Here is a 55,451-nt window from a genome sequence, read left to right as displayed (position 1 = left end):
CACAGACTGAGCGCAAAGCAGAAACGTCACTAAGCAAAGAGAAATGTCACTGAGCAAATCAGGACTCGACTATTGGATGTAAATCTCTCATTCCATAGAGGGCAATGCTCCAAGTCTGCACCCTGCACTTGTGTCCTTCGAAGAGCCCCAGTCTAGTTGCAACAACAGGACAACAGACCATCTGATGACATCAAACATGCCTTGGTACATCAATTAATTTGAACCCTGAAGGACGTATACGTTCTTGAGAAAAGTTCCAGCTGGCAGAAGTAAATGTATGATTTCCTGTTGAACAGCATCTCTCAGCATGGCACTCTGCATCATATATCTCAGGCTCTTGTCAGGAGAGTTGATCATTTGGGCTAATTAGTTTCTCCAATTTCAACTCCTATTCCAAGTAGTTAAATGTGTGACTATGACAACTAGGTCATTACTAAATCTTTCTAAGTGTGCCAAGAAGCTCATTACAGTGGCAGTGTCTTCATTTAGTTTTCTGCATCACTTCATTCTTCTCTCTTCCCATGTTTGGGAGTAAGGCACTGCTGAGCAGGAAGCTGTCACACTTCAGCTGCCTGCGTGTGTGTAGGCAGTCTGCTCCTCTGTGAGTGTGTGTCCCGGTTAGCCATCACTAAATATAGACCGCTCACAGAAACCAAGTGGCAAAAATATCAGCTGCTCTTATTGTATGCTTGTATACTGTATACTGTATACTTCTATGTTGTATAGGCTGACAAGTACACCAAGTAACAAACAATCAATCAATCAATCAATCAATCAAGAATCTCAATATCCTCTGCAACACTTTGTACCCTCTGTAAAGGGTTATACATGTGAATGTACCTGTGTATGTGTGTCTGTGAGTGTGTGTGTGTGTGTGTGTGTGTGTGTGTGTGTGTGTGTGTGTGTGTGTGTGTGTGTGTGCGTGTCTGTGTGTGTCTGTGTGTGTCTGTGTGTGTCTGTGTGTGTCTGTGTGTGTCTATGTGTGTGAGCGAGGGAGTGTTGTTTGTGCAATGTATGTACATGTGAAATGAAGTGAGACCATATGGCACAACAGCAACATAAGCATTAGCACAGCAGCATACAGCAATAGCAACATAGGTCAGGACATAACATCCTACTAAGTAGAACACAAAGGTAGAGCATAAAATCCAGACACTTTACTCCAGTTACACACACAGCTATCATTCAATTTCATTAATCTGCCTCTGAGTTTAAATCCATTGGTTTTTTGACTGGCAACTGAAGTTAGGCTAACCCTGGTAGCGCTGCTAAAGCTACTAAAGCTGGTAAAGCTCAGAGCCGACACTGACCTGTGGAGCCCATGGCTGCAGAGAAAGAGAGAGAGAGAAACAGCTGCTGTATTCACACACAAAAGGAGAGAGAGATAAAAAAGGGAGTGCGGGGAGGAGGGGGGAGATCTTTGGAGCAGGGAGGGACTACACTGACATTTGCATTGGCTGGCTAACAACAGCTCCCATATGTTACTATCTTCTGTTTTTGGCTGTACCGCTATTTCTGTCCATTTTCTCTATCTTTCTTTCAATCTCTCTCAATTATTATAAGGACACACTCATACACACACACACACACACACACACACACACACACACACACACACACACACACACACACACACACACACATAGACACACACACACAATGAGCAATGTTGTGCACTGGTTTTAGAGCAGGGCTATTGACACATGGCAGACCAGCTGTAACCCAACACAAACACATACACACACACACACATTTTCTATATGTGTTAAGAAAAAGAGAAGGGGTTATGGCCCAAATACTTTTGAAAACACACTTCTGCTCAAAGAACAGCCATATCCCATTTGATGTATTGTATGTCAGAGAGGCTACAATACAGAGGCTACAAACTCTAGCTTATATGCTTTGTTGTTTGGTTACATTTGCCACTTGTTTCTCCTGTGCACTGCTTGAAATGAATATAATTACACTAGACAATTTGGGTGATGACGTCTGGTTGGAGTCTCTTCTAAACAAAATTTGTCATCACCATCCTCTGAGACTCACCTAGTAATGTGTATATCCGATTCTGTTTTGTAAGTCCTATAACCTGATGTTTACTTTTTGACATTGAAAAATGAACATGATTTATTTCTTGTGACATAGTATGACTTATAGGTTGTATAGGTTTTTTGTAATTTCGTACATTCAAAGAGTGGTTTCAGGATGCTTATGCCAGCACTGTGCTTAAAAACATTGTGAGGAGTGACCTGCAGGAAATCAAAAGGCTGGAGGACAGGGTCAAAAACGCAGAAATTAAGAAACAGGAAAAAGCCCTTAAAAAGGCAAAGAAGAAGAAGAGGGAAGAGAATAAAAAGAGGAAAGAAAGAAGGAAAGCAACCAGAGGGATTTTTCAAGAGAATGCGTTTATTCGTCCGTAAAAAGAGCAACTAGCAACATAAAACTATTTTATTTGTTTTACAGCAATAATGCATGTGGTCTTTTTTCACGTTTTGCACACTTGTTACAAGGTCTGGCCTATTTATGTCATCCAATTTTCATCCTGAAGCTCTAGAGGACGACAGTAGCCCACACACACCTCTTAACCAGCATACACCTTCTTCATTGAATACAAATTCACAATTGTTTTACAGGAGGGACCCCCCACAAAGCACACACACACACACACACACACACACACACACACACACACACAAACACAAACACTTCTACTATTGTACACTCTGGTTCATCTATTCTCATTGGATTGTCATTTCAGATCCTCATGAGGTCATTTTTTATTTTTGAGGTGAAACAATCAATGCATAAAGCAAGGAAGAGGACATTCTCTGTGATTATAGGTAGTTACTAATGTATAAATGTTGTGCCTTTGGTCTCTAAAGGCTTAAGGTTTTCAACAGGCATTTCATCTCTAGTTATACAGAACTTTCGAATATTTCAAATAACTTATGAGGTGTTTGCTTCCCATGACACATCAACATAGACAGGCTACGCTGTGGCCAAAGACCGAAAATGGGGCTAATATCAGATAGATACAGCAGTAGGAACCTTAAACACCTGACATCATATTACAAGTCAACCAGGACGAGCGAACAAAGCATGTAGCTGTCTGCCTGTTTCGCGCCCTCTAGTGGAAGTTTCACTGAGCAGACATTTGACTCACAAATTCCAATATGGCTCCCCAGCAACGGTCTTGGTTACCCGTTGATGACAAACATTGCGGGAGATATTCCTCGTGGGGTGCACCTGTTACGTGAAGACGTTTAAGAAGAGAAACAGTATTATGCTCTGCCTCAGATCCCATCTAACGACTGTGTTTAGTCATATTTGACAAAAGTAAGTTTTGACTCGATTGTGTCATGTTTCTGTCCAGTTATCAAGCAAAAAGTTACTTTAATAGCTAATAACGAGTTGAAATAGTTGAAGGTAACGATATCTGTCTATCAACCACTTCACCTACTAGCATAACTTTAGCACGATGCTGTGGTACTGTACCTTTCTGCTAATAACAAATACTGAACGACACTGTTGGCGTACTCGAAAGTGTGTGAAAATACTTCCTGCTGTTTTGTTTTGTTTAGCTTGAATGAAAATGAAGGCTAATGTGAACTTAACTAACCAGTAAGTTCATCCTTGGACGATATTTAGCTTCTGTAGAAAGGAAAGTATGACACTACTTGAAAAGCAACGACAAATTGGAGACGAAGAAGTCATCAAAGAATTGGTAAGTCTGGCAACTTTTAAAGCAATGGCGTGTTTTCAGCATTGTAATGCGGGTGATGCTTGTATCACGTCTGAACAGACTGAGAGGGTGAAACGTTTTGAATATCCACCTCTAAAGTTGGTAAATTCCGCTCTTATACAGTGCTCTGCGAATGGGTTATCATATGACAAAGTTTGTCAAGACGGAAGTGGTAATTCATCGTTGGAGATATTCTTCTCGGGGTATCCACGCATGGTTGGTCTCTCCTTCTTCCCCCGCCTCTCCAAACTCGTCATTATCGGCCAGAGCGTGACCCAAATTCAGGGATTGGGGCACTGTCCTCTGCTTAAAGAACTTTGGGTCGCAGAATGCCAGTTGAAGGTAATTTGTTTACTTCCATTCTGCTTTTAACTCTTACAGAGTGGTGTAACTGTTGTATCCTATCTGAATATAAGTTACATAGAGCAGCACAAGCAGTTCAAAGTTAGAGATGTATGTTTGACTATATCATAACCTACACACAGTAACACAAAGAGCATTATAGCTTCTACAGTGTATTTTTACTTTACAGGTGCTAATATGCCTTATAATTGGAAGAATGCAGCATTAGTAAGATAACATTTGAAACACCATTCCTAAATGTGTTTTATTTATCCGTCTACTCCCAGGAAGTTTCCGGATTGCATAACTGCCTTCAGCTTCAGAAGCTGTATCTGTATGATAACCACATTAGTGAAATTGCAAACCTGGAACTCCTTGTAAACCTTGAGGTTTTGTGGCTCAACAGCAACCACATCACTAAGACTGAGGTAACTCCAGCCCAGCAGATGGCATGTATCAGCTATCAAACTCTTATTCAGGCTGTTACAAAACATATGAGGGATGTACATTTTTATGTCAGATTTCTTTGATTGAATTCTGCCCTAAGGGAAGCCTCTTTTACACCTTTTTTTAGGGACTGGAAACACTAGAAAATCTTAAGGAGCTGAACCTAGCAGAAAATGCCATAGAAAGGATCGGTATGTATTGTAAAGTAAGATGTTGTGATGTATGTTTGATATTATAGACACTTGACATTAAATGATGTGATGATTTTTAGGACACAGTCTGGATCCCAACATTAATCTACAAAACCTCAACCTTTCAGGAAACCAAATCAGCTCCTTTAAGGTAGTAATGACAAACCATACATACCAATTTGGTTTGAACCATCCCAACGCTTTTTTACTAAAACTGTTTAAAAATACAGGAGGTACCATGTCATCCAATGCTGCGGTCAGTCTGTAGGAACAATCTGTTATTTATTTCAATATAAGTCTTTGCTCAGCTATCTGATGACCATTTTAAAGTGAGTTTCTGCTTAACACCCAGCATAATAAATGGAGCACCGTTTACTGATGGTCAAGTGAGTTTCTGCTTACCACCCAGCATAATAAATGGAGCACCGTTTACTGATAGTATCCTGTTTGTGGATGTCCCATGTGGCCCTTGTGTCCCATGCAGGAGTTGACACCACTGGCAGTACTGAGTCAGCTGAAGGAGCTGGGCCTACAGGATCCGCAGTCTGGGCCCAACCCTGTGTGTCTGCTGTGCAACTATGCCACTCACCTACTCTACCACCTACCTCAGCTGCAGCGCCTGGACACACAGCAAATCTCCAGCAAACAGGTCAAGGATGCAGCAGGGGTGAGCTAAATGATGTGTTTGTGTCTCTGTGTGTCTTTAAGTGTGTGTGTGTGTGTGTGTGTGTGTGTGTGTGTGTGTGTGTGTGTGTGTGTGTGTGTGTGAGAGAGAGGGAGAGAGAATGCAGTTATGTTTGTGTCTGTGTAAATGCAATCCAACTGTTGTAAAACTTGAGCTGACTTGAGCTGAGTGAAACTGAACTCTTGACTAGACATCTCGTATTAAACAAATCCAGCCACTTAAGTACTGATGGGATTCCTCTCTGAGTAGAGTGTAATAGCTCAGGAAGAGCCACGATCAGAAAGAATGGCATGCATTTAACGCTCATATTTCCTTTGTAGTCCACCGTGTTGAAGAAGATGATGTACTACAACATGCGAGTGCGTCTAGTGCAGAGGAAGCTGGCGGAGACTCAGGCCAGACTGCTGGAGCACAGACACGTTCGCCAACAGCTGCCCAGGGACAGGATACACATGCTCACCTGCACCCTGAAGACGGTGAGCAGGTCATTTATACCCAAGCTGTGAACGCTGGCAAACTGAGAGGACTGACTGACTGACTGTTGCTTTGGTGTAACACTTGTAAATTCATTTTCAAGTCAGAGTATTGGACACCTACTGTACACACACTGTCTTCTGTATTCCTCACTTATTTGATAGACATGATAGTTTCCCATTTCACAGAGTACACACAGTAAATAAAACAAAGAGACTGACTTGTGCTTGAGTGTGCTTGAGGAACAAATTGTCCCAACGAATCGCAAATTTTGTCATTACTGATGTTTCAACAAATGTTGGCTGAAACTAGTAGTCACACCTTCAGACACACACACACGTTTTAACTGATAAGCACCAGTGTAGCTGCAGTGCTGGTGACGTCTTGGCACTCAGTGTGTCTGTCTTTCTGCAGCTGGAGCTGGAGCTCTCTGAGATGCAGGCCACTGGCAGGAGATCAGCACGTACCTGGGAAGAGGCGGTGTCTCCGTTAACAGAAGGTTCCGGAGACCCCTGCGACACAGCGTCCGAACTGAGCCGCGACCCGGGCCAGGAGCAGAGGCTGCTGGGAAAACTGGAGGCGCTCAGGGAGAGGCTACGCCTGTGGAACCAGAGAATGGAAGAGTAAGTCATACTTGTTGTGTGCCTGTGCTGTGACAGCTATTACTAATTGATGAGGCAGAAACGGAGATGAATAGATCTGGCAAGCATGAAGTCAGTAAGACAATATTGTGCTGAGCGAGTAGAAGAGGAGTGTTTACATGCATGTGTGTGTGTGTGTGTGTGTGTGTGTGTGTGTATGTTTGTGTGTGTGTGTGTGGAGTCTGGCATGCCTTAAATACAATGGGTGATCTAATTGAAACTTAATGATATTGATTACAAACTGATCAATGAGCCATGTGGGTGCTGACACTGCTTAGTAATTGACTCTGGTCCACTGGTTCACTCATACCTTATCAGGGCCTCTTGATGGAGCACATTTGATTTCGAGTAATTTTTTATTGAACTGAGAGGAAGGTGGTGGAAGGGTTTCAAAGAATGTGGTGTATCTGTCTTGTGCAGAGCAGAGGCCCAGAGCAAACGAGAGCTGAAGCTGGCTACGGACAGGAAGGAGGTGATGGAGCACTTCCTGGTGCTTGAGCTGGAGACCGTGGGCAACATCCGCCTTGAGGAGGGCAGTGCCAGAGACACCTGGTACGCACACCAAGCTTTGAAATAGAGGAGACCGTCATCAACATAACCCTCAGTCCCATTTTTAAGATAAGCAGATACTATGTTAAAGAAGCAGATAAATATTAAACCTCAAAGATTGCATTTCATTAAATGATAATAAAAAGCTTTGGAAGGTTTAGGAAGTTGAGTATTCTCTGCCTGCCTGCTTAACTGAATTGTGTTGGTTAGATAAATCTCTCTTTTTTGATTTCTCTCGTCTTCCCTCTCTCAGGTTTACTTCCTGTTACGACTTGCTGCTGTCGCGTTTCTGTGCGTGGGACTACACAAAATACGGCGTCACTGGCATCAAGATCAAGCAGATCATTCGGGTCCATAACCGCGCTCTGCGCCTGCGCTTTGAGGACAAACTCCACAGTCTTCTAGAAAGCAAAGACTCCCAGCTCTTCTCACAGTAAGTCTGTTTCAGACTTTCTCAGCCCCTGGATAGTTACCTGTATGTCCTGCACTGGGTTTCCCTTAAATACTATTGTTCTAGGATCAGCTTCCCAGTTTCCAAGGATCGCTCATCTGCCATGCTGTGTCTGCCCTCTCTCCTTTATTGTTGTTTCACTGCCAAGAAGGTGATGTTGTGTGTGTAATTTCCTTTTTTATTTGCAACACATTCTTCTTAATATCACAGCCATTTTGAAAAAATACTGATAGCTAGATAGATATAAACTCTATTGCCACACAACAATGTTGGTAGCTCAGTCCAGTAAGGAGGGGGGAGATGGGGATAGAAAAAAATGAAAATAGAAAAAGTCCAGGTCAGCTTTGGGAGTTCAGGAGTCAGAGAGGAAGCAGAGAGGAAAAGGTGTTATTGAGGCACGTCGTTCCAGTTTGCATAGATCTGTAGCGTCTTCCAGAAGGCAGAAGTTAAAAAAAGACATGGGCTTGGATGGGAGGAGTCTCTGATTATGTTGTTTGCACCATTTAAGATGGAGAGTTAAATGTGTCTGCTGTCCGTGGTGCTGAATATTTATTTCTTGCACCACTGATTTCTGCTCCAGTCCAGAAGTGTGTGTGCCAGTGTGGGCCTTAAACTCACTCTCCCCTACCATACTGTTTGTGTGCCAGTGTGGGCATTATACTCACTCTCCCCTACCATACTGTTTGTGTGCCAGTGTGGGCATTATACTCACTCTCCCCTACCATACTGTGTGTGTGCCAGTGTGGGCATTAAACTCACCCTCCCCTACTATACTGTGTGTGTGCCAGTGTGGGCATTAAACTCACTCTCTCCTACTATACTGTTTGTTAAACTACCACTCCACACTACACACTGTCTGCTCTATTCCTCACTCATTTGACAGACATGACACATTTCCATTTCACACAGTACACACACAGTAAAATAAAACAGCGAGACTGAGATGGTGTGGTACACTTATCATTCCCTATAACCCGCTGACCAGGAACTATAAGCGAGGACTGGACTACCTGTTCTATGTGCCTGACCCTGAACATGCCCCTGAGGAAAATGAGGTTCTGCACATATTAGAAAATGGCTTTGAAAGTGCGGATCACTACAAGGTAAGACAAGTGTCTGTGTGCGTGTTTGTACAGTATATACATTATATTTGTTATTATGTGTTTGTGTAAGGTAATGTGTGTCTTTCTATGCAAGATGCGGTATGTCTGTGTGTGCACGTGCGTATCAGATTGCTGTATATGTTTATCTCTCAGACACTAGGCAGAGAGAGGGCAGTGCCACTGTCTAACAGCGTGAGTGCTTCTGAATGCCTGCGAATAAACTTCATCCAGAGACAGGGGACCAAGAGTGGGCAGGAGCAGGAGTTGGTCTTAGACCCCTGCCCCTTCAGACAAGGTGGGGAGATTCGACATGGTCTTCAAACGTTGGTTGGAAACATAGTAACCTTTTATCCCATAATGATTACTTATATATTCCGGTAGGTGTGTATAAGTTTATGAACAGTGTTTTTTGTTGTGTGTGTGTGTGTGTGTGTGTGTGTGTGTGTGTGTGTGTGTGTGTGTGTGTGTGTGTGTGTGTAGGTCAGCTCATCATCTCAAAGGTGTTTCTGGGCCGTAGTGTGGCACTGAAAGAAGGGGTACCTGTAGACCCTGCCCACTACCCCAAAGCACACTCAGTCCGCAGCATCAACCAGAACCACCAGAGCACATACAAGACTGGACCTTCAGAAGGTGTGTGTGTGTGTGTGTGTGTGTGTGTGTGTGTGTGTGTGTGTGTGTGTGTGTGTGTGTCTGTGTGTGTCTGTGTGTGTGTGTGTGTGTGTGTCTGTGTGTGTCTGTGTGTGTCTGTGTGTGTCTCTGTGTGTGTGTGTGTCTGTGTGTGTCTGTGTGTGTGTGTCTGTGTCTGTGTCTGTGTCTGTGTGTCTGTGTGTGTGTGAGGGTATGTTTGTAGACACGGAAGGGTGAGAGTATGTATGCCTGTTCTTATTTTGTATGTAAATCTGTGCTTTTGCTTTAGTTTTGTTTTGTACTTTGTGTATATATTTTAGTTTATGGTGCATCCATGTTTAGACTTCAAAGTATTTTTAAGTGTCTCCTCTTTGAGTTAGACTGTGATAATCTCTTACCAGTAGAATGCACTGCATCTGAGATGTAAGCACATGTGTCTGTGCTCTGCTCTGTTTGTTTATGTATGTGTTTGTGTGTGTGTGTGTGTGTGTGTGTTTTGTGTGTGTGTTTTGTGTGTGTGTGTGTGCGTAAATGTGTGTGTATATTGTAGCGTGCTCACTCAAAGGCTCGTCATGCTGTGATTGTAACCAGCGTCAGACTCAGTGGTTTGTGTTTGATCATGAACTAGTGCTGCCAGAGTACCTCGTCCACTTTGAGTACATTTCACAGGTAGGGCCACTGAATTTGGCAAGTCATACTGAAGCGTACAAATATATAAATTGCTTCACATATTGCGACTGCTAATAACCTGAATTATCCAGCATGTTGTAGACTCACTATAAAATACATATAGACTAATAATATCCTGATAGACCTTTAAATAGCTCCTCTGCAGGTTGTTAATAAATCACAGATCCTGCTGGCATGCACATATTGCCATTCCCATCTATACTGTTCACTGTTCGCAAAAGGCCTCACCTATATTTGCGTTATAGCAGGGTGGCGTTCAGAACTCATCGCCACACGGTGGTGACCTTGACCCTGCCGGTGACCCTACAATGACCTCTATCCTGGCTCGGGACGAGGAGGTGCTGGCTATGGAGCCCCTGCTGAAGCCACGGCCAAAGCTCCTGAGCCTGGATGAGAAGACCCTCCTGAACGTGGCCAGGGCCAACGTGCTCAGCCAGATCACTGTAAGAGGGAATCCACTGCACACTGTACAGTAATGATCCTCCTTCTGAAGGACCAAGGTTTTGAAAACTTGTGCATTACAGCAAAAAGTGGACACTTTATTAACAACAAGCCCCAGAGCTTCAGAATTAGCTGAAGACCCATGTTTATAGCCAAATTAGAGAAATCACGTGAATTTCATTGCTTCGATCACCCTATTCTTCACTGCCTAGGTGCTGAATCTCCATGGTAATCGCCTGACCAAGCTGAAGGAGATCTCTCGTCTAACGGCTCTCCGCTGCCTGACCGTCAGCTTCAACGAGCTCACACAGCTGGACGACATCTCACACCTGGTGAGGAGGAGGAGGGCTGGACACTGGAATGCTCCGGTCTATGCATGTGGCTTTTGTGCATTCAGTGATTCTACACCTGTGTTTGTAGAAAAATGAACAAAAACACACCACTTGATCAAACAATGAACCACATAAACCTCCCCTGAATAAAACTGTGATGAAACTGAATCTGCAGGTTATCTGAAAACATTATGAGGACTGCAGTATTAAGGATGAGGAATTATGTGCTGTGCATCAGTCAGAGCTTAACCCAGAGTAAATACGGCATCACATACAGCATTATATCATATACTCAGTTGACCTAAAGAAAAAAAAACATGTGAAGCCCCCATAGTCTACGGTCCGAAGTGCAGTGTGTTTTTCTCTCTTGTGTAAAACATTCATAATGTACTATTTTACTAATTTTACAACGGTTTGGTCCATCAGCCCAACCTGGAGAGTGTGGACGCCAGCTTCAACCACATATTCTCGCTGGACGGTTTACGGGGCCTGCCGCGCCTCAAGCAGCTAGACCTGGCCTGGAACCAACTGAGCCACGCCCGCGAGGAGACCGCCATCCTGCGCAAGCACGCCCCCGCCCTCCTGCGGCTGGACACACGCCACAACCCCTGGCACAAGGTGAGGCGAGAGGTCTCCGACTGGAACTGGCTGTCGACTACAGTTGTCATTGTTTTGTGGAGTACTGATATTTGAACATGGTCTCAAATAAAGCGTTTAGTCAAGTTGGAGAGTTTTAACATGCTTTAATCATAAACCATTTAAGAGTAGTGAGTAGAATAGTGAATAATAGATTGGTGTCGTTTTATAAGATCCTAAGCTTAAATCAGACCGTGGCCCAGCTAGTGACTAAGACTGCCGTCCTTTCCTCATGTGTGTTTTGCAGTGCGAGTCGGTGCGGATGCTGGTGTTGGGTCGCCTCAGGAGCCTCACTCACCTGGACGACGTCCTCATCACAGAGGAGGAGGCAGCCGCAGCGGTCCAGATCGCCATGGGCTCCAGGATCAACCAGGTCTCTGCACACACACAAACACACACACACACACACACACACACACACACAGTAGCTGAGTAGGACACAGATCCAGCTACCCTTCTCCTCTTTCTGTACCGAGCCAAGTCAAGATCCTTAAATCCAACCAGGTGGACAGCTTGGTTGCATGTTTGTATTCCACTATAAAACAGGGACCTAGAAACAAAGGTGTCACTTGAACAAAAGAATGAAGTATGAGGACTTCACTCCCCCACATCACTTTCAAAATGTTAACCCGTTTTGCCAGGCAGTGTTTTGCTGTGAGCTGCATTCGTCTGGCTGTAAGGTTTGAAAACATACAGACTCCTAGGTAATTTGGTATTTCAGGCATTTACATTACGGTTATTATTACTATTCAAGCTTCTGTATGTGTGTGTGTGTGTTTGTGTGTCTCTGCAGGCCTGCCTTGTGGCTCACTCCCGCACAGAGGCTGAACGGCCTCGCAGCCTCAGTTTGCTCTCTGCAGCTCAGCTTCTCACACACCTGAAGCCCTCGCCCTTTGACCTTCGCTCTGACCCGGCACCTGGCTGGACCAGCAAGGTAAAAGGGGGGTCACAAAAGAGCTCTTCCTAAAAAATTATTCCAGGAACATCCGTCTAATTGTAATTAAATTGCAATACTCTGAATTCTATAAACAGCAGCACCTTGACTTGGAATTATTATCATTGGTGGTTAGTTTGTTTCCTGGTTAGACCATTAGAGAAACAAACAAGCAAGGATGCAGGATGCAAAGATGCCACTTGGAGCAGTATAAACATTACAAGTGGTTCCAATAAGAAGGTCACATCCTTCTCCCTCTCCTCCCCAGATCACTGCTCTGAATCTGGATGGTCAGGGTCTGACGCGTCTCACTAACCTGGACAAGCTGGTGAACCTGCGCTGGGCTTCCTTCAACAACAACGAGCTGGGCCGAGTGGAGGGTCTGGACAACTGCACTCTGCTGGAGGAGCTCTCCCTGGATAACAACAGCCTCTGCAAGCTGGATGGTCAGATTTACAAACTCAGTCTGTCTGCCTGTCTGGTTCTTTCAATGAATGGCTAACTGTCGTCTTATCCACCTAGAGAGGCACTGCAGTGTATAAAGTTTGGAGTAGGACAAGTGTATAAAGTAGGAAGTGTTTATAGAAACAACGTAGTAGGAAGTAGGAAGTAGGAAAGGTAACCAATTGGAATTCAAAGTCTCTTGGTAAACAAGATCCTTTGGACAGACCTGCCTCTTTTTAAGCTTTTCTATCATTCTCTGAATTTCCATCAACATCTAGATGAATGTACCGTACCAGTCAAAAGTTTGGACACGCCTTTCATTTTGTTGAGAAGTTTTTTCTTTATTTTTTATTATTTTCTACATGGTTGATTAATACTGAAGACATTTATACTACCAAAGAACACATCAAAATTATGTTTTAAACAAAAAAAGTTATGTAGAAAATAAAAAAAGTAAAGAAAAAACTTGCCTTGACTGGTACTGTATGTCTGCTTCAGGTCTTTCCCAGCTCCACCGCCTCACTCGTCTCAGCGTGAGTGGGAACCAGCTGACAACGCTGGATGGGGCCGTCCTCGACCGCCTCCCCAATCTTCACTTCCTGTCCGCAGAGAACAACTTCATCGGCTCACTGTATGGGATTCAGAGGGCTCGCTTACTCTTTGAGCTGTATGCGGGCAACAATAACATTTCAACCACCAGGGATATCTATAACCTCAAGGTAAAGGGTTACAAACGGATCCGACAGAAATAAACAATGTGCTCAAATAAAGAAGGGTAAATTGGAAGATAATGGGAGAGTAATAGAATAGAATAGAATACCGGTATATTTATTTGTCATTGCACAAGTACAACTAAATTGAGGTAGCAGCTCTCAGACTTCAGTGCAATTGAAAAGTAAACAAAAACAATACAAATATAGACTGAACTATACAGATTTACACAATAAATAGTCAGCTTAAGTAAAAACAAGTAAAAAAAAAACACAAGACATATTACACAACAGAGAGACAAATACTGTCTGCATTGTTTAGTGCTCAACTGGTTCCACAAGAGCCACAATGGCAGTTATGATGGTAGTGAATTGACACTGGTCATACGTTACTGTTGGGGTTGCTAAGGTAAGACTGATGTCCAATACTTCTCCAGCAATACTACTCCAGGTCTAGGATGAAAGTATCTCCGACTAAGGTGCTTGGCTCCAGAGTTGCATTTAGCAGATCATGTTTACCATGTTTTATGTGTCTGTATGATTGGAAATAATATCCCATAACATTCCCCGTAGGTGCTGACAAACTTGATCATCCTGGACCTGTATGGGAACCCGCTGCTTGAGAAGCTGGAGAACTACCGCATCTATGTGGTGTTCCATCTGCCCTCCCTCAAGGCCTTGGATGGGGTGGCTGTGGTGAGACCTGTACCCTCTGTAGCCCTGGAGGATTAGAGCACTGTGTTACAACCCCCGGAATAGGGCATTAAGTGGTCTCACAGCAGCGCTGTGTCACTAGTGACTAAGAACTCCAAAGTCCTCTTCTTTTATTAGGATGTACATTCACTCATTTTATTTTGATGTGCTAATTATTCACTCATTTTATTTTGATGTGCCAACTCTTGTACGAAATGTGCTATAAATACAATAAAGTCTTACTTACTAATTACGTTGTTAACGCTTGCAGGAAGTGGCAGAGTGTGATAATGCCAAGGACACGTTTGGAGGGCGACTGACCCCAGATATGGTGGCAGAAAAACTTGGCCATTCCAACTACAACGAGATTACAGAGCTGGATCTGCAGTACTGCTCCATAAGGTAATGTAGATGTTCCAGAAATGGACCTACAGTATATGACCATATGGTGCAAAGATCTTAAAATGGCAGTATCAATGATAACTCATTCTTATAGTTTAGGAACTAAAAACATCTCCTTCTCAGACTTTTTAAAAACCTGTGCAGCCAGATATAACTTGAAATATTTGTGTATTGTACTAACATGGTGGAAAAAGCTGCAAAAAGTGTGTGGACACATAATTATGTCATGATACTGTCTAATCCTTCTGCATTCAAGGGTGGTGGATCTAGCGCCCCCTGACCTGTTTCAGAATCTTCAAAGCATAAATCTGGAGCACAACAATCTTACCTCATTCAGTGGCCTCATCTTCCTACCCAAAGTCAAGGTTTGTGTGTTTTTTTTCCCCAACTCCAGATGGTAGTATTTGTACTTGTTCATCTTGTACGAAGGTAGAGTAAATCGCCATTTGTCAGCACTGATATAGCATTGCTGCTTTCCCTGTGAAGAGCAGCCTACAAATCAGCCTGAGAATCATTGAACATCAATCATTGAGATCAGATTCGTTGTGAAATAGCCATGTGACTTTGGTCAGACATAATCTTGCAGTCAGTATTGAAATATTTAAGCACGCCCAGTGTCTCCCCTAATCTGCTCTGTTCACTAATCTATCTCTGCATGTCTTCATACCCGTGTCTGTGTGTCGCGTGCGTCTCTTTAGGCTCTCTGCCTGAACTACAACCACATCGAGTCCATCCTACCTCGCCAGAAGCTGCCTGTGCAAATGAGCAATAGACAGATGCTTTACCATAAGGTCAGCTCCAGTGGATACGGGCAACAGGGCTCCAATAAGGCCAATCGGTACGGCACCGCTTCCTCTCTTTGTGCCCCCCCAGTGTTTTGGGTATGTTTAGTGTTTAGTGGCTCTGAATGACTGAAATGTATCTTTCTGTCCATGAGGGATTGGGATCCCAGAGATAGTGCTGAGCCACTGATGTCCAGTCTGGAGGTTCTCCACTTGAGTCACAATGGCATCACTAATCTGGCCAATGTACAGCTGAGCAGACTGACCAACCTGAAAGCTCTTTTTCTGCAAGGTAAGGAGAAATAAAGTCAGTTAAAACGTTTGTGTTACTGTGTGTCGTTTGTGCTAATAAAAACTGACTGAAGTCAGCCTTGTTTTGTTTGACTGAAGTCAGCCTTGTTTGCTACTGGAGCTGACATACCTACTGAAATGCATGAGCCCAGTGTTAATTTAAGTGGTTGGTTGTGATCATGTGAATGAATGTGATGAGTTTTTCACGTGTACATACCAACAGGTAATGACATCAGTCTAGTGGAGGGGCTGGAGGGCTTGACCACCCTGCGGGAGTTGGTTCTGGACCAAAACCGGATCAGAGTTCTGACTGAGAACTCGTTCTGCTCGCAGACGTCCCTCTTGGAGCTGCACCTGTCTGAGAACCGCCTGCGAGAGCTCACTCACCTGCAGCCACTGCCACAGCTGCGCAGACTCTTCCTCAGCATGAACAAGCTGGAGGTACACACACACACACACACACACACACACACACACACAAACAAACACACACACACCAAGACGCACATACACCTAGACGCACACACACACACACACTAACACCTAGATGCACACACACCTACACGCACACACACACACAAACACACACACACAAATACACACACCTAGACGCACACAAACACACCTACACGCACAGATGTTAGCAATACCACAGTTATTTTATTCTTGTGCAGTTTATAAAGCTATAGAGTATTTTACTTTATGTTTTATTTATTTGCTTTACATTTCCTTTTTTTGTATATTCATTCCATTTGCACATACTACAGTGATTTGACAGCCAGCAAATTGTCTTGTTTGATAACTTTACTTTATAATGTATTAAATATCTTTGTCCTTGTTTTATGTACAATGAATTACAATGACAAAACACAACCTTTCTGTAAAAAAAATTGAAAGAAATTAGACACTATAAAAGAAGAATATTCTATTTGTTCAAACACTGAATTGTACTCCCTGCAGGACCTCAATGAAGTAGAGAAATTGGAGGTTCTACCATCTCTAATAGAGCTGTCTGTAGCAGGAAACACAGTGAGTTCTGCGCAAGCTAAGGCATACACTAACACACAATCACAGTACAGTCACCTACACATACACACATTGGTACGTAGAGGCCAGTATACACATGTTCATAATTTATCTTGCCATTCTCCTACAAATACACATATAATATTATTATTTACTTGCATATTCATACATGCACACTTGCAGACATATAAGGGGGCATCACAAATGGGCTGGGTCGAGACATGTTTATTGTGTGTGTGTGTCAGGTGGCACGGCGGTCCCTCCACAGGCCAGCAGTGGTATTACGCCTCTCGAGACTGCAGGTGCTGGATGGACTCACGGTCACACTGGAGGAGCGAACCAGAGCTGAGTTACTGAGCGCAGACACACAAGTAAGATTACACACTCATACAACATGCACGTGCAAACATAATCACACCAATGCAAACATAATCCCACCTTTGTAAACATAAACACACCTTTGTTAACATAATACAGACGGGTGACAACTAAAAGGAAAAACCAACATAAAGTGTCTTGGTAAGGAACTGGGCCACCACGAGCTGCCAGGCCAGCTTCAATGTGCCTCGCCATTCGTTCTACTAGTCTGGACCTGTACTGGAGGGGTTCTACTAGTCTGGACCTGTACTGGAGGGGTTCTACTAGTCTGGACCTGTACTGGAGGGACAGAACACCATTCTTTCAAAAGATATTCCCTCACTTGGTGTTTTGATGATGCTGGTGGGAAGCCCTGTCAAACTCATAGGTGTGTAATTGGAATGAGATCCCGTGACTGCGAAGGCCTTAATATAGGAGACCACTCCCATAAGGATAGAAGAGTTTCATCATAGGACAAAGGTGATCACTCAGAACTATTTGTATTGATTTTCAGTGACCCTTCCCTCTATCCATCCCAGCAAAATGCCCCCCACAGCATAACAGATGAAGGGGTCAAGCATATAGACCTGTACCATTCTCTTGGTTTACACCACACATGCACACATCTAACCAGATCACTGTTTTTCCAACATCTCTAGACCAGTGCTGATGGATATGGCACCACTGAACTCTCAAATGTGCATTCATCTATGTTATTAGGGGTTTATGCACTGCAATCCAGCTATAATATCCTTCCCTATGTATTTGTCAACAAACTGTTCTTGCTGAGACAGTCTGATCATATCCTGCACCGACATTCTCCGTCACCTGAGAGGTGTTGCTCTTCTGTTTTTCCTTATGTATCGCAGCATGATTGGAGGTTAATTGCTTAATTGTACCATGCAGTGCACCTGTGTGGAAGCATCTGCTTTATGTTTCTCATTTATTCAGGTTTTTCCTTTGTCACCCGTCTGTATATCCACACACATCACACACATAAACAAATGTAGGTGTTAAGAAAGAGCAGCTTCTATGCTAAAAAAAAGCAGTATTGTTACACCAGGTTTTATTGCTCTTAGCTTGACTGTTCTCTCCCTTGTACGTCGCTTTGGACAAAAGCGTCTGCTAAATGACTAAATGTAAATGTATGCCATAGACAGCATTCGTTTTCCTGAGTGTGTCTGTTGTGTGGCTAGTGTGCTGCTTTGGATATGACCCTCCCTACTCTGCTGCCATATATATCCCGGGCAACAACGCTGAGAGCTGCGACTACAGGAGCACTGCTGGGACAGGAGCTCCTCTTGGACAACACACACTCACACACCTGTACGTAAGACGAAGACACACACACTCACACACTCACTCACACACACTCACTCACTCACACACACACACACACTCACTCATACACACACACACACACTCACACACACACACACACACATACACACACCTGTACATAAGAAGAAAACACACACACTCACACAAACTCACTCACTCACACACACACACACACACTCACTCACACACACTCACTCACACACACACACACACACACACACACACACACACACTCACACACACATACACACACCTGTACATAAGAAGAAAACACACACAGTTACTCACACACACACACACACACACCTGTACGTAAGATGAAAACGCACACACACTCACTCACACACCTGTACGTAAGAAGAAAACACACACTCACTCACACACCTATACGTAAGAAGAAAACACACTCACACACCTGTACGTAAGGAGAAAACTCACACTCACTCACTCACACATCTGTACCTAAGAACAAAACATACATACTCACACACCTGTACGTAAGAAGAAAACACACACACTCACACACATGTATGTAAGAAGAAAAGACACACACTCACACACCTGTACACAAGAACAAAACACACACACTCACACACCTGTATGTAATAAGAAAACACACTCTCACAAACCTGTATGTAAGAAGAAAACACACACACACACACACTGATTTCGCCTATCTTCTCTTATCTGCTCTTCATTCTTATTTCCAACTTACCCATCTCATCTCCTCTCTCCACTCTTAATCCTCCAACGATTTGTTTGCTTTTCTTTTCTTTCCTTTTCTATCCCCTCAGGAGCTCTGTCCATTTCCATCACCTCTCCTCTGCCCTCCACAGGCAAGAAGCAGAAACAAGGTCGTGGGGGTCAGACAGACGTTGCAATGCAGCCATTAAGAGCCACAGGGACTGTGGTGCCCAGCAGCCACAAAATCCTCCTTATGTACCCTGATGAGGACCGGTAACAGGTAACAAACACATGCCACATGTGCCCATAATCATACAAATTCATGCACAGACAGAGACGCACATATACACTAATACGTTTTTTTTTTATTTTTTTTTTACAGGTTCTAGAGAGCAACAACGGCCCAAAACCTTCCCACATGTAGACGTGCAGAGGAGGCACACAAAAACATTTTGTCTTTCTTGAACACACAGAAGGCAGTGTTCATTTTAATCCAGTACATTATATTTATATATTGTTTTACTTTCATTGATTCATATCAATTTAAATTTCACACATTAATATGTTGGGGAGGGGTATTTTTTGTTGACAGGATATTTTAAAATGTGTATTTATCTAACAATAAAAATATAAATATGTGACAAAAAATGATACTTCTCTATGGCCTTTGGTTAAAGGGTATGTCCCCACACATGATTACTCTCTGGACAAAGACTTCAGCAACCACAACATAGATACAGTGAAAACTGCAGCTGGATTAGAAGCACATAGGCCTCTTACTGTAGGTCCAGATGCCTCTAACCATGGCATGGAGCGAGTGATTCATAATTTTAAAGCTGTCAAAGTATTGTCAGTGAATACAAATATAAACAAGACATGGAACAATATTAAATATTTAGCTGAGATACAGTTCTTATGAGAAAAAACAGTCAATGTGTTGGCAGTCTGGTTTTTCACTATAGGCCTGGCTGCATCAAGCCAGAGCATGCATGTGTTTACCTCCTTTCAGAAGAAGCTACCAACAGGGCTGTTTTGTTGGCTCTCCAGTTCTTGAAACACAATACCCACCGTCTTCTCGGCGGGTGTGAACATAAACATATAAATAAATCTATTCATGTCTATGGGTGCGAGTCCCCTCTGCCCTGATGCATTTAGACGTTTTCAAATTGCATAGAAGAAAGGGGCGGGTCATAATTACAGATCACGTGAACAAACAACAAATCGGTGAGGATCACTTTGACGAATCAGTTAGATCTTCATTGTCTCATTTCTTCCGATGATTAAGTAAGCAAGATCATTATCCAGGAAAATGTGTTCTACTGATGATTCAATATCTGCATGTTGAAACTGAGGATCAGTTAAGGCGGCTTCTCCATGCACTGGTGCTACAGAACACAACCCAAGTCAACCAGTGGTTCCGAATCCTGGATGAACCGATCATTATTGCCATCCATAGCAGAGGTCAGTCTTTTGACGAAGCTGACCGTTATTTTTTTTTGTAGAATTACGTAGCCAGCTAACCATTTCGTTCTACAACGTTGAACAACATGGTTGTCGTTGACTGTAATATAGTATGGTGGTTTTAGATCTGTTAAAGAGCAAACTGTGTAAACTGGTTATTTACTAGATGTAGCTAGCTTGCTAACTGTTAGCTAGTTGTTGACGTTAACGTTAGCTAGCTAGCCACCCTTGCTGGCTACAGTTACACTGACCATATGAGATGGGCACTATTGAATATCCCAAACCTAACTTTAGTGACTGTTGTCATCGTTTAGAAACCTATGTTACATCCTTTATAATGCCGCTGTACGTAAGATAGGGTTGCTGCTAGCAAACGTAGCTATCCAGCTAGCTTGCAAAGTAATGTTAGCTATTGAGTTCGTCGCATCCTTTACTAACGTAACTTGCTAGCTGTCTAACAGCATGGTATCAGTGTAGCAGCAGATCACATCAGTTGCCAAATGGTGATCTTAAGTTAGCCGCAAGTAAAGCAAGTGTATAACAGGAGCAAGCTTCATTTCTGGATAGTCAAAGTATCTAGGGCACTTGACTAACATACACAGATGTCGATGATGTATGTTGTCATGGGCACAGTGTTTCATGAAATCTTGTTTGAGAAACACCAGGGACGATTTGGGTCCTTGGAAACAAGTAAACATTAACCTAGCCATCGACTATAACTAACGTTAGCCTGATACAGTTGTCAATGTAGCAAGGTTACCGTCATGTGTATTCGCAACTTGAAGTTGGCTAGGAGATACACAAACACATCTGTAAGTATCTGTATATAATATACATTTTCAAACTGACACTAGCCAGAAAAAAAGTAAGCCTTAACCTACAACTTCACGTTAGTTTGTTCTCTTCTAAGTTCAACAAGTTTGGCTCACAATTATCTATTTTCAATGTTTGAAAAGGAAAGGAAAGAAAAGCAAAGCAAACAAAACGTTGGAGGATTTACATTTTCAATTTAATTTCTTCAGTGAACCTTTAAATATTTGAGGAATTAGACTATTTTTTTTTATTTGGTCCGAGCTCTTTTTTAAAACTTTAAAAAAAAAAATGTACTGGTCACTGGGTGATAAATCCATACAATGCTCATGTGAGGCGCATGTCTATTGTATTAATAATTAAGCTCGTTATACCTCGTAACATACAGGCTAAACAGTAGGCCCTGGCCATATTATACAAAGTATTATACAACATTAAGTGCAATGGCGTCTATATCAAGACTATCAAGAGCACTGCCATGCACTCAGAGATAAACAGGTCACTCACAGGTACCTAATCCTCATTTCTCTCTTTCTTCACTCAGAGATGCTGTTTCTGTGACTTCATCATGAAGCCTTTCAGCAGAGCAGATGTGATGCACCTTTAGCACTGCATGGAGGTGAGCGGCGGCCTCCCCAGCAGTCTGTGTTCATTATGGGGCCTGAGGTTCCCCTGCTCAACGACTACAAGCAGGAGTTCTTCTGGAAGCGCTTTCCACAGACACTGCTGGGGGGTCCACGCCTCAAGCTGGGCTACTGCGCCCCCCCATATGTCTACCTGCACCAGCTGCTCTTGTTCCTCACGCCCTGCATGCTTGGAGGTGTGGGTACCGTCCTGTACCAGGTAGGTGTGCTGGGCGATGCCTACGCTGCCACTCTCTCAGGGGGACTCATGCTGGCTGTGGCCGCCATACTGCAGACCCTGGCACAGTGTGTGGCACGGAGGACAGGGGTTGTCCAGCGTCTGTCGGCACAGAACAACATCCTGGCAGATGAAGAGGAGGTGGAGTTCTCACACTGCGTGGCGCCGGAGACCGTGCGCTTCATTGTGCCCGGGAAGAAGTTCATGGTGAACGTAGTCTTGCACACGCTGTTGGCTGGCATGCTGTGCGGGTTGGGAACCTGGTACCTGCTGCCCGGCAGCTTGAGCGCCCTTTATGGGGGCATGGGTGCAGCGATGCCCGTCTTCGCTCTCAGCTGGGTGACGCTGTGCAGTGGGGAGTACGCGCTGATCGTGAACACGCCCCCGGAGACGGCCACGTTCCAGCCCCAGGACACGTATGAGATCACAGCACTCACCAGACCTTTGTACATCCTCATCTTCATCGCTGTCGACCTGATCTACAGGTGAGAAGGCCGCACACACACACTTCTATATTGGATGTAGTAAAAAAAACATTCTATTAATCTGCATGTTTGCTACAAATGCAACAATAAGTTGTGTACAACCAGCTACAGGACCTCATACAAATCCCATTGCAGGCATCTACTTTGCTGCTTTGACAATTGAATTTCCCTCACAGGATTAATACAAGTTTATGAATCTATCTATCTATCTATCTATCTACCTACAGTCCACACATCTTTCATGTTTTAAAAACAGTTGTCTGTCTCTGTGTTTCCCCTGAGTGCAGACTGACAGACCCCTTGAATGAATTGCGGCTGGCGTGTCAAGTGCTACACGTGGTGTTTGTGGTGCTGCCCGTGCTGTGGGCACTGGGCACGCTGCCCCCTCCGGATGCCCTGCTGCTGTGGGCCATGGAGCAGATTCTGGTGCTGGGGCTCGGCGGCTCTCCCATGGCCACAAACCTCAGGTAAGACACTTGCATCCCTTGCAACCACCCCCTTCCTCTCATCACAAACATGGGGCCCAGTAAATATTCAATGACACAAATTTATTTTTTAGTAAATGTGACTCGGCATATTGTTGTGCTCTAGGAATAGTTAGGATTACTCAAAGCCTTGATGAGAGGATCTGTAATGAAATTTGCTAGGTTTCCAAAAAAGTTATCTGTTTTTTTTTCTGTCGTCCTTATTTGTGCATGTGTTCCTGTCAGACTTCTGGTGATGTTCCTAATCTCAGCCGGTGTGGCTGTGAGCACCTACTTCATCCCCTCCACTTTGGGTGTGGTCCTCTGCACCGTCGGCATGGGGTACCTGCTTAGCCAGGATGCGAGCCAGTTGGGGGCGGTGTTCGGGCACAGGCGGGCCCCGTCCAGCACGCTCTCTCTGGGCCTGAAGGGCCTGCTGTTGTGTCTGCTCTTCTTGGCAGGAGCGATGGCGAATGGGGGTCTGCTCCACCACTACCTCTATGAGCCCACCACCCAAACAGGGAACCTCAGCCTGGATGGAGCTCCCCTGGAGGTCCTACCCTCTGTCCGGTTCCACGGGCCCCAGGCTGCAGTGGGCTACATGCTCATCTGTCTCCTCGTTCTCAGCCGGGGGTTACGGGAGATCCAGGGGGTGTTCCTGTTGGGAGGGACCCTGAGGAACCCCCTGTACCCCAGACAGATGGGCTGTTCTCAGGCCTTCAAAAGAAGATGCAGGTGTCTCCGCCTGGCTGGCTACCTCAGGAGGGTGTTGCTCAATCTGGGTAAGAAATACATTTATAATCGTCGTTTATAATACAAATACAAAGATTTCCAAGAGTGTAAGACTGGCTTTTCATGTCTAAAGAGGGCGGTGAAGTGGCTTATAACTTAACTTTTCAGTGACAGTATACAGCTGGAATGTTTTGACTTATAGCATTATTCGTTGTTTAGCTAGAGCTTTTTTGTCTTTCTACAGTGTCCCCATTTGCCATGATTGCTTTCCTGACTCTGGATGGATCTCTGCAGGACCTGAGCACAGCATCACTAGCAGTGGGCTTCACTCGAGCCTTCAGAATGGTACCATTTCACATATAACCCACAGGCATATCCAGAGAGATGCATCAATGTGTTTTATCGTCATCCCACTAGTGTACAGACATATCTCACAGATATGTTTCTTAGGATGTCTTGAGAAGGGAAATTAAAGGATGGAAGCAACTTTGTTCAGTCAATAGAGTGTAGAATCTTCTAGAATTAGAATACACCAGTTTGTACTGAGGAGCCAGATTTGGTCAGAAGTAGGTTGACAGAGAATACCTATTACCCCATGACCTTTGACCTCATGACCTTTGACTCGCAGGTGTGGCAGAGCTCAGAGGATGCCCTGCTCCAGATGGTGGTGGTGGTGTTGGTGAGGCTCGGCTCAATCGGGGCACCAGCAACAGGGTGGCACAGCCTGGGCACGGGTGTACAGCTGCTGGTGGTGAGTTGCAATCTGCAGTTTAAAGGTTTGAGTCAAAAAGTGTGGTCACAGAAATGGTCAGTCTGCATTAGTGATTTAAACTTTTACTCCAGATGTAGTTGAAATGATCAAATTTAGTATTTGCTTATTCTTGGACTAACTAGTCACTGTCTAGGTCCCTTTTACTAATAAAATGTATTATTATTATTATTATTATTATTATTAGTAAATAACCATACGGTATTCTCATAGACTTTTGAATTGTCATTGGTCACAGGTGGGCTTGCTGATTGACCGCTCCTCCCAGTTCATCTCCAAGCTGAAATTTGCCCTAACAGTGATTGTGACGTCGTGGACTGAGACAAAACAGCGGCGTCAGTCCACCAGCGCCATGTTGGCCCTGAACGCAGTGCTGTGCCCGCTCTTGCTGGCGGAGCTGGTGCTCTCTGCCGCGCTCTCAGCGCCCCTCCTGCCCCTCTTCACGCTGCCCATCTTTCTGGTGGGCTTCCCCAGACCCCTGCGCTCCTGGCCGGGTACCCCTGGCACCGCCTGCCCCTGCCCAGACTCGGTGTACTACCAGCAGCTCAGTACCCGTCTGGCGTCTGCACTCAGAGGGGCGATTGCATCTGGTGCTCTTGGTGAGTGAGACAACGGCTTTCCATCTTCATCTCTCTCCTGCCATGGGTTCTCATTGTCTTGTACTTATTCTCTATAGTCACTTACCAACCTCTGGACAACCAACAGCACATCAACCACATACTTTGTTTTTGAATCTGCCTGAGTTTCTGGTAGTGAAAAAGAGAGTGTGTGTGTCTGTCTGTGTGTCTGTCTGTGTGTCTGTCTGTGTGTGTGTGTGTGTGTGTGTGTGTTGTGTGTGTGTTTGTGTCATTTTGGTGACTGGTGTTACATATCTGTTCCCACCCTCAGGTGCAGCGCCACCTGGCTCTCACTTCCTGTGTCGTTTCCAGGACCGTGTGATGTGGCTCACACTGCTGGAGCGTGGTTACGGATACTGCACCCTCAACATCAAGGTACCTAAGCAGAGACTGACCACTGCCTTCTGCTCCTTACATTTGAAGGCATGAAGCAGCAGACTGCACCTACAACACAAAAAGACTGTTTTGTCCACTGCACCATCTGCGCAAACTTCCGTACTGTACTATACAGCAGTCTTTACCCTCTATACTAAATTACCATACTACTTACTACCACCTCACATATAAAATACAATGTACCAATTTGGTGTTTGGTTCTCTACTCCTACACGGTGCCTTTTTTCACTGCTCCTCTCTGCTCTGCTCTGCTCTCAGGGTTTAGAGCTTCAGGAGACGTCCTGTCACACTCTAGAGGCCCGGCGCATGGACGAGGTGTTTGAGGCGGCGCTGGCTCAGACCCACAGGCCCAACCACCTGCGGCAGATGCTGAACCCCCACTGGGGCAACACGCTGACCCCGTGCTGCGCCCTGCCCGTCAAGCTCTATTCGGACGCGCGCAACGTGCTCACGGGCATCATCGACTCCCACGAGCACCTGCGCAAGCTGCGTGGCGACTACGTGAAGGTGCTGCTGTGGCTGCTGCTCCAGCGCTGTGCCCAGAGGGACCGCCTGACGCCGCAGCTGCAGGAGAAGGCGCCGCTGTCGCCGGTCGCCAATAGCAGCAGCTCCCTGCGCGCCTTGCAGAGAGACGTGCAGCTCTCCACCCACCTCCCGCCGGGCTCTCACTCCTCCACCTTCTCCTCCTCCACCTCCTCGTCATCTTCCTCCTCGCCAGGTCAGCGCGGCAGCCTCAGTTCCTCGGCCGACTGGCTGGACGATGACGACCTCTTCGGGCCGCAGATCACGCGCAGGCCGGCCCAGCCCCAGGAGAGGAACTTCTCCCTGCCGGGCTCCGTGGAGGTCCTGAGCCTGTACGAGAACATGGCGCTCTCGGCGCTGCCCCCGTTGCGGCCCCTGGGCCTGGGGCTCCCGGCAGCCGACCGTGGCAGCAGCGGCGGCGGCCTACACGAGGCCTCCTCCCTCCCCACCTCGCAGCGGAGGCTCAGCGGCCCCCACTCGCAGCTGCTGCCGGGGGAGTGGAGGACGGCGCCTCTGGCCCCGCCGCAGATGCTGCAGCTGCAGCCCCTCATCCCTTCGGACTGGTTCCACTTTGCCGTAGGCCGGCTGGCAGTGGGGGGTCAGCACACGGTCGCACTCCTGCAGGAGGAGAGGGACGTGCTGGAGCTGTTCGGTCAGGTGGCGCTGTCCTGCCTGGTGGCTCTGGGCCTGGAGGCGGAGCTGCCCAGCCCCAGCCTGGTGTTCCGCCTGTATGGGGGCGGAGCTCCCTGGAGCGAAGCTCTGGATTGGCTGAAGGGAAGAAGAGAGCTGCACCAGTTGGCGCTCAAAGCATTCAGGTGAGATTCTTTACCATACATAAAGTACAGTGGGTTTGAACTGCAAAGCTTCATATCATATCCCAGCCCCAACATTAGTGTCCAGACTTGGAATGCAAAAAGAAACTTGTAATGGTTGACATCCAGGGGGATACGGCAGTATTGGCGTCAATGTAAGACTACACACACACATTCACTTTTTGTGAATGACAGAAGTTATGTTGTGTGTGTGTGTGTGTGTGTGTGTGTGTGTGTGTGTGTGTGTGTGTGAGTGTAGGTACAGCTTCAAGCTGCTGTTTGACCAGGCAAGTCTGGGAGCGTTGGAGAGCGCAGAGGAGCTTCAGGCCACTCTGGACGAGTATGAGCACCACTGGTACATCGGCACGGCGACGGACCACGGCTGGCAGGAGAGTGTACGACAGGAGAAGCCCTTCCTCTTCTCTCTGGGTCATGACCTCGCCATGGTAACACTATTACAACCACAGTCTGATTTAATGATGTGTGTGGAGAATTCATAAGTAGCGTGTAGCGATCGCTTGTTCATTTACCTGTGTGTGTGTGTGTGTGTGTGTGTGTGTGTGTGTGTGTGTGTGTGTGGTGTGTGTCTTAACAGGGGACGTACACAGGCCGGGTGCTGACTCTGCAGGAGCAGCTGGTGTATGTGGGTCACGTGTGTGCTGAAGGGGTGCGGGGCCAGTGGGCCAACCTCTCCTGGGAGCTCCTGTACGCCACCAACGACGACGAGGAGCGCTACAGCATCCAGGCTCACCCGGTGCTGCTGAGGAACCTGACTGTGCAGGCTGCAGACCCGCCCCTGGGCTACCCCATCTACTCCTCCGCCCCGCTGCACTTGGCCTGCCTCTAGCACCGGCCCACAACACAACACAACACAAGCGCACGCAGACACCAAGACTGTGCAATCATGGAGGAAACTCACTCTTTTGTGTAATGCCAAAAAAAGGTTCCATTAGAGAAGATGTTGTGGATGAAAAGGTAGACGCAGGAGCAGGGGAACAGAAACAAAGCCTTACACACACACACACACACACAAACAAACAGACACGTGGCTGTAAAGTTTGAGGACCTACAATTTGACGGTATGCCTCAGAACATGAAGCGCTTACGGCATGGGTAGAGGATCAAGCAACTGGCTCTCGGAGAGCTGGCGCGTGAAGCTCACCTCTAGTTTTATTGTGGTTTTAGCGGGTGCAGGGGTCAAAATTCTCTGCCATCTCTCCTGAAATTGGATCTGTTGGCTTGAGTCTTCCTCCGCCCTCATGAAGGGGTGGCCTGAAAGGGTCTTTGGAAAGGCTTTGCACTACGTTTCTGCAAACTGCAGGAGTACTGGAGGACTACAGCGGTGTCCCTTTCAAATGTGAACAGCATCAGATGGCCATATTTATTCAATCCTTTCTAACTGCAAACTGTGTCTGCACCACAGGAGTTCTTGCAAAACTTTTACTGAACACTACAGCCCCCCTCCCCACCTCCATATAAGAACACTAAGTATTGGACTTGCAATCCCCCCCCCCCCCTGGAGACTCCTTCAGTGTTTTGAATTTCAGTGTGGTGGTCCATGTATTCACTTCTCTGTTTGCAGTAAACCTTGTATAAATACATTTTATTTCTGTAAAATGTTATTGTATGTACAGTTTATTACAGTAAAAGTTTTTTCCAAAAGATGCTTCTCCTTATTTTAGAGATCGTGTGAAGAGAACATCTTATCATTTTGTTAGGGTGTAAACACACTGAATTGCAATGATATTGAATGTGAACACTCCGTAAGGTAGATTTAGAATGTTTTTGTGCAATTTGGACTAGGTTAATACAATTAGGAATCAAATATTTCAGCAGTTATAACATATCAAATCAAGACACAGAGCCTCATACTGCCACCACAGGCCTTCAGGGGACCTTTGGCTTTGTGAAGTAAGCAGTGTCTGCATCCTGTAGAAGACAGAAAAAGACAGATTAAGCACTCTCAGGTTGACAGATGTATTCCCGAAATTCTTTCCATGCCATCCTGACATCGACCTAGTTCCACAACCCTAGCCTGCTTTGAAGCACACCAGACTTGCTGAGGTTTCAAAACTCCGTTCACAAATTTCACTTTGGTTTTGTAACCTTGTGTAAAGAAACTAGCAGCAAACACCAACAGTGGTTCACGATACTGATCAACACCATGCCAAACTACGTAACAGAACTTACCAGTCCAGCCTTGAAATTCTGAATCCTCTTCTGGCCCAGTACACCTGTCACAAACCAAGCTAGGGTGGGTGTGTACTGCCACACATAGAAAAACAACAGAAACGGTTGCTGGCCGATCCACATCTCCTTCACTCGATTAGCCAATCCACACAAAATAAGTTGAACGCAGCGAGGGGTTGTCATTTTGTGCTGCTGATCTCCGGTCTGCGACAATGACTAAAAGAGATGGGAAGGACATAATGGTCATCTATTGGAATCCGTCTATTTAAGCAATGTTTAAATCAGACTACAGGCTTTCATAGCTACATCAACAAAACATTTATACCGACTCTGTTTAAAAAAAGAATTCAACAACATCTGAGATGACTGAATTTGGTTACCATCCAGTCCCCTAGCAATTACTTGAACCATAAAAGTTGCAAATACAGCTTTGAGTTCCAACCTTGCTCAGCTTCTCTGTGAAGGCGTTCTGGACGATCTGAGATTGCACGGGTCCCGGACAGATAGTGCTGATGGTGATCCCTGGGGAATCAGCCAGCTCTATCCGCAGTGAATTAAAAAAGCCCTGCAGAGCAGTCGGGAGAAGAGTAAGAGGACAATAAACACCAGTGTGGTCATCTCCCTCACCTCTTGGCTATAATTGGGAGCATTTACATTTTAATGTTCATGAATGTACACTGTCCCTCTTGATCAAATAAACAAATTGATTGATTGACCTGCAAGGCGTGTTTGCTGGCGGCGTAGCCCGTGGCCAGGGGCGCCCCTGCAATGCCCACGACGCTGCTGACTGTGGTCACAGTGCCCATTCCCCTCTGAACCATGTGGGGAAGCACGTGTTTGGTGATGGACACCGTGCCCAGGAAGTTGAGCTCCATCAGGGCCTGGTAAACCTCCATATTGGTCTCCAGGCAGAGTGATCGCTGACTGCGTCCACCGTTGTTTATGAGCACGTCGATCTTAAATCAAAGAGACACACACGTTCATCAGTCACGTGTAAACCTCAGAGATTACTCTCTTGCTTTTTAAAGAACTTTAAAGATGAACACTCATGCCTGATGTAAACAAGAAGACCATTTGTTTGGTGCATTGGTAGCAACCACCTCATTCTGTAATTTGCACATTTGTGAACACCTACACATCAAAAAATGTGAAACTGCATCATGCATATCCAAATTCAATTCCCAAACTTCAGGAACTACGCCAACGGTTTGAAGGCAGCAAGGATATTTAGGACTTGTAAGTTCCCATGTCTGGGCTCCTTAGTGTTACCCAGTTCGGAGTATGTGGTCTTTTGCTCTACCAAACCAAGGAATCCTACATACACAGTCATGCACATGAATGGTCGGCACTATAGGGAGTGCAAGGGACTCAAACAAAAATAACCTACAAACACAAGTTTAAAGTCTCACTTTTCCAAAATGCTTAAGTACAGCTGCTGTTTTTGCCTCATGAGACTTCCTGTCCAGGAGATCAAGTGGAAGAACAAGAATATCCTCTTCCTGTAGTCTGGACCGTCCTACAGTCAGAAAGGAACATGCTTCACTTTACCATACAAATGGCGATGTTCAATTCTACTACTAATGCATAAACTGAAAGGCATTCAGACAAAACTAGCCTACCACACATTCGACTATTTGCACAGTGCAGGCAGGGACTCACCCAAACATTCTAGCTTCACTCTCTCCAGCTCATTCTCTCGGCGTGCTGACAGGACCAGCTGAGCACCAATCTGGGCCAACTGGTAGGCCAGCTCTTCCCCAATGCCGCTGGATGCTCCAGTAATCCACACAACCTGGCCCCTCAGTTGAGATTCTAATTAACACACAAGTTATAAGATGTTATTATCTGTCATGTAAATGATCGTGCGTTGGTCATTCATGCAGTTCCTTAAAAATGTGTTAAAGGGGTTTGTCCAGAAGCAGACAGAATCCTATATGCCAGGCTGGTATGTGTGCAGTGGTGTTGTTAAAACTGGAATATCCTACATGACTTTCCACAACCAACATGTACTGCCACTATTACTTCTCATGTTGGGCCTACTTATTAAATGAGAATTAAACAACAACCTTTTCCTTTACTTTCCTTACATGCTAATTAGCCTAAGTCAAATGTAGAAATTTACTCAACATCATATTATCCATGGAAGACATGGTGGTGGATCAATCTTTTCTGTACGAACATTGACCACTGGGTTTGATTGTGCCAATTTTGGACATTGAAATGCACACGAGAACCGTTTGAACTCAATGTTTTTAATTATTTCCCTGCCCTGTATACCTCACTGAACTCGTCAGTGGCACATTTGTTAGAAGAACACAGCTGACTAAGACGGTTACCACGACCTTGATTACAATCAGTTGTTTTTGGAGCAAAGGTCAATAGAACAGACATTACGTAAAAACAGACAGGTAACAAAGAAATATTATTTGACATTGACGCTACCAGGGTTTTTTCCAAAAGAGGCAGCCCAAAGCAATGTAAAGTCGGCATCCGCGAAGATGAAACGAAACACCTGCAGGACTACATATACGACGGCGACCATGAGCAGAATGCAACCAATGGACGTGTCCATTAATAACAATTCACTTAACTGACACATATTGCAGAAATCAACGCGCCACCTAAACTTGCAGTTCTAAACTGCGTATGTAAATTCCCGGCGTTAACCGAAATAAACTACGTGCACTTTAAATCCACATTGTCGAACAAACTGCAGGACAAACAACTACACTGTAGCTTGGGACTAACAGGAACAACCGGACTTGACAATTACACTTTGTATTATCTTCAAAATAAAAGTCAGGAAGGAAACGGGTGGCTCAGTAAGGAACAGTATTTTTTGTCAAAAACATTAAAACAACACCATGTAACATTTTACCTTAAAATAACAGCATCTAAATAATGTTGATGGTACTCTTATTTGAAGTATGTAAAAGCACGTCTGTCTCATTGCCACTCCGTGACCAGAACGCCTTGAATAAGTAGCTTTGGTGGATGTGCAAAATAAAACATTGTATTCGATTCAACTCATACTTTACATTTAATCGCTTAGCAAACATATAGCCTATTGGCTGAAAACGCAAGCAGTAGTCTACTTTGCCAGTGGACATGTTTCTTTGGCTCCTGAGGTTGTCTTTACCGGTTCTACATGTCCTTCAGCTTGTCAACATGTGATGTGAACAGCTATCCATGAGGGGGACTCAAAGCGCGATTTGTATTCAACAGTGGTGTAAAAAAAAAAAAATCCAACTAAATTCTAATACATCCCCTTACAGTATAACACAGTCTCACTAGGGCACTCCTAGATGAGCTCACATTAATATTTACAGAAACCACTTAGGGCAATCCCAGATGGTCAATATGCATTCACATAAAAAAACATACAAAAATACAAAATAATAAAAATCGAATTATGTATGCAATGTTGTAGGTGTGATACAATCTTGATATGTATAAATATAATTTGTGCTGTTGTAAAATGATTGCAAGAGTCCCACAACAAACATCTTCTTATGGTCCCACTGATGTCTTCAACTCTCCATGTGTCTGCCAGAGGGTCAGAGGTTGCCTGCACGGCTGGTCTGCTGGCGAGGCAGGCTAGCATTTGACCCTTGCGTGTTTGTTTTAGTCCCTAGGCGCCCTTGATCTGGTCATCCAGATTTCATGTGTCCATGAGGGAGTCAGGTCCGCCCCCTGACCATTCTTCTCTACTCACCTATACAACTGTTACGTCCATTACTCCCGGATCCAACAACTGTGGCATCTCCATTGCTACCTCCTGGTCATAATCTGTTATTAAGCCATTCGTGTCCCCGTGTCCATCTACTACCAATGATACCTGGGGAAGCATGCGAAGTCACTGCCCGAACCGTGAGGGATTTTAAACAGGGAAGTAGGCAACACACAAACAAGAAATACACCAATATGGCAAATATTTAGGTGGTAATATGCTGACTTGGTAAGTACATTAATCTGATTTTCAAAGTGTAAGTCAGCATCTTATATAACACCCACGTTTCTGGCCTGATTTGTAGTCTGTAGTGATAGGGAATTTAGATAGGCACTGACCTTAATTCTCTCATTTTTGTTTGTACCAAAAACAACTACCTCTGTTTTGTCCTTGTTTAGCTGCAGCTGGACATCCAGTCATTTATCATTGAGATACAGTGATATCAATCAGACTAAAGTCCGCGGGTGAGAGGTCTATGTAAACTTGAGTACTGTCGGCATAGTTATGGTAGTCAATATTGTTGCCATTCAAAAGTTTTCCTAAGGGTAGCATGTCAAATTAAATACAGAGGTTAGGAACAAGCTTAGGAACGAAAACAAACTGCCTGCCTGACTGGGACTCTAACCTCCTGCACATGTACAATGCTGAGGTAAAGAGTGACATGGCAGACACATTTATCTTGGGCAGCACCTCCCAGTGTAGAACTGTAAGAACAAATAACTGTACTTATATTCATATGAACTGACCTTACATTAACTGTTGTGTTTAAGCTCACAGTGGAAAGAATACAAAACGTGGAAAGAAAGGCCATTACCTATGTGACTGGATGGATGGTGAGGAAAGTGACAACGGGGACTGGGACCTCCAAAGCAAAATTAGATACAGCAAACCATCACAAAAACCTGTTCACAGAATCATGTCACTGAACAAGGAATTCTTCCCAAGTGTGTGGAGCAAGTGCGAAAAATGTAACAAAAAAACAAAAAAACAAAAAAATTAAGAGATGTAGCATTTCGATGATTTAAATGATTGTTTTTTGTAAATATAAGTAAACCCCCAGTTCTGAGAGAAAGATTGGACTACATAGATTAATGAGCACATCAACACAGAGTCGACTGCACAAACAGATATTCATGAACACCTGAACACAGAAAAGGGTCGCCTGAACAGATATTCATGATCACATGAACACAGAGAAAGAGTTGACTGAACAAACAGGAATTCAAGACCGTGACAACATCAGTGGGTATGTCATTCTACAGTTAGAAGAGGAAGCAGAATGCAAGCAAGAGCTCATAGGTAATCATTGCAATCTACCATCTTGCTGTTAACTTCCCTTGTGCATTGTGCAGCGTCCTTTGTTGATGATGCATCCTTGATCACAATAGTTCGGTTCAAAACTGGTGAAACGTGATCTGGTTCGGTAGATGGCACCAAGGTTCAAAGAATCCTGAACAGAACCAGTTCAAGAACCTGTTCCCTGTTGGTCAAAAAGCATTAAGAGGGAGTCGACTGAACCGGGGAACTGAGGTGCATGAACACAGAGGCAATAGTCCCTCTGCACACACACATACACACCCTATCACATACTGTTGATGTGTGGGTGTGAACTAAGCTGCGTATAGACTGACTGTCTGGAAAAGCTCCAGGGTTTGGTTTATGACTGATGGCTGTGGCTACTGAGACACTTCTTAATAGATCCTGATGGATACGTCGGGGGGCACAAGGAGGCTGACAGGCCTGATTATACTTCCCTCTTTCTCTTGGTCACACAGACACACATTTGCACACAGACAAATGGAATGGATCTTTTTTTGTATTATTTTTGGAAATTAACTTGAGCATGAATAAGCAGTGTCTGTGAGGAAAGAACAGTTTGACCTTTGTAATGTAGCAAATCCAGTTTCAAGTTTAAAGATATGGCAACACTTTATAGACAAATAAGAACATGTAACCAGTTGGAATAGTTTATGCACCTTTTCCACAATTGCAAGCTATATTTTAAACTACTGAATGTACACTCTGCTCAACCTTGAAGAGGCTGTAAAGTGATAGTATCTGGACTTAGGAGTTAGTTTATTCAATGTATTCCACAGTCAATAGTTATATAATGTTAATTATAAAGCTTTCATGTGTATTCTGTTAGTGTCCAGATGGTCACACTTCCTGTATGCCTTCATCACTGTGGAAATGATGACACCCTTGTCAGGTTTCCCCCTATGAATATATATTATCCTAGACATGCTGTCTCCTAGACAAGAATTAGCATTCAGGTAACCAACCCCCCTTACTCTCCTAGGTTTAAATACAGATGATACCTATGCAGACAGTTAGTGAAATCAGCCTAGGTGGAACTTTGGTGGTGAAACCAAGTCCTGTTCTCTCTCCTCTGATGCGCATCACCATAAAGATTAAAGCCTGAATTTTGATACCCCATCACTTGACTGAAACTCTGGTAATTAGGATCAATTCATATCCTTTTAAAAGGCTCAGAGCTTTAAGTAGTCAAGCAGTTTCCTGAACATTAATGTCTAACTCAGGCCTGATGTGGTCCTGATGTGTGTAAGTTTATGTGAGGAGTGTGTATGAATTACCCTGTGTATGAGGAGGACTCATGTGCTTGCTTGAACCTGCGAGTTTGTGCAAGTTTATGCATGTGCGTGTGTATGTGTCTGTCTGTTTGACTGTGTGCACCTTGTGTGCATGTGCGAGTTGATGTGTCTATGTGTGTGCTGGTTTGTGTGTATTGGTGATGCATGTATTTGTTTTTGATGGACCTTATAAAACGGTGATGTAATTTGTATTGGAAAAAGTATTTGTAGTTAAAAGGATCATGTAACCTGCGTGTCAAATTTTGAAAGGGTGCAAGCATTAAAAGTTTGTATCGTTCTATCTCTCTCTTTGGATGTCCAGAAATGTGATGTATGTTTTAAAGCCACAACAGTGTTCTTTTTGCCTTGTGCCTTAGGTAATTCTTCTACTGGTATTCCCTCTCCCAAGCCTCGTTTTTACAACAGGCTGCAACAGGTCTTTTTCCAGTTTCCCAGTTTCTGAAGACTACAGGTTGTCCGATATATCGGCCAACCCTATTGACATTATCACACTGTCCATATGGATATTGGTCTGCTCTACAGTTTTGCTAATATTTGCTAATATTAATCTAACGTATGTCAGGTTTATTTTACTTTAAAGAAAATACATATTATATGTATATTCAGTTTTTGAAGTTGTGTACTTAAACCTCTTTTGGCAAATTAATGCAGGCACATTTTAGTAAGATTGCACTTCTTAACAATGAAGCTGACATTCTAAATATAATGTTATTATATATTTTTTAATATATATTTTCAATGTAAACTTAGCCTTGGTTTAATTTAGCTGGCTATGGAACATCAGCTTTATTTCTATCTTTTCTAGCTTGCTCAATAGCATTGTAGGTGCCATTTATTAGCTTATGGTCAACAGTTTAGTTTGGGGAGAAATTTTCACTTATAGTCACTCTTAGTGTTTAGTAACAGTTAATAGGCCAGGCAGCTATTCTGTCCTTTTGGGCTTATTCGACGCCAGCACAACAGATGACTTGGCCTATTAATTAGACCCTTTCACAAGCGCATCATGAATGGGGAAACACAGAACACTTCTTTTGTAGGCTACATTTAAAATAGACTCTGTCGTAGTTGTCAGGCTTTATGGATTTGATCAGGTCCATTTCACCTGTATGGACAGATGCCTGCCCCGACAAGTTCAGCCTTACACTAACAGATCTGGATTTTTTGAGACAACTCTGTACAAGTCTACCCCAGGACATGAGGAAACACAAACACACACACACACACACACACACACACACACACACAATAGACAATACACTTAAAATGAAACACAACAAAGATAAATCTAAAAAAGGACCACAGGCAGACAGTCAGAAATACAAACAGACAGGACTATATTGGATTGTATACACTTGCATCCATGCATACATACACACACACATATACACACCACTCACACATTCATACACACACGCTTAACCACACATTTAGTGTTCACACACACACACACCATTCACGCACGCTCACCACACGCAGACACACACACACACCATTCACACACATTCACCACTCACTCCTCAAGCTCTGTGTACATTTTCTTCAACCTCCTAGCTTGATTTTTGTTCCGATATGCATTATCAGTTGCAACCTTATATAGACAGATGTCTGCCTTTCCAAATCATGTCCAATCAGTTGAATTTACCAGAGGTGAGCTCCAGTCATCACAAAGGGTCTGAATACTTATTTCAATGTGATATTTCAGCTTTTCTTTTTAATCAGTTAAAAAAACTGCTAAAATCCTGTTTTCACTTTGTCATCGTGGAGTAATGAGTTTAGATTGATGAGGGCAAAAATGAGTTGAAATCAGGATGAAACATAACCAAATATGAATAAAGTGAAGGGGTCTGAATCCTTTCTGAATTAGGTTTATACAATAATGATGTTCACATAAAGCCACAGTGGATAATGTCTCGATATTCCTGAGTGGGCTATTGAATGTGCATCTTTTGCTTTAGGTTTTTGTTGCAGGTGTTTTTAAGCATCTGTTAACATATTTCAGGCCCCAACACCTTTCAAAACAAGATGCATTAAATACACATCATCTTTGGTAAATGCTGTCTTTTTCCATGCATTTTAAGGATCACATGTGGTTCCAAGCCAAGGGCAAAATCCACCCTCATATTCACACGATTCTGAATCACGAAATGTATAATAGGCATCTAATATCTCTTATTTTATAGATCATAGTCTGCTTATTAAGGTCAATGCATTCGAAGCCGCTCGGTTGTTGTGTTGAGATGTGGTATGGGAAAGGCGCTCGTAAAAAGGATGATGTCATTTGTTTCGACTGCGCAACCTGCTGAATGTACATCCGGGTCTTCTATCCAGGTCCTCGTCGAGAGGCTAAGGTTCAGCGTGCGGGTGGGTAAACTGCACGGCGTAGCCCCCCAGCCCATCATCACAATCGAAAATACTTATGTAAATATATTGCAGAATATTGTAATAATGCATCCCCGGCTGACTGCCAACGGGGAGGTCCGCTCTTTCACAAACTGAACGCGGGGAAAGGGTCTTTCTCCCAGAACAAGCCAGTCAACAAACCAAGTCCATCCGACGGCGAGCCTCTGCTTTAACGGCGTTTCTTGCAGTTCTTGAAATTCTTTCGCAGCGACTAACGTCGCATGGTACCCTTTGGACCTACTTTGGTTTGGTAAGTTATCGACGACATCTGATATAGCTTTGTAGAGGATTTAGTCAATAAACAATATCGATTGTTTACACGGAAGCTAACGTTATTGACATCGTGCTAGTCTTAGGTTAGCATAATATGCTAACGTACTGTAGCTTGCTAACCTTTTAAACAAGTTGGAACAGGCAAAGGCTATCTAGCAAGCCTTTAGTTTGTATTTGTGCAAAACTACTATTGAATATACCAATAGATGACCAGTATCTCAATTAGCTAAGTAAAATATCTGACATTTGGGCCTTTAGAGGTCTGTAACGCTATATTTAAGGGCCAGATGCACATTACGATGCGACGCATCAGTGTGCACGCAGTGTTCCACTGCTTTTCAAGGCGCTGTGTTAGTAACTCCATAGTGTTTGCGCTACTCATTGGGTAGAAGGCCTTTATTTGTGAAGTAATATATAGCATCATGTCACGCACAATGTAGACCCCGTTGAAGAATATGTCAGTTCGTGATATTTACTCATTCAGGAGAAAATTGCAAATGTTGCCCGGATTTTGGAAGAAAATTCGAGAAGCTTCACAAAGCAAATAGCTATTTTCGCTGTTTATGGAGCCATAAAACTGAAGCTAACAATAGCAAGTTGACAACAACTGCCTTAGCCCGTCAGATAGTAACGTTATTCATTGATAATGCCGTCACTCCTTGCCGTTGTATTAACGTTTCGAAATGTTATCCAGCGTCAATCGGTCGATCACCTTAGCTGACAGCTGAGTTTTACGTCCTGTGCCATATAAATATATTTACTTTAGGCATATTGCAACAGTTTTTCTGTAGGCACCCTACCGGTGAACAGTTTGTAGTCTTATATTAACATGATAATTCGAAAAGTTATGGCAGTGTTATTAATGTTGTTAGAGCACCTATAGCCGTTGTTTATAACGAATTTCCTAAAAAGCAAAGGGGTAAGATAGCAATGTTGTCAAGCAAAAGCGTCCTAAGGTCGAGCCGGAGAGCAAGTCAACCAAAAGAGTCCTAAGGTCGAGCCAGATATTTTTAGAAGCGCGTCGCGCTGTGGTGAAGTGATGATCTCACTTCCATACAAGGCTGGCAACCAGATAGATCAGCTCACCATAAATTATTGTTACTTGGACTTGGTAGCCATTATTCAACAGCGCTGGATAAAACACCCGTAAAAAGAGGAAACGAAAATAGTAACATTAGATATGGTTTCAGAATCAGATATGTCAGACTGTGTTGGAATTAAAAAATGACTATAATTAAAATAAAACTTTTTTCTCTCTTTCTCCCCTTTTTTCATAATGTATTAATCTGTAGATAGGACCATAGTAACAAAAGCACACAGTCATACACAATGGGTGCATTTTTGGACAAGCCAAAGATGGAGAAACAGAATGCCCACGGCGAAGGGAACGACCTGCGCTACGGGCTGAGCAGCATGCAGGGCTGGCGGGTAGAGATGGAGGATGCACACACAGCCGTCATTGGCCTGCCATGCGGCCTCAGGCCCTGGTCCTTCTTCGCTGTGTACGACGGGCACGCTGGCTCCCAGGTGGCCCGCTACTCCTGCGAGCACCTCCTGGAGCACATAACCAGCAACCCCGACTTCCAGGGCAACGCAGAACCACAGGTGCAGGCCGACGGCGCCGGAGACGGGGCCAAGGAGATGGAGGTGGAGGAGCCCAGCGTCGACCAGGTGAAGGTGGGCATCCGCACAGGCTTCCTGCAGATCGATGAGCACATGCGGCAGATCTCAGAGAACCGGAAAGGCAGCGGCTCCACGGACCGCAGCGGCTCCACGGCCGTGTGCGTGATGGTGTCGCCACAGCACGTCTTCTTCATCAACTGCGGCGACTCGCGCGGCCTTCTGAGCCGCGGCGGCACCGTGCACTTCTTCACACATGACCACAAGCCCAGCAACCCACTGGAGAAAGAGCGCATCCAGAACGCCGGCGGCTCGGTCATGATCCAGCGTGTCAATGGCTCGTTGGCTGTCTCGCGCGCCCTCGGCGACTTCGACTACAAATGCGTGCATGGCAAGGGCCCCACCGAGCAGCTGGTGTCGCCCGAGCCCGATGTGTGTGCCGTCGAGCGCTCCGAAGTCGAGGATGAGTTCATCGTGCTGGCGTGTGACGGCATCTGGGATGTCATGGCCAACGAGGAGCTATGTGACTTTGTGCGCTCACGGCTGGAGGTCACTGACGATCTAGAGAAGATCTGCAATGAAGTCGTCGACACCTGTCTGTACAAGGTGAGAACACTTCATTTAGTCAACACTTTAATGACATGTAAGTCACACTCGGACATCTGTCAACTTATATCTAAACATTCAAATGACGCATTATTCTTATCTTATTCTTATATAAGTGACACTCGGACATCTGTCAACTTGTTTTTATATCTAAACATTCAAATGACGCATTATTCTTATCTTATTCTTATATAAGTCACACTCGGACATCTGTCAACTTGTTTTTATATCTAAACATTCAAATGACACATTATACTTATGTCAACTTTTGTGCAGAAGATCAACTTGTATCCATGTGACTCATTGGACAGTTTTCCTATGTGTGATTTAGGGTGACACCACAGCTTTTCCTGCTATCACCCAAAGAACTATGAATGATGTGCTAACAGCTCATTCATCACTATAGCTTAGCTATATTACATCTTTGGCAAATCGGAGCTCGGTCTTGAGCTTTTGTAAATGGCGGCATAATGGCCATTTTCTGAGTGTGTGAATGTGCTCTTCGCCAAGCCATTTATTGGTGTGTTCTTTTTTTAGTTCTGTTTTTAGTTTTTTTTTAGTTTTGTTTTTAGTTTTTTTTTGGGTCCAGAGTTACGAAGAATGCATCAGTCAGAGAGGGAACACGTTGTTTATCAGAAAGACAATCCCTCCGCCTTTACAAGGTTTCCTTTGTGCTGGGAGCCCTGTTGAAAATCAAATTGAACATGGACATTTAGCATGCATGTTGCCCTTTTTCCAAACAACTCTTACACTGTCCTTAACGACCACTCTCAGGACATTTGAACCAATATTAAAAATTCCGGACTTTTTAAAAGTCTACTTTGTGCCCTGGCGTGGGGACATGTAAGATAGTCCCACTCCCACTGAAAAAAATGTATTGGAAAAGTAGTGTTTTGTGAAATTTATAATTTGATAAAATTTACAAAATGAGTACCTGTAACTAACAGCTGATCCTAAACATGATTCAGTTTAATAAATCAGGTAACTGTCCAGACAACATCTCTCATTTAGCTGTGAACATGCTCATGGCTCTATTGTGAGCTTACACTTGATTACTGCTTACTTGCCTTAATCAGGGCTCTGAGTTTAACAAAATAAAAAATTGAAATCAAAATTTAGTAGAGGAAGGGAATAAAGGGGTAGGAATAGCAACCTGCTCCCGGCCACTGAGACCTATAGATCCCAGAATCCCAGGCGGGCGGGACAGCTTTTTCTCTGCCATGCAAGGGTGTCAACTTCACAACATAATGTGCAGTTCTTCTTATTTTTTACTGTTTCATTCATCATCATCCCTCTCGCTCTCTCTCTCTCTCTCTCTCTCTCTCTCTCTCTATCTATCTATCTCTCTCTATCTATCTCTCTCTGTGTTTACAGGGGAGCAGGGACAATATGAGTGTGGTACTGGTGTGCTTCAGTGGAGCGCCCAAGGTGTCCGCTGAGGCCGTAAAGAGGGAACAGGAGCTGGATAAGTACCTGGAGAGCAGAGTGGAGGGTACACTAAAACTCTGCACAGTCACGCTCACACTTACCACACACACTGGCCAACTCGTACAGAGTGAAGGGTACACTAACACTCACGCTCACACTTAACACACACTGGCCAACATGCACGGAGCAGAGACAGTGTTGGCCACACCTTTGCATTAGGCTAAGAGCTAGTCTTGACTCTTTCACAAAGTTCCGCATGGTTCTGTGGAGCTCATTTTACTTACTCCTTTTGACATTTATTCAATATTTGTTAAGTAGAGAGCAGTATGTAATCTATGCTTTACACTTTGCAGTAATATCACAGTGCTCTCTCTCTGGGGCCAGTGCAGTAATGGTACCCAGGCTTACAGTTTCTCACCTCCCAACACTGATTGGATGACTAGATAATATAATATATAATATAACAGCATAGTTCTGAGATGTAAACCTACTTAACCTATCTAACCTATCCTAGACTCGGGGTGTGTTTGATTAAGGCTGTTCTTCCTCTTTGCAGAGATCCTGAAGCAGAATGGTGAGGAGGGTGTCCCTGACATGGTGCATGTGATGCGCACATTAGCATCAGAGAACATCCCCAACCTACCACCAGGTGGAGAGCTCGCCAGCAAGTGAGTGAAACAAACTATTAAACGTTATGAGATTTACGTTTTCTCATTTGGCAGATACTTGTATCCAAAGCGACTTAGAAATGAGGAACGAGGTGTGCATTGCCTGCATCCAGACCCACACCAATGCGCATGCAGCACAAGAGCAGATACTCAAATGCCCATGTTGATACAAACTAAACTCAGTCAGTCATGAACCTCACAAATGCCCATCCACTCCAGAATGCTCACTATTGCCACGCCTCAACTGAAACTCAAGCATACAGGCCTACATCATATTTCACTGGCATCCAACTATATCAGATAACACATTGATCGCTTTCTATACACACATTCACTACAACCTCATCGGAAAGGCCTTCGCACACCGTTCACAAAGCCCTTACCTTTGTGTGAATATCATGCACATGAAAGGATACCTTATGGACTGACTGACTTTTATTTTTCTTATTTTTATTTATTTCTATGAGATGTTTTATAATTCTCACAACCTGTTTGTGAAGTGACCTTGGGTGTCATGAAAGGCGCTTTAAATAAAATGTATTATTATTATTATTATTATTATACCGTTATACCTTGTAAGTTGCTTAAAAAGTGTGCCTGTTTTCCTCAGACGAAGCGTTGTTGAAGCAGTTTACAACAAACTCAACCCCTTCAGAAACGACGACACAGTGAGTATGACACCACCACATGCCACTTCACTCTAGTTCTGTTTGAGAGGATGGCTATGTGTGTGTGTGTGTGTGTGTGTGTGTGTGTGTGTGTGTGTGTGTGTGTGTGTGTGTGTGTGTGTGTGTGTGTGTGTGTGTGTGTGTGTGTGATCATCATAATCAGCATGTGTGTGTGAGATTAACGATGCCATCCATTTGAGCTCATTGTAGCCGCCATACCATTCTGTGAGCAATGCTACTCCTCATCTACCTCAGTGTTCTGCTCAGGTCACCTCTTTCCATCCAACCATTCACTCTCCACTTTTCACACCTTCACTTGGTCTCCCTCATTTCCTCAGGTTTCTGTAGGGGGTTTGCATTATGTTTGGTTTTGTAGTATAATCGTCATTCTTATTTTTTCTCCACTGGCAAAAGACCTTAGGGAAAGCTTTAGGGAACGCACCATGAGAGGAAATCACTGAGCAGTTCTGATCACGGGCAAGAGGAAGCCCCTGGGATAGTGATTTTGATGACATGTACTGGCCTCGTTACTTGAGTTCATGTCCTGTGAGGAACAGTTAGCAGGGGCGGGATATGACCGAGGCTCTGGTCCTGCCCTGCTGTGGATCTTTGGTCAGACCAATTCCCGTTCTATCCTGTCTGGGTGTGACGCCATAAGCCCCAGCACGGCCATTGGGACTCTCTTTTTTTTTTTTTCAAAGATTTATTTTTGGGCTTTTATGCCTTTTAATTGATAGTGCAGTTAAGAGTGGGACAGGAAATGTGAGGGAGAAGAGGTTGGGAGTGGACTGGAGAAATGACAGCAGGCCAGATTCGAACCTGTGTTCTCCATTAGCGTCAAGCCCCAAATGTGGTCGGGGCTACTGGTTGCGCCACATTGCCCCCCGCCATTGGGTCTCTTATACAACGGTCAGCTCCAGGCCAGTTATATGGCTGCACAGGGGGCCATGAGCACCAGTGTTGGGTTGGTGTACTTATCACGTCGCCATGGGTGTCTTTAGGACTGGGCGTCCAGGGCTACAGCCCCAAATGTTTTAATTGATATTAATCCGATCATGCATTAAAGCCCTCGAAAATAATATGATACAAGAACGATTTGGGTCTTCTGTGTGTCATTCCAGTCAACCCACTACACACTATTTGGCACACGTCCATTTTGTGTGTGTGTGTGTGTGTGTGTGTGTGTGTGTGTGTGTGTGTGTGTGTGTGTGTGTGTGTGTGTGTGTGTGAGTGTGTGAGTGTGTGAGTGTGTGTGTGTGTGAGTGTGTGAGTGTGTGAGTGTGTGAGTGACTGAGTGACTGAGTGAGTGACTGAGTGAGTGAGTGAGTGAGTGAGTGAGAGAGAGAGAGCACCTGTTACAAGGCTTGTCATTGTTGGCATCTGGTGGTAGCCAGCTAGCTAATTCACTAAGGCAAGATTTGAGTGTGCATATATGGATATAAGGGGTGTGGACAGATAATCAAATATCTGAGGAACTGTTTGCAGCATAACTATTTGAAATCTAGTATCCATATTCGGTTATTATTTACATCACAGAATTGTGGGAAGTTATGCAAAAATAAGGGATAGTTTATCAAATGCTCACTTCAGATCATTTAAATTGCTCATTTGTGGACATGGTTTGCACACTCCAAATAGTCTTAGTATTCTTTTGTGGAGTGAGATTGCGCTATATACACAGAGTTTTACTTCAGATGGAACTAACTTTTACTGTAACTATATTTAAATAATCACCAAAATAACAGAATCATTTGTGGACACTGTTGGATATTTGAATAATAGAAATGGTATGCACACCTGTAATGGATACATTCATAAAAACAAATTGAAACTACATCAGGAGTGTTGAACTCCTCAAAACCCATGAGAAAATATTGCATACTACTGTGCAACTTAGCAAAGGTTAGGCATACTGTGTATGTTAATAGTTCTGTAGTGTAATTCATTATTTTGCCCGAACATTTTCTTGCCCTATAAGCGTCATCTACACCATCTCCTGCAGTTATTTGATAATGTCAAATGATAAGTCATGCGCTGCTATGGGCTTGGGTGGGGTGTCATTACATGAAAGTACAGTCGGGTTTTGGCCACTTACTCATCGTGATATTTTCCAAAGCCTTTTAAACGGCTGGTATGAACAAGCTTAGTTGACTTTGGTTTGGAAGTAGGCTAGACTCCGCTGCATTGTGCATGCCATAGCGTGCCGGCTTTCGGACATTGTGCAAGCACTTCATCAGTAGAACTGGCTTTCGGATGTTGTGCAAGCACTCCATCAGTAAAACTGAAGCAAGGAGACCGTGCTCACCAAAGGCCATATTGTAAAACATATCATATAAAGGAATTTCTTTGTGTGTGTCTGACTAAAAGGTTTGGACCTGTAAAAGACCTTCCCACAAATGATGCAAAATGGTTATATATCATTTTTATTTACACTAGATGGTCACAGAGTTGTGAACTTGCTCAGCAGTGAGAAACATGCGCTTTAAGTTCTGAATAGTTGGTATTGTATGTTGACTCATAGACCAGTCGCCCTCATTTGGCACAATTACTAAGGACTGTGTCTTACACAATTAATAAGGTTTCACCATGTCATCCTCATTCGATCTGATTTTTTTGTGTCACCCAAATACTCTACATTTATTGAAAACCCCCAAAGACTTTCGACATGTCCTTGAAAGGAATCTTATGGGGTTGAGAAAAACATGAACAGAACACAATGAGGGGGCAAATTAACTAGAAGTTACTGCTACCCAACGTTCAACTGTCCCAACCCACTTCATGTCTTCACCTCATCTGCATTTAATGCTGTTGTCATTTTTAGTCTTGTGCCACTACACATCTTACACACACACATACACACACACAAACACGGATACATACATCCATACAGACACACACACACACACACACACACACACACACACACACACACACACACACACACACACACACACACTCACACTCATACATACAGATACACATATACATACACACACACACACACACAGGTCTAGTGAGTAGGGTCGGGGCTCTAAAGGCCTGTTTCCTCCCTCTTTCTGCTGAAGGACTCAGCCTCCACAGAAGACATGTGGTGATGCACTAACATACCCAGCTTTCCACCTGGTCTCCACACAGCGCCCGCATCTTTAAAAGAAGGGAAAACTGGAGGAGGAGGCGAAGACGAAGACGACGACGCCGACAAACACCCTACAACACCCCTTATGGCCCTCCTTGCTTTCTCTCCTGGGAATTTTGGGGACTCTAGTCCGCTGGGTTTCATTCCTTCAGTCCTTTACAGACTTATGAAATCGACTTCCTACAAGGACCCCCCCGCCCCCCGTCTCCAAGACCCCCCCCCCCCTGTCTCCAAGAACCCCCCCCCCCCTCACACACAAGCTCCAATATCAGCTGTTTCCCCTCCCACCAAAACTGGCGTAAAACCAGCGCGCCCTCTGATAGCTCCCAGTACACGTGCTCCCTTTCTACAACCAACACCACCTACCACCCACTCCCTCCCCTTCAGATCAGCGCCTCCTTTTGCAGCCTCCCGCAACATTATCCACCAACCAGCAACAACCATCCTCCCTCCAACAGTACCATTGCACTCTACCCTAAACCTGAGTCCTTACTACAGCAAACAGTTGGTTATAACAAGATTATTATTTTTATTTTTTAAACTTCATTTTGATCAAGATTTTAATTTTTTTGTGGTGTACAGTTGTCTAGTGCATAAGTGAAGTTTGTATCAAATGCAGCTAAATGGTGGGTAAAAAAAAGCTACGGTTAAAAAAGAAAAAAAAGGCTGCCTTGTGTTTTCAGAAACATACAGCCCTAAGTCCCAGCCCCTTCCCACCACCACATAACACACAATGTGATTGTGTTCCTTGAAGAAACGGGTAATTGACACGGGCTCAGAGCATGTTCAGTTTTTATTGATGACTTTTGTTTTGTTTGTTTGTTTTTGTAAACAAAAGCACCTGCTTTGTAAGGTAACCTTTCTTCATGCTCAGTTCTGTTATCACAATGTTCACATGTCAAACCCTCTAATGTTGACACTCTTGATCTCTTGAGATTTCACATTTCCACAAAAGACGGAGCCGAACTATTCCTTATACCAAGCTAAGCTAATCTGTTTTGTGCTTTTGTGTGCGTGCGTGCGTGTGTGCGTGCGTGTGTGCGTGAAAGAGAGAGAGAGACCTTTGAATGGATACAATGGGTAAACGTACTACATGCAGCCATTGTGTGTGTTTTGGGATTTTAAAGCTCTGTCAGTAAGTGTGCTGGGGTGTTGCAGAAGAGGCTGGTGTAGAATAGAATGGTATGGACCCCCCCCCCCCCCCCCCCCCCCCCCCACAAACAGACTGACACGCACGCACACACACACACACACACACACACACACACACACACACACACACACACAACCCATTCACCTATTGCCCCTTCTTTACTGCCCCGTCTCTGTGTATCTGGAGTAGGCTGGTGGAATAGGCTGGCTGGAGGGATAGCATCTAATGTTCAGGAACCACACAGACAGAAGGTCTGGTTTGTGTACGGCTTTACTGGTTGGTCAGACCAACCAGAATGTCTGGAAATAAAGTCTCCAGAAGCTGGTTTCAAATGATAATGAGTGTGAAAGAGTTGAGATTCTTTTTTACACGTTAAAAACGGCTTGGGTTTTTACATTTCTTTACTGTATGACTTTGAATGAATTGTAAGGAAGAACAAAATCTCTATGAATGCTCTGACCTTGTCTGTGTAGAGAGCGTATCCCTGTTATGAGTGCTCTGAGCTTGTCTGTGTAGAGCGTATCCCAGTTGTAGATGTACTGGCTGTCCTATAGGCCAAGGGAGAATAGTTCGCTGCTATAGTGTTTGAATGATTTATGCATCTGACTGGTTGGTTGGTTGGTTGATTTGATTTGATTTGATTTGATTGATGATTGATTAATTAATTAATTTTTGCATTGGTAACTTAACCCTCCCCATGCCCCATTCTTTGTGCAGTTTTCGTCAGTGAAACCGTTTGTAACTTATTAAGAAAATATAAAAAAAGTATTGTGGCTAATTATAGTAATGATTTATATTATTGACCCCCTGGACAAAATAAGAAAGCTCAAGTTTTGTTGGTAGTTAAGGCTTTGGCCTCAAAGGATTTGACTTTTAAGTATCTAGATTTTTGGATATAGCGTTGTGAAGAAAATGGTTGTATGGCTAGAGCATCTTGGCGAGTGTATCCTTCAATGTCTGGACACTAAAATTAGTTTTGTGGTTTGCAGCCCCCTTCGACCCCCTTCGAGACTGACAATCAGACGATGTTAAGCTAACCGCAGTTCCCTGGTGTGTCTGTTAAATTTGGCTTCAACAGCGCATGCTTTCTCTGGCCCAGCTGTAAGCAGTTGAATAGTCTCCCCCAACCCCCTTCTTCATTTTAAACAAACAGTCTATGTTTTTTTTGTTTTTAGTTTTTTTTTTTGCACAGCTGTTGCAAAAAATTGAACAAATTTAGCAAATGTCCTCAAAGCAGTGTTTAAAACAATTGTGGCATTTGGTTTTTGCCCTTTGCACACAAGTAAATGATGTACTATATACAAAATGCCTCATGTCTCTGTGATGTGACCCTGATGTGCATACCTTGCCGTAAAAGAAATCCAGTGTCACACCAATTTTAGGATCGTAAATAAAAAAAAGAATAAAAAAAAAAAATAGAAAATGTGGAACTGAATCCTTTAGTGTAAGTGTGTTTATGGCCCAGTCCTACATCCTCTTCCCATTGTCATTGTGTGCAAAGGGAACCAAGAAGACCATGGTGCATTGGTAGACCCTGACGCCACACACACACACACACCCCTGACAAAAGCAGTGTTTTTACCTCTGTTTTGAGTGGATGTGAGCGATCTTTCTGTTCACTATCAAGCTGCTCTTAAGAAAAGCCCTGATCATCTGTTGTGCACATAAGCTAAGCTATTTTTATTAAATGATTAATATGTATATTTGTACTCATTTATAAATATGTACACAAATGAAGTAATCAAGGAAAATCAGTCCTCCTCTTAACCCATTCAGATCCTCGTAAAACTGTTTTTTCTGTCTGTCATTTTAATATTTTCAGACTGGAAATAAACCTATTTTATTTGAGCCCGGTGTCTGTCTTCCTCTTGTTGAAAGTAGTAGTATGACAGCTAGTTGTAGATAGCATCAGCTCAAAAGCGACACTGACAGATTATCCAAGGTCGTGTTAACATTGGGTAAGACTGCATATCAAGGAAGAAACCCAGAAACATTGGATACATGACATGTCTCAGGCTAAGCATTGAAGCACTAAAGTGGCTCCTTCAAAGTCACATATCACGTATGGAGAATTTTCTTCTGTTTATTAATCATATGTTGGTGTTCCTGAAATCCTCATTCTTTCTGAAAGGAGATGCGTAGGCGTAGAATTCATTTTCATTTCTGAATGAAGAGGCACTCTTGAGTGCAAAAAGATCCAGTTCCATTTAATCGTAATGTTTTTAGGCAAATTCTACTGACATGTTTAATGTCTCTCAGGGAACTGAAATGTCCTAAGCTTTTTATATGCTTGTTATGTGATTTTCTAATACTGACACCTATAATTCAATTTTTCTTACCACACTAAAACTGAGTTTCCGCAATGTTGTCTGTACTAATCATTTGGCTAACCTAAGTTAGGTGATGAAATAAATCATGGGGAACCAGTGCAAAAATTGCAATCGTTCACCAGTTTGGCCTCTCAAGAATCTCAAGTCAAATTCAGCATCATCATTCAGAGTCCCTGCTGCTTCTCTGATTTCAACCTCACCAGTTACCACTGCTCAGGAATTCATCCGGTTGCATTCTTCAAAGCACTTTATCAAAAAAATGCCCTCCATAGACTGCATGTTGTAAAACCTGATCACAACCATCATTGTGTGCCAGCATTGGCTCTTTTAACTCACCACCACCCTTACCTTACCTAACATGGCATCTGAAGTCCTTTAATTATTATGTCAGTGATCCGCTTTTCCCTTTTGAAAGCATTCTCGGTTGTCTGACCTGTCACTTTTTACTCATTCAGAGAATAGCAAGGAGCAACCTTTGCATCTTGCACTCTTATCTTATTCTTACAATGGGCCATAGATCTAATCATGTACATCATCTTTTGATTATTTGAGACCAACCGGAGGAAAGGTTAAAGGTTAAAGGGCTCTTCTTCCCTCCTTAATCTGCTTTGGTACTCTTTTAATTTATTCTCTGGCTGCTTGTTTCCTGAAGAGCAAAGTCCTGTGCTTTCTTTCAATGGCATAAACGGCACGTGCTGTCATTTGTAGTCCCTTATGAAAATTTCCTTCAGTTTTATTAAGCACAGCTTGACACACTTGGTTTTCTTTGCCCTGTGTAATGGCCATCTAGTGAGTTTTTAAATCCAGTTGTTGTGGCAGTTGTCATTGTATGTCATTTTAGGGGTTGGTTAACCATAATTACAAGACAAGGAAGGGCCAGCCAGGTATTTTGTCTCTTCTCTTAATGCCTGTGCAGTTAGCATACCTGGTTCCTTCAGGCCACAGCAGGGTCCAGATGAATGTTTGAAATAAGGGAACATATTTAAAAACATTTGTTTAAATTTGAGATGCTCGAAGGATGACTAGCTCTCTAAGTAAGGCACTGGCTCATTATCTCTTTCTCCGATAATCCTGAGTGTTTTTATTGATAACAAAACGCACACCTTTGTCTTTTCATCATCTTACTCTTTTATCTATTCACATTATTCAACACTACATCTCTTTTTCTCCATTTATTGGTATCCATTTATTTAGTTTTGGTTTGATTTGTGTCAAACTGTTCACACAAAACATTGTCTTTACAAGGAGAGCCTGACTCCACTGTCATGGAAACAGGGAAAGGAAAAATCATCTTGAAAGAGTGGTGGCCAACTCGTTGCATTCACAGTCAACAATGTTAAGGTAACTGTTCCTTAATAGCATTATAAGCAACCAGCTTATCTCTGATTTAATCAAATAAACTTTTGTTTACATTCTTTTTTTATATCATTAGAACATTAGCGCAAATGTCATATTGCCTTTGTTCTCTTGAGGCCCAATTCATTTGGAAGAATTGGGGGCCATTTTCCTTGCATAGTAAAAGTGGTCAAGCCCTGGATACTACTAACTAAAGCATTGCATTCATGTTTCGAAGGATGGGCATCTTACAAACCTGCCAGTGTAATTAAACAGGCCTTGGGAGTATTAACTACGCATGCATGTGCATGTGTGTATCCTACTAGCTGCCCATGTTTGTATGTTTAAGTGATATTGCCTTGAGCTTATTGGCTAAGGCTCCTGTTTTTTTTGTCTTTTTGTTCACACATTATGTTGTTCTCTCTCCTCATTTGTCTGCAGGATCCTGACATCCTCTTCTTCCGTGGTTTCAGCTAAAACTCTGAGAACAATCCACAGGAGTGCAGATTCATCCCATTTCCCCTTAATGCCATCTACTACAACCTTGCCCAAGCCATCTTTGTTCCACGCCATACTACCAAACTCTGACACTGTGCGACTAACCTTTACCAGTGCCTCTCCCTATACCTTGCAGAACTGGTCCACCAGGTTATTCACCAACACGCTGAAAACCATTTATGCCACCACCTAGTATAGGACGATGTTATCTCAGGCTTAAAAATGTCTTATTTCTCAGTTTGACATGTACTTGAAATCTTTATAAGGCTACATTAGAGTTAACCTTCCTTTCTCTGATCAATAGCTGAGTTGCCTGAAGGCATCCAAAGACGTGCAAGGTGCTCAAACCACTGTTGGTGCTAAGGTTTTTCATGTACACAAGGTTTAATAATGTATTGAATGTTATTTATGAATGAAAATGGATGTGTTACATGATCTGTCTCACGCTTTTGGAGACCTTGTCAGTGTAGACATGGCCAGCCAAAGAGCCAATTAAGCTCTAACATCACCTGACCAAATTTTAAATGAATATTGTATCAATAAACACCTCTCAACCAGTTTGGAAAGATTGAATTGCCTTGCATAATTGCCCTAAAGCTAACAAAGCTACAATATTAGTATAAACCATGTTACACATTACAACTAATACTGCTTTTCTCTCTGTAATCAAAATGCTGTTAGTGTTCCAGGCTGATATTAATTGTACTTTTTTATTTCGTCAACCACTCAAGACCTGTTCATAATAGCGTTAAGTAAAGGAAAAAGTTAATTCTGTCCCTAGATTACATAGGGTCCCTTGTATAACCGCTACACAAATCCATTTCTGCCACAGGGAGACATTGTCCAAACCTCCTCAGGGCCCAGATCGCCTCAGGCTGTGGATCTGTTATTTAAGCACAGCCGATGGATTATTTATTTTACAGTTTTTCATTTAGTGAAGTGTCCAACTGGTGAAGAGTTGAAGAGTGAAGAGTTGACAGGGTCTGACAATGACAATCTAGTACTCGTAGGGTCTGTGAAACAAGATGTACCATTCTATAAGATGCTAAATTATTTTTTTATTAATTTTGTAATCACATTTTTCTTTCCACTAATAGAGTTAATCGGGTTAACCCTAGGTGACGCTTGGTCCCTGACATTCTGAGGAAAACCAAACGCAAGTCAGGAATGCCACACGATGCATAGATTCATGTCTACAGATTTCAAGTGAATGAAGTCAGATAGGAAAGGCAGACGTGAAGGCACAGAGCAGCCCAAGAGATCATTGTAGTACCTGGTGGGAAATGCTACAGGAGAGCGGTCTCCAAAGCCTCTGATGCATAATGCGTACAGGTGGATTTCCCACGACCCCACTCAAAGTGAGACTTATTGTGCCCTGAGAAATACTCCATATACATGCCAAAGAGATTTTGAAATGTTGTTATATAGCCAAGGGAACCGGTGTAGTTCTAACCTACGCAATGAATGAACTAATTATCTTGACATTGTTAGTTCGCACCTTGCTTCATGTGCAGGCCATCAGGACATTAAGCAAAACATCAATAAGAAAAACAAGAAAAACATCCCTAATGCATACTGCCATAAACTCACCTGTCTCCTCAGGTCTGTCATCACCCTTTCTCTGCTGATAGCCGCAGACAACAGAGATGACAAGAAGTCTTCCTCTTTCTGTCATCTGTCACTCCCACTCTGCTCTCTCCTGCACTCTCACCCTCTCAAGAGCCCTCATCCATTCTATGCTCTTCTTTCTGGTCTTGCAGGAGGCTTTTCAGGTTTATACATCGTTGCTCAAGAACTTCAAGAAACCCTTCTATCTCCCGCAGGTCAGATGCCTTGTCCTCCTGCGCTGACTTTCGGGAGGTCTCGTCTTCCGTCATTTTTTCCACCAATCTCTGTATCTCAGTTAGGTGTCCTTGGGTCCAGCACACTCTGATCTCAGATAGGGCAGCTTTAATGTCAGACTGGACGGCCTTATTGATGAAATGTAAAGGGGTATCCATTATCGACCATAATGGAATGTGGTTCAGAAATATGATGAACTGATTAGCGCGCAACTGGCAAAATAAAAAAACAGATACCTCGAAGTTGAACTGATATAGGAACAAAACTAACGTAGTCTACTGGAAGTGAACCGTGTTCAAAATAGTATCAGTGCAGTGCTTTTTTGCTTTTCGTTGACATTGGAAATATAGACTTAATTAATTCCATCTGTCATTTCAATAGCCTACGAGTAAAAAGTTAACCAACAAAAAAACTATTTTGGGAGAATCAGGCTTGATTCCGTGGAAAGCATGGACGTAGTTGTATCAATAAATACAGCAGAGTGCTCGTCTGTAAGGAGAACTCAAATGTCGTTGCTCCACATTGCCACTCGGAACTTATTTAACGACGCATCGGGTTGCAGTTTACAGTCTGTGTACATCACTGCATGATAGTGAGAACCTATTAGTTTAAAAGACCAAGATATTGCTTGCAATGGACGACCAGGGGTGTCCGCGATGCAAAACGACGAAATACAGAAATCCATCTCTAAAGCTTATGGTCAACGTCTGCGGTCACACACTGTAAGTAGCTTTAAGTTTGTTAGCTAGCAATGGCTACAACAGCTATCATGGGCTTTGTACTCCTTGACAGCTGTGCTAGTAGTTTCAAGTTTTGACTTTTATCAGTAAAAGAGGTTACTAGGGATATATAAATCATATAGCCATATTGAATAAAGCAGGTTATTGCAGTCTACATTTAGCTTGGTTTGATAATGGCCTAACTTTTACGTCGATTGAACACAAACATAGGCTACTTCGCTAGCTGGGACCAATATCTCATGTGTCTTCTAAGCAAAACATGTATTTGCACCAAACATACGAATGGAACGGGTCCCCTTAAAAATAAGCACATGCTTTGAAAAGTAAGAATATCACAGGGGTATTGACTAGAACATAACTACACACATGGTGTGAGGCAGGTTCATTTTTGTTTTGTCAACTAGCCAGCCAATTCAAGTTTGTATATTGAGTGTTTTGTGGTTGTTGCAGATGCGAGAGTTGTGTGGAGATGCTGTATGTGCGTGGCTCAGGGAACTGCATTCAGTGTGATACGCCGCTCAGGAAGTGCAATTTCCGTGTTCAGCTCTTCGAGGATCCAGCAATTGACAAAGAGGTGGAAATCCGCAAGAAAGTACTAAAGATGTAAGTACGCGCATGCACGTGTAGTTGATGGGATACTTTTTGTAGTTTACATTTACTATTGTAAGATAACCCCTCCTCTCCCCTGCAACCTACCACCGGAGTGATATGTGCATGTCAGTGTTCGAACTCCAAAGTAATTTACATGCTGGTGTTTTTCTGCCTCTTGTTTAAGATATAACAAAAGAGAATTTGACTTCCCAAGCCTCAGAGAGTACAATGACTATCTGGAACAGGTGGAAGAAATCGGTGAGTGTGTCTAATTTCATTTGTTTTACGTCAGACATGACTTGCATGCATAGAAGGAATAATTGTGTTGGAAAGAATGGCTGTGTAGGTAACCAATGTTCAATGAGCCCATTTGCAATTATGATCCATATAAATGGCAGGAACCTGTTGAGATTTAAACATGCGCTCATCTCTGTCTGCATGCAGTCTTAAATCTGACCAATAACCTTGAGGTGGAGAGGACGCGGCAGATCATGGAACAGTATCAAAGGGAGAACAGAGACGTCATCCAGCGCAACAAAGTGAAGCTGGTGAGTACGATGGTTTGTGTGTATGAGCGGAGTCAATGCGTTTGCATACATGTGTATGTATTCGGCTGAACCAGGTCTTTGCACCAGTGAAGTATGACAACATCTGGATTGTAGAGGCACCAAATCACCTGACAGGACCAGA

At 43.7% G+C, this 55,451-nt stretch overlaps 5 protein-coding genes across 8 annotated transcripts in view; 4 read left to right on the top strand and 1 right to left on the bottom strand.

Annotated features, from left to right (window-relative positions):
* Positions 1-3,664: 3,664 nt before the first annotated feature.
* Positions 3,665-19,436, top strand: lrrc9 (leucine rich repeat containing 9; the record flags this gene model as incomplete). The annotated part of the gene is made up of 29 exons (XM_080850251.1): positions 3,665-3,721; positions 3,863-4,081; positions 4,369-4,509; positions 4,656-4,719; positions 4,800-4,870; positions 5,204-5,386; positions 5,725-5,880; positions 6,293-6,501; positions 6,940-7,071; positions 7,322-7,501; positions 8,505-8,622; positions 8,776-8,917; positions 9,815-9,918; positions 10,188-10,382; positions 10,593-10,712; positions 11,139-11,330; positions 11,596-11,721; positions 12,142-12,282; positions 12,551-12,728; positions 13,225-13,445; positions 14,010-14,132; positions 14,401-14,531; positions 14,788-14,896; positions 15,230-15,369; positions 15,469-15,605; positions 15,828-16,045; positions 16,565-16,633; positions 16,876-17,001; positions 19,395-19,436. The coding sequence occupies 29 exons, from the start codon at positions 3,665-3,667 to the stop codon at positions 19,434-19,436; spliced, it is 4,044 nt and encodes a 1,347-aa protein (XP_080706377.1).
* Positions 19,437-20,226: 790 nt separating this feature from the next.
* pcnx4 (pecanex 4) lies at positions 20,227-28,443 on the top strand. Of its 2 annotated transcripts, none has more exons than XM_080849535.1 (11): positions 20,227-20,296; positions 21,828-22,629; positions 22,917-23,096; positions 23,340-23,875; positions 24,070-24,170; positions 24,454-24,576; positions 24,833-25,193; positions 25,483-25,586; positions 25,866-26,944; positions 27,201-27,387; positions 27,537-28,443. In XM_080849535.1, exons 2-11 carry the CDS (start codon positions 21,938-21,940, stop codon positions 27,786-27,788), a joined length of 3,615 nt encoding a protein of 1,204 aa, XP_080705661.1. In that variant the 5' UTR covers positions 20,227-20,296; positions 21,828-21,937; the 3' UTR covers positions 27,789-28,443. The 2 variants fall into 2 exon arrangements, with proteins under 2 accessions (XP_080705661.1, XP_080705660.1); XM_080849534.1 differs by lacking the exon at positions 20,227-20,296 and adding an exon at positions 20,379-20,473.
* A 160-nt stretch (positions 28,444-28,603) lies between these two features.
* Positions 28,604-31,848, bottom strand: dhrs7 (dehydrogenase/reductase (SDR family) member 7). The gene is made up of 7 exons (XM_080849547.1): positions 31,574-31,848; positions 30,791-30,943; positions 30,541-30,647; positions 29,848-30,087; positions 29,574-29,696; positions 29,132-29,347; positions 28,604-28,870 (listed from the first exon to the last, which is right to left on the bottom strand). Exons 1-7 carry the CDS (start codon positions 31,728-31,730, stop codon positions 28,829-28,831), a joined length of 1,038 nt encoding a protein of 345 aa, XP_080705673.1. The 5' UTR covers positions 31,731-31,848; the 3' UTR covers positions 28,604-28,828.
* A 5,964-nt stretch (positions 31,849-37,812) lies between these two features.
* On the top strand, positions 37,813-52,154 carry ppm1aa (protein phosphatase, Mg2+/Mn2+ dependent, 1Aa). Of its 3 annotated transcripts, XM_080850138.1 has the most exons (7): positions 37,813-38,123; positions 39,439-40,372; positions 41,747-41,864; positions 42,357-42,468; positions 43,079-43,136; positions 51,001-51,096; positions 51,532-52,154. In XM_080850138.1, the coding sequence occupies exons 2-6, from the start codon at positions 39,476-39,478 to the stop codon at positions 51,049-51,051; spliced, it is 1,236 nt and encodes a 411-aa protein (XP_080706264.1). In that variant the 5' UTR covers positions 37,813-38,123; positions 39,439-39,475; the 3' UTR covers positions 51,052-51,096; positions 51,532-52,154. The 3 variants fall into 3 exon arrangements, with proteins under 3 accessions (XP_080706264.1, XP_080706265.1, XP_080706266.1); XM_080850139.1 differs by lacking the exon at positions 51,001-51,096; XM_080850140.1 differs by lacking the exons at positions 51,001-51,096; positions 51,532-52,154 and adding an exon at positions 46,202-47,468.
* A 1,850-nt stretch (positions 52,155-54,004) lies between these two features.
* The window catches only part of mnat1 (MNAT1 component of CDK activating kinase), a 4,044-nt gene continuing 2,597 nt past the window's right edge, over positions 54,005-55,451 (top strand). The window contains exons 1-4 of the mRNA XM_080849855.1: positions 54,005-54,152; positions 54,621-54,773; positions 54,946-55,019; positions 55,206-55,309. Coding sequence (XP_080705981.1) covers positions 54,064-54,152; positions 54,621-54,773; positions 54,946-55,019; positions 55,206-55,309 — 420 coding nt within the window. The 5' untranslated portion in view covers positions 54,005-54,063. The remainder of the gene's footprint in view (positions 54,153-54,620; positions 54,774-54,945; positions 55,020-55,205; positions 55,310-55,451) is intronic.

This window comes from Sprattus sprattus (assembly GCF_963457725.1).
Source record: "Sprattus sprattus genome assembly, chromosome: 13".
Classification (NCBI taxonomy): Eukaryota; Metazoa; Chordata; class Actinopteri; order Clupeiformes; family Clupeidae; genus Sprattus; species Sprattus sprattus.
Note: the sequence above shows the minus strand (reverse complement) of the source record. Positions and strands in the feature narration are given on the sequence as shown.

Excerpts from the sequence above, each read along its gene's own strand:
- pcnx4 (XM_080849535.1), top strand. The coding sequence starts at position 21,938 with ATGGGGCCTGAGGTTCCCCTGCTCAACGACTACAAGCAGGAGTTCTTC. Across the intron at positions 24,171-24,453 it reads TCACTCGAGCCTTCAGAATG|GTGTGGCAGAGCTCAGAGGA; the intron begins GTACCATTTCAC and ends TTTGACTCGCAG. Across the intron at positions 27,388-27,536 it reads TGGGTCATGACCTCGCCATG|GGGACGTACACAGGCCGGGT; the intron begins GTAACACTATTA and ends GTGTCTTAACAG.
- dhrs7 (XM_080849547.1), bottom strand. The coding sequence starts at position 31,730 with ATGTGTCAGTTAAGTGAATTGTTATTAATGGACACGTCCATTGGTTGC. Across the intron at positions 30,648-30,790 it reads AGTGAAGCTAGAATGTTTGG|GACGGTCCAGACTACAGGAA; the intron begins GTGAGTCCCTGC and ends TTCTGACTGTAG. Across the intron at positions 30,088-30,540 it reads TACTTAAGCATTTTGGAAAA|ATCGACGTGCTCATAAACAA; the intron begins GTGAGACTTTAA and ends CTTTGATTTAAG.
- ppm1aa (XM_080850138.1), top strand. The coding sequence starts at position 39,476 with ATGGGTGCATTTTTGGACAAGCCAAAGATGGAGAAACAGAATGCCCAC. Across the intron at positions 42,469-43,078 it reads GGTGGAGAGCTCGCCAGCAA|ACGAAGCGTTGTTGAAGCAG; the intron begins GTGAGTGAAACA and ends TGTTTTCCTCAG. Across the intron at positions 43,137-51,000 it reads CCTTCAGAAACGACGACACA|GAGAGCCTGACTCCACTGTC; the intron begins GTGAGTATGACA and ends TGTCTTTACAAG.